At 39.3% G+C, this 72,089-nt stretch overlaps 6 pseudogenes; 4 read left to right on the top strand and 2 right to left on the bottom strand.

The window, feature by feature from the left end:
- The first annotated feature begins 50,238 nt into the window (after positions 1–50,238).
- On the top strand, positions 50,239–50,932 carry LOC145392663 (cytochrome c oxidase subunit 1 pseudogene; annotated as a pseudogene).
- Positions 50,933–51,000: 68 nt separating this feature from the next.
- LOC145392938 (cytochrome c oxidase subunit 2 pseudogene) lies at positions 51,001–51,665 on the top strand (annotated as a pseudogene).
- A 39-nt stretch (positions 51,666–51,704) lies between these two features.
- Positions 51,705–52,871, top strand: LOC145392661 (NADH-ubiquinone oxidoreductase chain 2-like; annotated as a pseudogene).
- Positions 52,872–52,902: 31 nt separating this feature from the next.
- LOC145392660 (ATP synthase subunit a pseudogene) lies at positions 52,903–53,863 on the top strand (annotated as a pseudogene).
- A 993-nt stretch (positions 53,864–54,856) lies between these two features.
- On the bottom strand, positions 54,857–56,658 carry LOC145392659 (NADH-ubiquinone oxidoreductase chain 5 pseudogene; annotated as a pseudogene).
- Positions 56,659–63,279: 6,621 nt separating this feature from the next.
- On the bottom strand, positions 63,280–63,680 carry LOC145393208 (small subunit ribosomal RNA; annotated as a pseudogene).
- Positions 63,681–72,089: the final 8,409 nt, after the last annotated feature.

Raw genomic sequence — 72,089 nt, 5'->3', positions numbered from 1 at the left:
AAATTATCGCTGCGGTTCAGTTACATGGAACAAGGCGGTCTCAATATTTCTTTCGTTTCCTGTAGCATCGATAAATAAAAATCGCTTCATCCTTGGATCAATAGCAGCATCCCCTAAATTTTCATCATGCTCATCTCATTATATTTCTTCATTCGGTGGACAGGCACACAGGCACAAACAAATAAGATGGGGAGAGAAACATGATCTTTATCTCCATTCCCCAATGGATGTAATGATTTTAACATCAGCACTGATCAGAGCTTTAAACAAGTATATGTACTTCTCAGCTTCCAACAGAATCCATCAATTAACACATTATCAAAATATATAAACCACTAGATTTCTTTCAAAATACATGGTAAAGAATCACATCATCTTATGTATTCCAGATCACATTTTCTGCTGACTGTCAGCGTCTTGCATTTTGAGGTCATTCTTTAACGTTTTCCTCCAGGAATTCGTTATTTTTACTGATTTTGTCAACCCAGAAATTGGTCACCATATCTAATTTAATTACTACCTTCTCTTCTCCACACAAAGAGACGGTCGTGGTATCAGTAACAAGCTGTCCAATCAACTGCACACATTTTTTTTCCTACAAAGAAAGATTCGTGGCAGCGCACAAAGTACAGTGACTTTACAGTTCAGTTTATATTTCCTACAGTAGTTATATTCACTCGTTTTCGGAAGACCCTTTCTTTCATGGCTGATGGTCCTACATTTGAAACTGGTATTCCGCTAAGCTAACACTGTCTTGTTTACCCTGCTGAAGGCTCATTTTACACAGTGGTCAACAGACAGGGTCCTGTTCACTCTGTTAATGGTTCATTTTACAGAGTGGTGGATACAGAAGGTAGTGATATGCACACTGGGCAGAATAAACACTCCTACCCAGACACCGATCAGTACAAAGGAGTTGGAATGGCATAAGAGAATTGTTCCATACAAATTTTCATAGAACTCACAACACTATTACTGCACAACACACGGGACACCACACATCCCATTACTACCTGAACACTTTGGTAAAGAAACACAGCAAATGTTACAACCTTACGCCACAGCAAGTGCCTGCATGAAACTTAGAAGCTCACAGCAAATGTAAATAACTCCAGGGTTAGTCATACAACAGATTTCGGTAACATTATCAAAGTTAGCCCTTCAACCGATTTCGATAATGCTCCCGGAAACCCCCGACTGCTGGATAACGCTTTACATACAATCATTTGCTCCTTTTTCTGGAAACAGATCGCGCCTTCCCCATAGTGTGGAATGGGAAAGTGACAGAAAATAGATGGACAAAGTTTTGGGCATACCTGCACATCATATACCCAGAAATTCCAGGTAGACAAATGTGCACAGCCAGACAGTCAACAACGGCTTACAGGAGTAAATATAAAGGTCGAGCTCGTGCCACATTCCATCAGATCTCCCCTTATCCCATCTTGCATCAGCTTTCTTCCTCCAATACAATACATTATCCTTACCTGCTGGCTGCTCCTCAACCACTTTTCCCCGTCACCTGCTCTCATACTCCCCACCCTACCTTGTTTTCTCTCTCTACACTTCCCCGCCATCGCCTCATCGAGTAGTCTTGGGACGCACAGAATGAACCACCTAATCGAAGAATTCTCAGTATATGGACGTTTATCTCAAACAATTACGACGGGATATTCAATGAGGTAACTGAAGTCTCAGTAATAAATATAAGTGAAATTCCCTTTCAAATTGGTACCGGTCATCATTAGATATTAAATCTCGTAGTGATACTTTTACTGAGATAATGTTTTACGACTATGCTCTTGACGGAGATAAAAGTGAAGGACACATGAACAGCAGAATTTCCCAAAGAGTCTTAGTCAACGAAGAGTTTGGCAAAAAAGGTTTGTGTCGAAGGTGGGAATAACAATAAGTAAAAACTAATACTAATATCATAACACATCACAGACATTAATCTCTGATTGGTCATTTTTGTTTTAAGGGTATTACACTTTAGTGAAAGGCAGTTATTTTCTCAATCCTGGTTGAGCAACAATAGACTCGTCGATTGCGTGTAAGCAACGGTTGCTATGGGGTCATCCCATAGGTTTCCTGCATCGTTCATGTTGTGTCTGCATCTTAGTGTGGCATGTGCTGAGCAGTGTTCCATTATGTGGGTTATGTTGTTTGGGCCTACTGTACAAGCAGGACACATGTCGTATGTGATTCATCCCAACCCAGATCTAAGCTGGTGATAGGAGTATGTCCTGATACAAGCCTAGTTAGGTGAACTCGAGCGTTCTGTGAAAGGATTCCTCTAAAGCAGTGCTTCGCAACCGTTTTTACTTCAGGGCACATTATACTTTTTCTTTGTTGAAGTTTTCCGGGGCACTTAATAAACATTTTTCATGTTAAGTATCAGAATTACATAAAGTTTTTATTACTTTTCCTAACAAATGATGAAAGTAAACAACAACTGCTAGGTGTACAATATCGTATGTTTAAAGTAATGTATTCAGTTTTTTTCTTGAAAAGATAGACTCAGGCAGTATTACCGAGATGGGTTAACTGAATATATATAACAACATTTGCATTTCGAGAGCCTAAAAAAGAACATTGAAATGTTTCGGTAGTAAATAAAGATCAAAACGTTTTTCCCAGAAAATAAATATGTGATACCTTCACTGAAAATTAATGAAAAATTTGGGCCTGTTTTGAGGAACATAGGTTCTTACTGTTTGGTTCTTTTACGGAAAGGCCCACACGGAGTTCATTGTATAGCGACTTCTGATATGATTTCTTTTTGTTCTTTATTCTGTACGTGTTACTGTTGAAGGTTTAATACACAAATATGCTATTCCAAATGACACCAGCAGGTCAAGAGCATACTCTCAGAATGTCGGGTGCTCTCATTACAGCACCATTCGAAATACTGTACGTCTAAGGGTCCTTTACTGAAGTATGTTTGAGGTTCCAATCACCCTTGATATTCACAAGTTCGTCTAGTGCCTCAGGGAGAGATAACAAACTGATACTTCGGCAGGTGAAGTAAAAGGACGGCTAACCCAGTTGCACTCTTGTGCATAACACAGGAATTTGCAACGGCATTCCTTCTAACTGAACAACTCAAAGTCAAGGAAAACTCTTATAATAATACCACTACAAAATCATTACCCAATACTCCTATATGTGCTACAGTCTTTGAGTCCACAGTGCATCGTACTGAATGACTCAAGCATGCACTCCAAAGCGTTTTATCCAAGTCCGAATGAGACACTTGGCGAAGATTTCGTAAGTAGCCTACTCGTATTACGGGAATCTGTGAAAGTGAACGGTTAATTCTGATACATCCATTTATTTATATCCAATATTAACATATCGAATATATTTAACTTTATAATATTTGTTTCCTGTAACTGCTACAATATTGTTTTAAAACAGGGGAGGGTTATGTACCACGGAACACCAGGATGCTTTTGGAGGCACCCTATTATAGTTGCGCAGCACTGCTCCAAGAGATGGATATCGGCATGGTAGTCTTATTATTATAGTGCATAGACAGAGGTGTTGTATTACCCTTCTCATGAAATGTGTAGGTATGTGTTTCTTTTCTGCTAGTGTCGGAATGTTTTGAGATCGAATATACACTGTAGTTGAAGATGATCTGGTATTATTTGTGTGGTGATTGTTTTCTTTGCTTCGTTGTATTGTGTGGCTCTGTCATGAATGACAAGAATGTTATGTACTAGCATAGACGGCCGCGTAGAACTGTACACCTCATATCATGATATTTTCTTGTAGTTAAATGACTACAAGCAAATAATATGAAATTTCAAACGCTTCTTACAGTTATTATAAATGGAACTGATGATGAAAGATATGTGTATGATTATCTTATATCCAGAATTTTTAGCAATTATAGTAATTTTTTTAAGAGAGTATATTTTCACTTTACCCATGCATTCAATGTAGTGAGGTATTTGTCTTGTTATTCTTTCTACCTTCAGTTTCTTACACAATTTCATGCAGCTTAGGACAGCACTATATAAGTCAAGTGGTTAGTGACGGCAATATCTACCTGCTGCAGTTCAAAAAATCTACTGATCTCAGTGAAACCGCCTGGTAATAGCCTGATCAAAATAAAAAATACGCGATTGGAGAAAAAGGTTGAATTATTTTGAAAGTATATTTTGAATGAATCTTTGTTTATGTACTTTGTCAATATAAGGATACTTCATTTAGCCCTTTAAGGGGCGTGGTTTTCTGCGGAAAAATAGTAATGTCTGGTGGTTTTTAATAATATAATCTGCTAACAATCTTACAAAAATACATGAAACACAGCCATGAAAGGGTTTAACGTCATGGTAAAGCAAAACTCAGAGGGCGTCCACCAACAGGGCTAAGGATTGAAAATTAAATTTTACCCTTGACCTTCAACAGATTACTTTAAAACGGAATTACCACATAATTGCATAACCCTTAACAATTCCACCAATTTCACTTCAAATCAAATCAAACTATCTGAGCTGACACCGAATGATCTTAATCTTTAACCTTTTCCTGTGATCCTTATCTTTATTTTTCTTTTAACCTGAACCCTACCTCAGACTTCAGTCTACGTTAGATAAAAACTCCTTAAACTGACATGGTCATGTGACCCTGACGATTGACCTGATGTTCTAAAAAAAAAATACATATCAGGATAGTTGGTGATCCTCAGCTCCTACACCAAGATTCATCTAGCTCAGATCAAAACACTTTTGGATTAGTTTGTTGACACATAGACAGACAGGTCAAAATTTGGCCATTCCCTATGGCCTTGACCTTTGACTCATTGTTCTAAAAATTTATCCCTTTCTTCTTGTCTGACTCTTAACACCTCTATCGTTACTTTAAATCATATTTTTCTCAAAACTGAATCTCTTCATTCTTGCCTAACCCTAAGCCAATATACCATGTTTGGTCAGAAATGGATAAAAACGGTTTAAGATGATTTTTCCATATCAACGTTTGACCTAGCCCTGTTAGTGACCCTCAGTACTTCCAGCAAGGTTGTTTCAAGCCGATTTCAAACTGTCAGTTATTTTGTACAAACACACACAGTTAGTAGTTAGTAGTTTATTGACAAAATAAATTTACATACAATATCATATAAAAGCAAAAGATTACATTCCTTCATTTTGTCCAAAAGAAATTATCATTTCCTGATAAACTGTAGAGGTAACTTATTTAAATATCTCAAAAACATAAAAAATAAAGCTACACAATTCTCTAACATAAACATCTTCATTTAACAAATAATTAATATTTGCAAACTGTAACATGGAATACCTGCCACGAAGGTGTTCACTTAGCGGGCACTCCACCAACACGTGTCGTTCAGTCTGTACCTGAGTACCATCACATACACACTCTATCTTGGCGAGGCGTACGACTCCATCTCCCTGTCTCTATTCTCAGACTGTGTGACATCAACCTTAATCTTGAAAATGATTCGCGTTGGTAGTCAGGTATATACACATTGCTCTTATATACGTTATGTACACTCAACAATGGATTAAGGTCTGTCTTATAAGTCATAATCTTTGTTGCTGTGTTTGGTGTATCTATAATAGTCTGTTTGATCCTCTCCAAGGGTTCACTATCAGCTTCTAAGTATATCTCATTATACAGAAATCTATATCCTGGTGTGTTCTCTCGTCTACAGAGATCATATATTGTGTTGAATGGATGGTCAATATCTGTATTTTCTAACTTAGATCTTATGAAACTTTTTCTTCTTTTTCTCACTAGTTCTACAACAGGTAGGATACCACTTTCAAGCATACATAAATTAATACTAGTGTTTCTTCTTACTCCCAACAAACACTTCACTAAAGTATTGTATTGTCTCTCTAAACTTTTCATTTTGTTGCTTAGCCATGATTCACAACTATACAGCAGTGCCGAAGTCACTGCCGCGTCAAACACTTTTTCTTGTATATAAACGGCATCTGCGTATTGGTTGCACAAAATATTGAAAATGTATTTACAACAGCCTCGTTAGCTATCTCATGCATGTTAATCACATCATTCATCTTGGCAGTGTCAGTGAACCACGCGCCCAGATACAAGTATCTAGGCAATTGGTTGACAGTCACACCTCCTACTCTCAAGTTTTGTCTGTCCGTTTCCTCACCATTGATAACAAAGAATGTTGTTTTCTTTTCACTGATAACCATTCCATAATCATTACAATATTTCAATACAATGTTTAGCTTTTTTTCACACATCTCTCTGTTTGTTGCTAATATTACCGCATCATCCATTAGAAGTAATATATGTAATGCTCCTAAAAAACCGTCCACTGCTATTTCATTTTTTATCATTTTTACCATATGATCAATATACAAAACAAAGAGCAAACAGCTGGTCGGGGCCCCCTGGCGAACACCAATAGACGACTCTATTACTGCTGACTTTAAGATGTTTTTTGTACAAGTATACATTGCCTTTATTGCCTTCACCATTATTCTACCACATCCTAAACGTTTTAAACTTTCTATTAATTTATCTCTAGGGACTCGATCATATGCTTTACTGAAGTCTATAAATAGTACATAGAGTTTTCTTTTCTTGTATGCCGCATAATCACATAATAGCCTTAAGATAACAATTTGCTCAATACACCCTCGCTTTTTCTGGGCACCTGCCTGACATTTGTCTATGTCCCACCATAATCTAAGTCTGTTGAGTATCATACTATCATACAGTTTTGCCAATGTATCCATTACACTTATACCCCGATAGTTATTACACATCATACGGTTACCTGCTTTAAACAAAATTACCAGTTTAACACCAAACAGTTGGACAATACATATTAGTGAACACTACGTTAAAAATCAATAATAAGAACAGTCTCCACGTTACATCGAATACACTCAGCAAAGCTGGACATATTCCTGTATAACTTTTGTTCTTGTTTAAGTCTTTTGTGGCCTGGTCAAGTTCACTCAAAGAAAATGGGTCGTCTAAAACTGGTATATATGGTTGACTTTCAAAATTGTCATTGCCAGTCTCATTTCTTTCAGCATTTTCCACGTTTGGAGGATTTAATAGTTCCTCAAAATGCACCTTAAACTGTTCATCTGTAGGTATTTCCGTATTTTCTATCTGTACATTGCCTTTCCAGTTAATGGACTTCCAAATCAATCTACTATCATTTCCATCAAGTATTCTTTTCCATCTGGGTTGGTTTGTTCCCACGTGTGGTTTTGAGGTGCGAATCTTACGATGTTTCTTCGCGCACACTCCATCATAGTATTACACCCTGCCGTCAGTGCTACATCTACATTTATGACACCACTCACATCTGGCGGAGCATAGGTCCGTAATTCATTCACCATCTTCTCCATATCTACCTGACTGTGGCATACACTTCTCGGTAATTTGTGTCGCACTGGTTGTTGGTAATACGAGGCACCTAACTGTTCCGACCTTGCCAGGAGTTCCTTGGACGAAGCACACGCTGTCCTGTCTATGTTCAGTGTAACACATAGTGGTGCGTGGTCAGACCCACACACATTCTGTTGTATCACCAACTCTTTAATCAAGGCTAAAGCATTCTGTTTTACAACACACAAATCAATTTCAGAAATCCACTCATCTTTCCTTCTAAATGTTAAATTTCCATCTATGTATTTATTATTATTACTACATCTTATGTGATTCACTATCACCATCTTGTTATTATTACACATATTCACAAGTGTTCTTCCGTGATTGTTAATCGTGTGGTCTCTTACTCCTCTATACTCATACTGGTTTCCACTTTCATCTCTGATTCTAGGTTCCCCTACTCTTGCATTTAAGTCTCCCAATACCACCGTTTTCTCTGGGCCTACAGTGCGAGCAGCCAACTCACCAAACTGAGAGGCGTGGTAGTAAGGAGAGTCACTTGGAGGAATATATACACCACCTAGTTTCAAATTCGACCACCATGACAACTGTATCCAGATCTGTCCTTCAGCATCCGTATCTATCTTGGAAACGTGCTCCGTTAACCATTGTGTAATGAGCACTACAACACCGCCTCGGTGCTGACCACTCCTAGATACATTTGAATACACATTAAAACCTGGCACATTCAAATGAAAATACTTTTTAGCTCTATCAACCAAACAATATCATATCCCATTACAAACTTTAAAGTATTCGGTTCATCTAGTTTATCCTTTAAACCACCAATGTTCCATGAAACCAAACGCAACTCACGAACACTTTCCTTCCACCTAAAAAAACTGAGGTGAATACTTATCAATGATTACTCCATCACGAAGCAGAACCCGGTTTTTCCGATCGTAGCTGATATTGGCTCCAATATTTGCAGGTTTCTCTTTTTCTTCTTTTTCTCTCTTCCTGAGGCGAGCGTACTTCTTCCTTACAGCAGGGTGCAGGTCCTTTTTCATGTACACAGTAGCCAGTTGCCCCTGTGCATCTTTCAGATTTCTCGCTGCTTGTAAAACAGCATCTCTTCTCGTTTGGTTCTCCATCTTGATGAGCAGTGGTCTTCTGCGACGCTCGTTGTCCTGTCCCAGTCTCTTCATCTCCCACCTAGCTGGTTCCACTGTGTCGGTGTAAGCAGCAGCTTGCAACACCTTGACTACTTTTTCGTTGTCAGTCTCGCCCATCTCATCTGGGTCTTCAGATAATCCAGTGATCACTAGGTTACATCTCCTCTCCTTGTTATCTAGTGTCTCTAAATACAGCTGTTGGTTATGGATTATCTTGTAAGCGTTATCAAGACCCACACACACACACACACACACACACACACACACACACACACACACACACACACACACACACACACACACACACACACACACGCACGCATGCACGCACGCACGCACACACACACACACACACACACACACACACACACACACACACACACACACAAACACACACACACACACACACGCATGCACGCACGCACGCACACACACACACACACACACACACACACACACACACACACACACACACACACACACAAGCCTTTGTTGAAATTGTTTAAGAAGTTAGAACTAGAGAATTACTTGTGGAGAGGATGGAGGGCAAGAGACTGACGAAGAAAGCATATCCGAGTGAGGTTCGAGGGGGGGAGAGGGAGGGGGGACGTCGAGGATGAGTATGGAATGGAGAGGTATATGAGAGGGGAGTGTGAGCTGGGAGCAGGGCATTGAAGTGGAGTTGGACAGGGCGACATGGAGGCGATTTCTTTGTGGCCACCAAGGTTCTGGCAATAGCTAGATAGATGGTATCTAAGCTCTGACTTCCTTTAAGAAAAGAATGTTGTGCCATTATTTCTCATTATCCCCGCTAAGGATATATATATATATATATATATATATATATATATATATATATATATATATATATATTTCTGGAGCCTCTGTGGTACAGTAGTAAAATGTGCTTTTTCGTACACTGAAGAACGAGGGTTCGCACCCCGCCAGGGTAATAAACTTTGGGAGCGTTCTTCTGGCCATGTACTGCTTGGCGGACATAGGGGTGCTGTGGTTGAACCAGTGTCGCATACTATAAAGTAGGCTTGCATCCAGTCGGCTTGCACAGGCGGATTACGGTTGGTTCACAGACTACACACACATCCAAAGCCATTAGAACACTACAATTACACTTACAAGCACTTTTCACCCTACATACAATCTCTACCAGACAGCCTAAGTCACTTGGTAGAGATACATTGGCTGTATCGTCCCCACTTCGGTCGGAATAGGCCGGTCCTGCGGTGGACACTCAAACGACTGATGAGATGAGATATTATATTTCCATAACGCTTCTACCTTCATTAGACATATTATAATACTTTACTACGGCTACCACAGGAAGATTTTGTGCAATTGAGAAAAGCTGTAACCTTTCTAAGATAGAAAACTGTATGAGTTAACATTTGGAATGGTAGGGTAATACACAAATACCTAAAGAATCTGGATTTCCCCTGAATAGATTACTCAAGTGTGTCCACGGCAGCAAATGAGTTGCGTGCTTCATTAAGTATTTCATAGAATTAATTTGCCCAGCTTTGAAAGTCATGGGCAAAGGTGAACCAATGTGAACATCCAGAACTTGGAGGACCTTGTGAAGGACGTAGTGTGACATATTTTGTATTTTATACCTGTTACCAGCAGGCTACGTAAATTCAAATTAGTAATCTACCCTAACCAAATCGAAATGTATATCCAAAACTGAAACAATTAAATATGAAACTTGACTAAAATATTAATGACGTTCTTTTGGCTGCAGGAGTACTAAAAGGAGAAAGGAGGTTGCCTTTCAAGAGAGGCAAGGTGGAAAGGACGTGGAGTGGGTCGGGGCGTTGGGAGTGGGTACTTGTAAAAGAGGGAGAGGAAGTTGTCTGAGAAGAGAAGTTGGTGAAAGGATCATGAGAAGAGAAGGGAGAGAAATGGTACGAGGGGTTTAATAAAGGAGAGTTGGAAGGAAGTTGTTTGGGATGGGAAGTTACTTGGAGGGGGGGGGGGATTTGGGGAGGGAGAGGCCGGGGGGAAGAGTTAATTCCTTCCAAAGTTGGTCCGGCATTAATTACTTCCTGGTGATTGTGGGAAGGCGAGAAGCCTATTGATGTGGGTGCCTGGGGGAACTAAGAATGTCTTTTTGGTGCTGATATAACAGGATTTTACAAGTAATGTAACAAAAAGGCTCAGTGATATACTAATGCCATTGGACACTTAAGGGAGAATATAAACTGCAAGTGAAATTATATTATTATTATTTATTATTATTGTTATTATTATTATTATTGTTATTATTATTATTATTATTATTATTATTATTATTTTGTGGTAGGTGGGGGCGCCCACCATCCACTCACTTGATGTAATACTACTCTCAGGTGTCTGCCCTTTCCTCTCTTCCATCTTTCTTTCCTTCCATCCTCTTCTGTCTTTCTTTCCTTCATTCTTTCATTGTCTTTCTGCCTACGGGTGACTTTACACTCCCTCTTCTGTCTTTCTTTCTTTCATTCTTTCTTTTTCCTTCTGCCTGTGAGTGACTCTACACTGAGTGACAAGCTAAATGGTTTCCTGTACACCAGGAAACCATTTACTACGCTGGGTGGTAACCATATAACCAAATTTTGGCACCTGGTGATTTAGTGGGTAATTATTGCGCTCCAGTCGGATTGAGCCGGTGAAGGTTTATATCCAAGGGATGGTTGGGGTTGATTGCTCATGTATTGTCACTCAGGGATGAATGAGGCTTGTCACTCTCATCTTAAATGTCGGGACCAACTGCCTAGCCCCGGGTTCCTACGCTTCTCATGGGGCAATGTAGGACTGGATGCTGGATGGATGGATGGATTATTATTATTATTATTATTATTATTATTTGTTGGCAAGTAGGAGAAAGCATATGACAGGGTGGATAGACAAGGATTGTGGAAAGTGTTAAGAATATATGGAGTAGATGGGAAGTTGTTGAATGCTGTGAAGAGTATGTACGATGGTGCGAAGGCTGCAGTGCGTGTGGATGGTGAACTAAGTGAATTTTTCTCTTTGAAAGTTGGTTTGAAGCAGGGATGTGTCATGTCTCCATGGTTGTTCAATCTGTACATGGATGGGGTAATAAAAGAGGTACAAGGTAGGGTAGTGGATGTTGGAGTGACCCTGGTGAGAGAGGATAGTGTTTGGAAACTCCCTGTACTGTTGTTTGCAGATGATACTGTGTTGTTGAGTGAAGACGAAGGGGAGCTGCAGGGCTTGGTGGATGAGTTTGAGAGAGTGTGTAAGAAACGGAATCTAAAGGTGAATGTAGGGAAGAGTAAAGTGATGGTCTTTGAGTGAGGTGAAGTTAGTGAATGTACAACGAGGTTGGATGGTGAGGAATTGGAAAATGTGAGTACGTTTAAGTACTTGGGTAGTGTGATGAGTAAGGATGGAGGTTTGGAGGGTGAAGTGCTTGAAAGGGTACAGCAGGGAAGAAAGGTTGCTGGTTCTTTGAAAGCAGTGATAAGAAACAGGGAAGTGAGCATGGAAGTGAAAAAGTTACTACATGACAGTATTGTGATACCAACTCTAACGTACGGAAGTGAAGCTTGGACTTTGTTGGAAGGACACAAGTCAAGAGTGAGAGTAGTGGAAATGAGTTATTTAAGAGGAGCCTGTGGAGTCACATGGAGAGACAGGCTGACGAATGAGGATATAAAGGAGCGTTGTGGTGTGGATGTGGATGTGATAGGAAGTGTTATGAGGAACACACTGAGGTGGTTTGGCCATGTGGAGAGGATGGAGGGTGAAAGACTGACGAAGAGAGTGTATGTGAGTGAGGTGGAGGGGGAAAGAGGGAGGGGAAGGCCAAGGATGAGATGGAGGGATGGGGTGGAGAGGTATATGAGAGAGGGGGGTGTGAGTTGGGAGCAGGGCAGTGAAATGGCTGGGGACAGAGCGACTTGGAGGCGATTTGTTTGTGGCCACCCCAAACGGGATTGAGGCGTCTGGTAATAGATAGATAGATAGAAGTAGGATATTTAAAGAAATGTCGTAACACGGTACAGCAGGTTCTCAATACACGAAATAACTTCATCAATAGGTACGTGATGGGTTACTTAAAAGCCAGTTACGAAGAATTTGTGCATGAAATTCTTGGTTTAACAGGAGATATATATCGTTACAAATCATGCAGTGAAACAATATACTTGAAAATCACCAAAAGGTGTTATAAAAATGTGCCAGAGATGTCTAAAAACTAGTATCTGGCTTACAACTTTTTCAAAAAGCAAAAGTTCCATTCAAGTTACGAGTGTTTTTCTTCTTGGTAACAAAATTACAAGGCATGAAAGACAAAAGTGAAACAGGAGTTGGCAGCAGTGTAAAATGGTACACCGTACTGCAGGAAAAATTTACTTACCTCTTAGTCACATCACCTCAGTGTTTGAATTGGTTCTTGTGATGTCAAATGAGCAACACTGGTTTCGGAAGACGAGTTGCCAGGTAGTACATCCATTTTTATTCATTGTAGATTGCCATGGAAAAACATATCGATAATCACTCGGTATAAACGCAGAATAACATTATTGGATCCTATACAGAACTCAGACTTTATTTTCATCTCTGTAACTGATCTCTATGCATCAGTAAAAGGCGGCAGTTACTAGAGATCATACTACGACGTAAATGCAAGTATCATCCAGCTAACCCCCCTCGGCAATGACGTACTTTCATATTTTCTTGGTACTACTAGACGATTTATTTCAGCTTTTCGAACGGGACAAGTTAACTATAGCCTTCTCGTATCTTATTTGTGTGATAGGTCGTTCCGAACTTGAATAAATTCCTCTTCAAAAAGCGAGAAAAATAAGTCACCACGCTGAAGAGTTATGCCCCATCCATTTGCTACCGACCATTTTCTTCAGTATACATCTTCAGCCCAAACTTCCGGTCCTTCAGTCTTGACTTACTTACTTCTGCTTCTGGTTCTTCACTAATCCATCTCTCTTTCTCTTCCCATTTCTCGACATTATTCTTCTGGTACCTTCAGTATACATTCAAAAGGCTCCTCCATTTAGACACTTCAGGTCGTCTCCTCTAACGTTGCTAGTTTACGTAGTTTTGCAGTTTAGTGTCAAAATAATACTAAAAATGGATGAAGTAAAACTATTTTTTATTGGCACAACCTCCCTCTTTTCAAACATCTTGATCATTCCCTATGTCTCTCCGTTTTCCTATCCAGTCTCATACTCTTTCTTACCCTTTTTCTCTGTTCTGTCTCTCCCCATGCTCCATATTCCTCTCTCTCTCTCTCTCTCTCTCTCTCTCTCTCTCTCTCTCTCTCTCTCTCTCTCTCTCTCTCTCTCTCTCTCTCTCTCTCTCTCTCTCTCTCTCTCTCTCTCTCTCTCTCTCTCTCTCTCTGTGCGTGTGTCTCCAGTTTCATATTCTCAACTCCCTTTCTTCTTTTTCTGCATCTCTCCATTCCTCATATTTTTCTTCACTTTATTCCTTCATGTCTCCATCTCATCTCATCCTAATCCCATCTCCTTCCTCTTTTCCATTTCCCCGCAAGCCATATATCCCTCCTCTCCTTACCCTCCCATTATCTCCATCCTTTCTTTTTCCTCTCCCCTATTTTCTCCCTTTTAAACTTTTTCTTTCTTCATTCCCAGCAGTCCATCACTTTTTATCTCACCTTCTCTCCCCTTTCCTTCTGTTCCCAAGGTCAAGCTTTCCTCATCTCTCCTCTTCCCTAACTCCCATGTTCCATCTCCCTCCACGACTCGCATCATCTTAATTAAACCTTGCTACCTCGATCCCCTCACCTTTCTCTTTATCTTTCCTCTTACCTTCCCCTAAACTCTAGCCTCCTTTACTAACAATCCTCTTCCCCTTTCCTCTCATCTCCTATTTCTTTTTTGTCCCCTTCCCCCCCTCCCCTCATCTCTCCCATCATCTTAAATACACATTTGTACCCCTTCCTCTATCTTTTATTCTCTTTATTTACAGTCTCTCATTCCTTTGTCCTCCTGCCTTCTTTCCCCAAAGTCCTCCTCCTCCCTCCAAACTCCCCATCCCATCTTTTTTCTCGGCTTTCCTGTCTCCCTTCAAATCTTTCCTCTCTTCCTATCGTCCTCCTTTTTGCCCTTACTTCGCGTATCTTCCTGTCTCCTTTCCCTCTAGTGTTCTCCACTGTAACTCGCCTCTCCACTGTTTCCCTTGTCCCAGCTTTAGCCCAACTTAACCTTCAAGTCCCCTCCCCTCCATCTTCATTCACTATCTCTCTCTTTCCATGACCATTTAATCGGGTGATAAAATATCCTGCAGCCAGAAAGGAGAATTTGGGTCTGAAGTAAATGAACATTCAGACTGTCTCTTGTCTAAATGAGTCGCCCACAGAATCATCAAATTCCTTAGAAACACTTCGGTTTTTATATGCATTTCTTTTCTTCCCAGGTGCACGAGTTCCTGAAAGGGCTTCATTGGACCGGTTTTATACCTCATTCATGTATTTTCGCTTTGCCACTACTATTATTAGGTATCGTCCACCGGGAAAAATTGAAGTACGATTTCTGTTGCTCAGACTCCTATGCATCGCAGTCTGCTTAACAAAATCTGGGGCTAAACCATTAGAGTTCATGGTGACATCACTGACACTCGCAGATTCGTGGTAGTCCCCATCTAAAGGCAATAATTTGGTGTTAGCTGGAACAGAACGCTAAGGATGGCCCGACTGTGAGATGGTGTGAAGTTTTTTATTGTTTGTCTGGGCGTTTTTGCAACACTAATTAGTAAAACCCCGTGATATAAGTAAGAATTAAAATGGATTATTAGTGATAATATACTCCGTCACTACGGTGATGTCTTTGTATAATTAAATTATGGCACAGCGAGATGATAATATTTGCTGTAATTTACGAGAACCCATTGTACACATTAGGTTCGAAAACTCTGTCGTAAGCTGAAGAAAACAAATTGGGTTCAATTAAGAACATACAAACAAACACATCACTTGAATCATGTGACCAAGGACTGTGCCTTTGGCTTCTCAATGATCACAGCAATGGAAGGATTTAGTTAAGTGATTGCCGTCAGTAGCTCCTCACAACAATGGTTTATCGATGCCACAACAATGAAAGAAAATCAGAGTGAAAACAAAAATGCGATATTAACACACACACACACACACACACACACACACACACACACACACACACACACACACACACAATGATACTGTTATTTGTATGCACATCAAAGACTGTACTTATTAAAATACGCTTCATCATATAATTATTGCCACTGTTACGGTCATCTAATTACAAAATTAACGGTGGAGGTAGTACATAAAACTCAGGCTATTATTCCACTTTTGCGCCAATCCGACATCAAAGGGTGTCACACGCAGTTCCCGGAAAGCTTCATCAAACTCTGAGAGACTTAATAGTGAAGGGACAAAAAGCGAAACGAAAACGACATCAGTGGAGCTGGAAGCGGGGAATGGAGGGGTGGGGGAAACGGGTATGGGGCTTAAACAGTCTTCATCATTTAATTAAAGGGTACCTAGAAATACACATAAGTTTGTGAGAATACACGCGAAGCTTAAGTTTCATAAATCCCCTTACGTAATATTTATAACAATTTTGCTCTCTGTAAAAGAGTTTAATCAGTTTAGGAAAAACTCTTCAAATGAGAAAGTTAGTTACATATTTCACTAACTCCTTTCATTACAGAGTCTTCACTCGGATTAATTAAATTACTTGGAGGTAGCAAGAACAAAATACCAAACTCCTTATTAAACTGAATACTTTAATCACCTCCTAGACGCCAAAAGACCTGAATAAGATTGTAATGGTGGACCGTCCTTCTGTAGGGAAGGGACTATGGGAAGGAGAGGGATGTGTAGGAGGGTCAGCAATGCATCATAGTCTAATCCATCATACAGGAATAGCTAAATGGAGTGATGTGGAGGTGGGGGACAATAAAGGACAGGAAAAGAGAAATGTGCGGTGATGGGGTGATATGTGACAGAATGGGCTTAGAGGAGAATCTAGGGAAAGAAGGAAGGTTGAACTACACATATTAACAAAGCAAAGTAATTAAAGGAACTATTGGTCATTTTGAAGTCTTTACGACAGAGTAGGTTATAAGGGTAACAGGGTAAGAAAAGTTCATCAGTTCATTAGCCCCTCTTGTCAAGACCACCAGGAAAACGTGAGAAAGAATACCAGGCAGCAATGGTCATCTGTCACTGGAATATCCTGGGTCCGGATGATACGAACCTAAATTCTAAACTATCAAAACCTGTAAGTGAATAAACTATCAGGTCCAAAACAGTTACCAAAATGGGTTCTGTGCTTATATCGTCCATGCATTATAGTGTAGGAATCATTAAATATTTCATATTAATTATTCATTGGTGCACATAATGAATCTAGGGATTACAAGTCAAATATCTGTCAGAGTAATTTTCAAACTGTTAGTATTGTACTCCTATTACAGTCTACCACATTGCTCGGCAATGTGTTTCATATGATTACAAGTCGACTAAAGAATGCTTTTTTCTTTACTTGAGTGAAAATGTTTGCCAACAGTCTGACAATCATTAGTTTAATTCGACTAGTCTAATATGAAATAATAATGTATACTCTTTGGATTAAATACTCTTGTAGTCAGCACCATGCTAAAGTATACAGGTTCATTGCACCTCCACGTTCCTCATGCGACACGAGGATATATAATTTTTTAAATAGATTTATAGTTTTCTGTCCTCCTTTGCTGTGCTGTTTCGGGCATCTGCACATTTTAATTTCTAATAAAGTGGCCAGGGCCCGTATTTATCACAGTTCCTATGACTGTTCATATGTATCCACCAGCATTTCCCCAAATCACTCACAGCTGTGAAAAATTCCTAGGAAGTATTCATCAAAGTTCCCAACGAATCTCACTACTGTGATTAGCAGCATTCTTAGGACTTGCTTGCGAGTGAGTACACATGATACAGTCAGCAAAATGTTTTGTCTATAATAGTATATGACCAGTTCCCATTGTCTGACAGATATTTTGCAGAAATACAGATTTATAAATACAAATCAGCATATAGATATGAATATCTATATCAATATCTATACCAATAAATCAATATTTCGACAATTACCAGTACTTATTTTCGAATACAAAAATTTCAGTTGCCGGTTTCATCTTTATGGTCTGGTGTGTACGAGCAACTATGCAACAGTTAGAGGACAACATATTTCGTTCTCTTGTTTCGGTTTTCTCAGCAATTTACTTTGTATATTACATCTTAATGTTACCATGTATGTTACTTATACAGTTTTAATATCAACATAATTTTCATCAGTAAAGTATAAGAGGATACTGAGGTGTAGTGTGCTGAATAAATCGACAGATAGAAATATTACGTCTCTCATTAATAAAATACAAGAGGATGTTGAGATATAGTGAGTAGAGTACATCGCTGAGGAAGTAATACTGCATTTTCTCCAAATCCACTTCGAATACGATGGTGAGTGCCAGGAAAATAATTTAATCCTTCCCTCCTCCGCTAGCACCAAAACTCTCAGCCACTGCATTTTTTCCTTGCATATATATTTTCACCTCATTTCTTCCACTCTTTCCTCTTCTCTTTTCACCCCACATGCTACCAAAATTATCGTTGATAACCTGTTTCCCCCCGACGACCATCTGAATATACAGAACTCGACGGCTGGGTAAGGCACAGAAATTCTTGATGTGGTTGGGAAGGTTTTGTGTGTGTGTGTGTGTGTGTGAGAGAGAGAGAGAGAGAGAGAGAGAGAGAGAGAGAGAGAGAGAGAGAGAGAGAGAGAGAGAGAGAGAGAGAGAGTATAACACAAAAGAAACGAGAGTAATATACGGTACTACGAGACGATGAACATAAGGTAGTGAAAGGTGATAAAATATGGAGAGATTAGTGGACCCTGGAGTCAGGCTGTGAAGCCTATGCCCTAAGTCACACACACACACACACACACACACACACACACACACAAGAAGCAAAGGAGAAGGTAAATGCTATATACTTTTGGAAATAAAAGAATCACGATAGGTGGTAGTTTATTACTGTGAGTTTTCATAAGAATTTTAACTACAGACAGATAAATATATTTATAAATAAAAAGCAGTTTTTAAGCATTTGCTTGCAAATAATGTCTCTCTTGTGTCACGAATTTGCGACATTATTACAGGAACTCGTGATAATGTTTATTATGAGAGTCTACGAACGTTAATGGAAATTCCAGAAAACTTCGCTCAGCTAACCGTCCTGCGACAGCAATCTGATGGAACAGCTTTTCAAAACATTTGTCACTGTTTCAGGACTCACTGTCTTTATGCACAGTAGAGATGGGCGATACCACTGATTTTTTTTCTTTTTTCGATACGATACCGGTACCGAGTATTTTCCAGTCTAATATCAAAGTATCGAGTACCGATACCAAGAACTTCATTGTCCAGTATCGGTTATTTCGAGTACTATACAGGAAAATAATTGCCTATATACATTATACAGTCAGCTATCCTATACATAGGTCAGGGGGAAGTGATGGGTTTATTGGAGATTATAATAGCCTACAGTAGCTTTGTTTCTACTTGGTTCTCTCTCTCTCTCTCTCTCTGCCCCGCAGCTGAACGCTAGAATGTCTGACTGACAATAAGATGGTTCCAGGTTCAATACCTGGGCGGAGCAGACATTTTCTGGGCACAAGTGGTCTATCATAAGTTCGTCCCTGTTCACCTATAGCAGTAATATAAATACTTTGTTGTCAGTCAGATTTGTGAATCACTTACAAGAAGAGACTGAGTAAAAGAGTGACTTAAACGAATACCGTACTCAAAATTACGAGAGAAGGCTTCTACGAGGTAATCCTCCATCCTCAGGATTCCTGCAGGGATAATTTCCTTCCCTCAGGGTGAAAACCATTCAGCAGATCTTCAACATATATTCTCTCCCAGATTCCCTCCAGCCCTTGTTTCATCTCGCCCCCCCTCCCCCCCGCCCCACCGATTCACTTTGTTACGTTTGAATTCAATGTGGCATTTGTTAAGGAAGGAAGTTAATGAAAAAAAAAATGAACTTAATGAAAAATAAAATAACTGAAAAAAATTAAGTGTATTTCCTTGTAAATACACTATTTATGCAAGGAAAGAGGAAAATTATATGGTCAAAAAATTAATTCATGAACATGCATGGTGGACGCTAAGAGGAGAGTAAACAGCAGATTAAAGATGAAACTTTACCACTTGAGTTTCACATCCCATTTGGCTCGTAATTAGGCCTGCCCTACTATTTTTTTAACATTAAGTATAAGGGAAGTAAAACCCTCCTAAAGTGATACCGATAAAATTTATACTAACTTGGATACTTTCCAGATTGTCTGAAACTTTCCAAGACTGAAAGTTGACTGATCTTGGAGGTACTGGGGGCTTCCTTTTTACGCTTGTCTTCAACACTAGTGAATTCTTCCGGATGCTTATTCTTCAGATGTTTCATAACGTTACTAGTGTTACCACTATGTACAATTCTGTCTCCATATATCTGACACAACACTTTGTCAGAGGTTTCAACACACACCACAAAGCCAGTCAGGAGACAGGACGTGTGTGCTGGGCATTCCCCAGGTCCTGTCCTCCCCACTTACTCTTTTTTAATCAGCCCATACACCACTGACCGGGCTAATGTATGGCCCGGCCTGCACTGTATGTGCAGGGAATCTTTCAACAACAACTGTCAGAGGTTCATCATCATCATCAAAATATGTCCACACTGCATTTCGCTTTCTTACATTTTTTGAAGCCATCGTCACTGTTACATAATAACTGAATTATTTCTTGTTTTTCTTAGGGCAGACTACATCAGCTGGTTAACAGTACAAAGTAACACGAAGTGCATGCGCCCTGTACTAGACACTCAGTGGACTGGACATGATGAAAAACACATGGGAATTCGAGTCTGCTGATAAATAATTTTGCTTGCCAAAGTACATTACCGGTAGACTTTATTATATCATTAATAATGGGACATAATATACCTCATAAAATAACTGTCATCATTCTCATAATGTACTTAAAAATCTGCTACGAATGCTACTGCCCTCCTCCGATCCACCCGACTATCCGAGACCTCGCAATAATGTGATGCCAGACGTATGACGACTAACAAAATCGGAAGAAAGCGGAAGGGAGTAAAGTAATTACTCAAATTTAATATTTTTTTTTTTAAATAACAGAACGGAGGAAGGAAAAGCAAATGAATAAAAAAAAAATCTGTTTATAGTGTACTCATAGTACTCGATACTTCAAGATTTGTATCGATATTTTCGATAAAAAGATAATATCGAAAGTATCGATACTTTGGTATCGGTACGCCCATCACTAATGCACAGACAATGGTGCATTACTGAGAGAATTAGTATGTACAGTATATACCATTCATCCCACCCTGTAACGACCGAGAGTAGAGCTCCACCATTTTTTCTCACGGGCAAGCCTGCAGCTGCGATAAAACACATCAGTTGGAGCCCAGCACCCACGAAAGACAAACATAATCAACTGAACAGTGCAGAATAGAAGTAATCACCGAAGACTACCGCTCGTGTATTGGCATGTTTTAGCAGCTAGACTACGCAGTCTTGTTGCAACTCCGCAACTCCAAATCTCTCCAGCCAGCAACCCCAAGAGGTGGACGTAGCAGAGAGCATTGCAACCTCAGCAGTGGTCAGCTGACCAGCCCAGTCTCGTTGCAGTCCTGTGACTCCATATCTTTCCATTTACCAGCATTTTCTTTCTGTTTTCTAGGTTTTGGAGTGTTAGGTAGTTTGATTGCGTATGTGAGTGAACTTACCTGCTTAAGTTTCTTTGTAACCTAAGCATTCATTTTGTAGTAATTAATAAATTCACAGCTTTTCTTTTGGGCTTGAGTAAATGAAAAATCGTGTTTCATTATTCCATATTGGTCTCACTTAACATTCTTTGCTCCCAGCTTGCATAGATATTTCATAATTGCAACTGATTGTTAAGCAAGTTCTTTATATCAATGCCTAATACAACCATTTGCACAAGCTAGGAGAGGCAACAGCATGAGTCTGGTTTAGTAAAATTAAGTTCCACGTTAAATTATTAATTGTCAAGGGACAAAGCTCATTCTGTCACTTAGAGGCCAATGGTACTTATTCAGTATCCATGAGTGATTATTTCTTGCTGTGTACTGATTGAAGAGAAAGTTTATAATTTTTTTTGCTTTCAGGGTATCGGCAACATAAGCCAGAATAAAGTAAAACTTGTGAATTAATATCACTAAGTCAAAACCCTAGTTACCCCCCCCCTCAAACAAGTGGCGACCTCGCCAGGATATTAACTCCTAGCTTTAAAGATAAGTTACAGTACTAACAAAATAGTTTCTCGATTTTCTTCTCAGTATTTTCTTTAGTCCATTCAGTCTCAGTTCGAATTAGCACCATGGCTTCTAACCTGTTTATACAGGATGCCAAGGATAGGTGACTTACTGAGCCCATGGATATTAAACAGTATGTATATGTTCTACAAAGCGAGAGTGATGCCCGTGACGAGCATAAAATTCAGCACAAACACGATCGTGAACAGCGTGAGGAACATGAGAAAAAGTGTGAGGAATGTGAGAAAGAACGTCAACACAAGCGTGAACACTGTGAGGAATGTGAGAGATAGCATGAGCATGAATATGTTGAACGTGGGGCATGTGAAAAGCACAAGCTTGAGGTACTGAAACTCAAGCTAGCTTCTCAGACTCTGGCAGCACTGGGCACTTGTGACCCTAGGTCCACACACTTTTCTCCAGCACCTGTCCTGGCAATGCTACACATGAAGCTCCCTTCGTACAAAGAAGGTGAGCAAATCGAGCTGTTCATGGCCCATTTCGAGGACATCACACAGCTGTACCAACTGGATGAAGCAGCTAAGCAGCTCCAATTCCTTAGCCTGTTTGAGAGGCCCGCTATTGAAATTCTCCACAGAATTCAGAGTGAATATTTAACATTCGAAATGATGATAGCCTCCCTAATCAAGGCATATGGTCTCACAGTTGATGATAGCAGGAAGCAGTTGCTGAGGGCTCGTTTCCAAGAAAAGGAGTCTGCTGTCCATTTCCTTCACAGTCTCATTGCTTACTTAGACAAGTGGATGGAGAAGGACGAAATCTCTTGCACTCAAGAGGGGATAATTGACCTTACTTAAAGGCTTATGCTGTGTACATATTTAGAAAAGTCATGGCTTGCTGAGCTCATTCTTCAGTTAAAAATTTGTCAAATAAAGGAGGCCAACCAAGTTTCTTCTTTACAGCGTATGGGTATCAGATTCATAAACAACAACAGCCCTGGAACAAGAAAAAATACCAAGACTGAGAAGTCATCACAGAGCTAATCCCAGCATTAAGACCGTTCCCAGAGTAATGGCTAAGGTCCAAATAAACCCCAGAAAAAGGACCAAGGGCAGAATACTGAGTAACCTGGCTGGAAGAAGTACAGTAAGTACTATAACCAGCAGCAGTACACTAATGAGCAGCAGTACAAAGATGACCACAAAAATAATACACCACGTTATCTACAATCAGGACAATCATCTTCAACACCAGCCCCAGTGTTTTGGAGGCAGGAGGCAAATGTTGCCTTCATTCCACAACAAGTGTACTGTGGTGCTGTCCCTGGAAGCACGGGGCCTCCTCCACAGTTAACTAATCCCTCTCAGATGGTGAGCCTTTCTCTTAGATGGTCAACACTTCAGCTCCCCAGAAGGTGACTACGACTCCTCAGGCATCTAGTCCTCAGAGTGCCATGTTTGATGCTTCGTTTGTTCCCCAGTCTTATTAGTGGGTAGCCAGGACCTCCTCAGACCCTTCCACAGGTAACAATGTCTTTCTTGTTCAGCCGGGGTTTGTGGGAGGTGTTTCCATAAATGGACTGAGAGACAATGGTCCCTCAGGATGCTCCATCAGGCAAAGTCAAGTGTGGCCCAAGGAGTCACTGGTAGACATAGCCAAGTTCGACTTATTGATGGCTCAATGAGATTGTTTTCTGAGGCATGTATCCAGGTAGCAACTCCTTTTTACGCAGGTTCAACAGTAGCAGTTGTCATGCCAGAAACTCTGTTTGACCTTAATATAGAGAACATTTGTCGTATACAAAATAATTGCACCGAAGACACCGCTACTTAGACTTTGGCTGCTGCAGTAACACGAACCATGGCCAAGGCTCCAAATAACGTCACCCCATTGACCACTGCATCACTGCAAGATCTGAACCATAGCCAAGATGTTGTCCTAGAGCAACAATTTGCCCCGACACTTGCCGCAGTGCATAAGAAACTGGAGGGTAATGTGACCAGGCATTCACAGGGAAGTCAAGTCAGGTTCCTTCATAAACAATGATGGCTGTACCATGAGTCAGACACCCCAGGGTGGGGTTGATTTCAGTTTGTCGTTCCTGCAAAGTTTTCCAAGCAGTATTCGAAATGGGTCATTGTTCAGTGCTGGGAGGTCACATCAGCCAAAACAAAACCTTTAACTGTATCCATGCTGTTTTTTTCTGGCCAGGAATGGGACAGGAAGTAAATAAGCTTGTACATTCCTATGATGTGTCAATGTACCACAGACTGCATTGAAATCCACACCCCTAATCTCTAAGCCATTTGAGAGAGAGAGAGCAGTGACATTGTGGGTGCAGACCTGATGTCACACCTGTTGCTGCTGCAGGACTTTCATCCAGGGCCTGTATATAGATAAATACCACAGTTTAAGGAGGAAGTTCGAGAACCTCGCAGTGGCATTCTGAGGCTGTGTTTGAATTACCCTGTGGTGCTGTTGCTAAGGTTAGTTTACCTAAGTGAGGATTCACAACCACACTGGGTGTAAGAATGTGGCTGCCCAAGTTTGCATAGGGATTCTCCAGCCGACCTTTATTAGCTGTAAGTGCAGAGTATTAAGGTAGTCCGAATGTGAAGGAATCAATACCGCTGGACAGTATACAGACTAGAAGCATATGCACAGATAGCCTCAAGTTAATGATTGCTACTCTTACTTTCGACCTCTGACAGGCTGTGGGTTACTGAGGGCACCCGTCAGGATCATCTTAACATACCAGGGACTGATGCTGCAGGGGTTGGATCAGCTGAAGTGAAGCATGGTTTTGCAGTGAAGAGGAGCTGGGGCATGATTGACTTCTGTCTCCCTTGAAAGTGCCAAGCAAGTCTGTGGACCTTTGCCCCTCATATCCACACTATGCCTTTGCATTAACCAGGGAACAGCTGGTTCTCCAGTTAATAGAGATATAGGGTTAAACCAGGGAACACTCGTTCTAAGTGGATTGTCATCTCAAGAACCAGCTTGCACGTCCTGGTTAGTAGTCTACCCAATGAGAACTTGATGGCAACCTCGCATGTATGAAGCTTTGGCTGGCAGCTGAATTTCTCAGCCAGAACTTGCTGTTAGCAAATGTGCTGACCACTAGGGAGAGGGCAATTGTAATTTAATAAAAATTGTAATTGTCCACTGACACTGTTGATGCTCCGCCCTGATTGATTTCACAGGTACAATGATGACATAGTAGTACTAGCGCAATGATCTTCAAGTTCACCATTCCGCTTGTGCACTGCCATCTTCTCTTCTCCACCCTTGTCATCAGCATATCGCTTGTATTATACTATTTAATATTAATGACTATCAGTGGCGGCTTGAAGCCATTTCCGAAGTAGGTGATAATATTTATATTATGTAATCTGTATTGATATCCATCTGCCTATCTATCTGTGCTGATGTATATATGGTAAATGTGGTTAAGGATTATATTAGTTATATATAAGTTAGTCTTGTAATAATTAATGATACAGGGCATTCATTCACGCATACGAAACACTTCCGCATCCGTGCAGTAGGGACTGATTCTTCTTCCATGACAGCAAAGAAATGTCGCTAAGCAAATTGGATGTGGGAGTCATATTATCAGTCATTATAATAAAGGGCAAGCACTGTATTAAGAACTGTCATTGTAAATATCTACAGATATAGGCCCCTTGGTTTACCATACGGAAACAACGCAACTCAGGGGCGAAGGTTCGTTAGTAAACGTTGTGCTCTTAAACACTAGAGATAGGTTGAAGAAAGAGTTACTTTTTGATAATGTTACAATGCATCACATCTAACCGTTTCTCGTTAGCACTTTCTATAGAATACTCTCGTTTACGATATTTATGGGTATAAGTGTAAGTTTATAAGTGATTTAGAACGTAATACCAGTACGGATCATATTTTCATAATTTTATTACAGTTATAACTAGCTAAAATTGAGAAATGTTCATTACGCAACTGTGAGTATTTTCTTGCCCATTTAGTTATCACAGGTTCAATCCAAGAAGCCTGGATGAGTGCAGTTGTAGAGTGGGGTGCATATTGCTCCTTACCTTAGTATAACAGTTATGAAGCTATAACCTATTTCTGCAAAGCATATTGGACTCCAGTGATTGCATCTCTGGATTTCGAAAGTCACTGCTTACTGTTTTGGCATTTATCGTTATGGAGTGAGTCAGTATTACCTTCAAGACGAGACGTATATCCTGAGTTTACTCTAATCGTACGCAGACAGAAAGGTGAACAAGCAAGGTTTGCTCGAGATATATTTTAACGCCTGTAACAACTTTTTTTTTTTTTTTTTTTTCATTTGAACAGACGTATCCTGGGGTAAGTCTCAATGACTTGAACAGCTGTATCTTGGTGTAAGTCTCAATAACTTGAACAAGGGGGATTAATCTCCGAGCTAGACCTCATCAGATCATATAATCCTGCTAAGGTCACCGGAGAGCGCTACCCCTCCCAGCACAGCATCCATCGGGCGGGGCGCGAACCCGCAACCTCACGATTACGAGTCCGACACCTTACCATTGAGCTACCGCGCTCCCCATAACTTGAACAAATGTATCCTGGTGTAAGTCTCAATAAAATATTCAAATGTACACTCCGGGACAAAAGTTCACTTAATATTTCGCCTCTTTTACATCTCAGTTTTCATCGTTACTTATAACTCCTGAGAGAGGATGGCATTGCCTTTCTCTACCTATAGATAATCATCCTTTATATGATGCATCAGCAAGGGAAGTGACGGGCATACCGTAAGCTTGAAGTACTGTTCACGCAGTGAAATAGAAGAGGGACTTCATTCTTGACTGGAACAATCACAGTGGCAGGGATAAGTCAGACAGACCTAAATCATACACCGGCGTCAGAACCTCCACAGAGCAACAACAGCCAGAGAATCCTCTCATGGTCAGGATAGCTCTGGCGTTATATTCCAGGTGACGTTAGCCATTTAATTTCGTTTAAGAATGGGTTATAGGAAACTGAGAAAATATTACCTTCATCATCAAGCATCTCACAAGTCGAAAGAAGATAACTTCTGTAGACTAATTGTTGCTCTATGGTCAGCAACTCAAGCGGTTGGAATAATTCAGATATCTTATTCTACCTGATGTTAGACCATTTTATTAAGCTAAAAGTAAGCCTTGGGAGACAGAGTGTTTGCCTCTTGAATCTGAATGATACCCTGTTTTAGTTTATTCTTGTTGCAGCCAGACGACTTCATTCGTTTCAGGAAAAACGCCTCGTATTGAAAGGGCTCCAGGTAGATGGAAAATCAATCATATGCAGAATAAAATTATCAGGGGATGGCAAGAATAAAATGAAAAAAAAAAAAAAAAAGACGTCCCCGCGTTCTATGGGTTAATAGAGTCGAGCCTAATCTATACATACATCGCCGTCAGCGTCATCAAACAGCAGCATGAGCCAGGTAATGTCTTAAGTCTCCGCCTCTCCTATTTCAGTCGGGCTGGGGATGGCCACAAAGGCACTATGCCATTTACCAGGTAAATGGTTCGTTAAGGTGAGGGGCTGGCAAGAGGAGGCGGTGGCGGTGGGGCTAATAGGTACAGGTGGAAGAGATGGGAAAGATTTTTAGTTGAGCACGAGATTGTTAGGTAGGGAAAAACTGCTAGGTAAAGGTGGGAGATATTGATGGGTGGTGGGTGACTGGAGATTCTATGTATCTAAATTCAACTCATGCGTTGTATCACCACTGATTTTTAACCTCTTGAGCCCAAGGACTTCTTTTTGCTCGAGCTAAGACTAGACTGTTCTATTCAGCTCAGAAAAACCCGTTCTTAGTAAAGGAGTTGGTGAAGCTTATCTGTCTGGATCCTTGCAGCTCGAAAACTCTAACCATGAGCTGAATAAAGTTACCTGGAGATAGCGAGAAATTAAATTAACAAGACGTCACCTTACTGAGGAGGTAAATGATCTTGTCAATAATGTGCTGTGAACTGAAATAGATCTGCATGTTGTGTTGGGCTGGGCATTAGGTTAGCGCATTGACTGCTCAGGCCAACCGTGTTTCCTCGACACAGAAGCAGTTATCATGTCCTGGTCGCTGAGGGAGAAACCGGCGGAAATTGGTGGACTGGAGAGTGTATTCAGGGATGAGGCGGTGGGATGTACTGGGGCTGTGAGAGAGATGCACTGAGGCAGGGGTGGCTGGGCTTGAGGTTGTGGGAAATATCTATATTCTGGGTATTTCTGACAGTTGCGCCGCTACCAAGGGCAACATAAAAGTTTCGTTCGTCCACCTTAACGGAAATTTCCGTAGGTTGAATCTTGTATCTTACTTTCCGTAACACACTAGCACAATAAGGCACTGCTACTGCTCTACATACTTTCTATTGCACATCTTAACTATTATCTTATTCTTGCTGCAGCTCAGCACTTTAATGGCAGCATCATGACAAGTAGTGTCTCTAGAGTATCTGTGACAGGGCACTGCACTAATACATTATTGAACAAAATGTAAGAGTTGCTGGGACAGGGTGAAGAGAAAGGGAGAAAGGAGGAGAGAAAATGATAGTGAAATTGGTGGTAGGTTGAGGGAGAGTGAGAAAGGAGACAGAACGCTGGTGATAACAAAGAGAAGAGCAATCAGAGTGCAAGGAAGATGGTGGCAAGGGTGTACATAATGTTTCTATGCGTTAGAAATTGTTAACAGAGCACTTGGAATGTATTACTTTCCAGATTTCCTTGTTGCTTGCGTTTATTGATGTGATGACTAAACTGTTTATTATAGAATTAACGATCTATGAACTCCTGTCTATTCTTGCTCTTACCAGACTGTTTTTTGTCCTGAAAAGTCCCGTATTTGGAGGAGATATGTGTATGGCCTCCACTAGATATCCCGTAAGCTTATCAAAGTCATCTGAAGATGGCCCGATTACAGTTAATTCGTCGTCATATTTAAGGGATGGAATTTGAAAATAATGATACGATACTGGCTACTCATGGTATAATATACTATACTAACCGTTCTTTAAAGTCTTTGATTAATCTGTTAATCTAAGTTTGATAAAAGAATCGGATGAACTGATAAATGTTATGGATTATTCATGTTATCACCCTGATATACCATTAAATCATTGTGCTCCATCTGTAAATGAGTCGCCTGCTAGTGGTCAAAAGAATATATTGGCTAGCTAAAAGCTATAAACTCGTAAAATTTCACACCCTGTGCTTGAGATGGATTCCAGTAATAAATATGCGCACGCACTCACACACACACACACACACACACACACACACACACACACACACACACACACACACACACACACACACACACACACACACACACACACACACAATACCAACATAGAATGCAACTCAAACTATTCACTTTGCCCACATTGTAATGCAGCCCCCACATCACAACATTTACTGATTACATGCGCACATTATCTCAACACAGACAGTCCTTCAACACAACCTCAACAAAGAACATCTGGGAGTGACCAGTCGAATCCAAAGACATCATGCTTTTCACCGTGCTTCACAAGATGAAGAGCCTGAGACTGCAACGACAGCAACAATAATCTTGATACATGATGTAGCCCAAGCCGGTCATTAAAGTGAGATCTTCACTGGTGTAATCCCAAATCAAGCAATATTAAAAATGCAATAATTATCTGAAAGAGATCTGAAACAAAGAAGTCTTTTACTTTGTGCCGTGTACTACATCGATATGTGTGCAAAATAATATTTCGACTGAAGTACAATTTTGGGTTAGTTCTCGTATTAATATACTAAGTCAGCGAAATGCAATGACAAGTCCACTGCTTTTACCGAACCCAAATAGCCTCTTGCCATTTTTCCTTATGAAGAATGTCAGGTAGCCTGAATGAGATTTACAACCAAGAATATAATTAAAGATTAAGGTAAGAAGATATGATTGAGAAAGTAAAATTCATTCCAATAACATCCATAAATTTCAACGTGACGCAGCGTCGACTTCAGTTCCCTTCCACTGTATTCTACAACTCGGACAATAATTGGAATGCAAGAAATTATGTGGATCAAAATATTTATTTGCTCTCGCAATTGACGACTAAATCTTCCCGAGTTTAAATTTGGTCTGAAACTGAGCATTAGGTCATCCAGAACTGCAGGGAAGGGGCAGGATGGAGCACATGTAAGGGTAGGATGGAGCACATGGTAAGGGCAGAATGGAGCACAGGGTAAGGGTAGACTGGAGCACATGGTAAGGACAGGCTGGAGCACAGGGTAAGGACAAGCTGGAGCACAGAGTGCAGCACAGGGTAAGGGCTGACTGTAACACAGAGTAAGGGCAGGCTGGAGCATAGGGTAAGAGCATGCTATGAACAGGAAAGGACAGGCTGGATCAAAAGGCAAGAGCAAGCTGAAACACAGGGTAAAGGCAGGCTGGAGCACAGGGTAAGGGTAGGCTGGAGCGATTCAATGAATAATGACATAAATTACCGTATATGCTTGGAGACAGCTATGAAAGCTATGCTGTGTTATATAGCAATAAGCTTATTTATGCTGGTAGATTAATTATTCACTTTTATAACGACAAACGTCTCCACAAAATTCTGTAAACATCGACTAATATATCTGCCACTACGGTGAATTAGATGAGTCTTCAAAACTAGCAGAAATATCCGACATTTATTGTTTTTGTAAAATTCGCCCGAAGCATGTGCTGGAGAGGGACTGCTTCATGTAGTAACACCAATATAACTGAGCTGCTCCAATGCCCGGCGATGGAAACTTCCCTCTTCTCCATTCCTATCCTCTGAAAGGAGGATGGTGAGCTGGAGCAAGAAGGCAATTTTCAGCCAGTAGTCCACCAGGTTTACGTTCAAAAGAGTCTGAGGTTGCAGTAGCAGCAGCTACTGCAATTGCTACTGCTGCTGCTGCTGCTACGACTACTACTACTACTACTACTGCTGCTGCTGCTGCTGCTGCTGCTGCTGCTGCTGCTGCTACGACCACTACTACTACTACTACTACTACTACTACTACTACTGCTGCTGCTGCTGCTGCTGCTGCTGCAACTACTGCTACTAGCACTACTGCACACAAAGCACATTATATACCTGTGTTGGCATAACAAGATTTCATTGCAAAATTCATGTGGACTATGGATGTTAACTGCATAGTAATAAACAACCACACAACCAAATTGTAATAGTCATAAGTGTGGCCTCTGTCGGCACGTTATTTGGACGAACCGTCGCCACTAACATTATCTGCGACTTCCAGCACCCAGTACAGCCGTAAATCCACAATTCAACCCGTGCGAGACGACGCCCACGTCAGATGCTATGGATGTGTGTGTGTGTGTGTGTGTGTGTGTGTGTGTGTGTGTGTGTGTGTGTGTGTGTGTGTGTGTGTGTGTGTGTGTGTGTGTGTGTGTTGTAATGAATTATTATATTTTTATCCATTTATGCATGGATGAACTGAGCAAAACAAAAAGTACTAAAATGGACAGCGAGGGCATGAAGATAGAATGCCAGCAGGATCAGAAAAACATGGACCAATTTCGTCTTTCTGATCTGCTGTTCATTATTACGGACGAGAATTTAATGATAAAAATACAAGCAACATCTATAATTTATCTGAATGTAATGATACAGCACACGGACAGAAGTATACAAAGAGAAAACAGGCAAATATATGAATATACGAGTATACAAAGAGAGAAAAATAAAATGCATTACTAGGTTAGTCTTATATGACATCCTAAGCAGTTATTTTTGCTGATTTATCATACCATTCTTCACTGCGAGAAGACGAGTCAACGTCCTAAAATAACACAAAACATAACAATTTAGATATTTTACTTTCATGACAGAAATGAAACCGAACCGCATTCTGGATAATTTTCAGCAAAAAAATTACTAGAGGCTTACAAAGATATGTTGTGACCAGCATCTCCTCTTAAAAAGCGATATCTCCCTTTGTAAACTGTAATAATCGGCCCTATTTCATCTGTATGTTATAAATACATTTAAATCAATACATTTAAATCAATTTAATATTCATTGCCAAGGGAAGCACCTAGCTAAAATTTCGCAGTTCTCGGATGTTAGCGTTAGCTTTCCCTAATATTACTGTACTTGAGTATGAATAGGTTAATCCGCATATTAGTGGTTCTCAACTCTCCCTACTAAATGCCTTCCTTGGAGAACAAAGAAATAAAGGACGGCATTGTAAAAGACGTCATGTCAGTTGTCTGTCTACAACAAGCAGACCGTTGTCACGTCATCACTTTGGCTTTCTATTGTTGGATAAGATGAGGATCACCCAAGAGGTTAACTTTTTTTTTTTTTTAATAACAGGTCAAAAGTCACATGGCAATGTCGCCTTAAACAGTGTGTATGCGATGCTGACTAATTTTGTGGAGGGGTTTAGGTTAAAACAAGCATGAAGATGTTCGATTTTGAAAACCATAAATTACAGACAAAAATAACAAGCAAAAGCAAAAACTCAAGGTACTGGACAAAATCAACTTACAAACTTCTGATCTGATCTGAACCAAATCTGATGAGTAAAATCTAGGTAACAATGAAGTAAATCGAATTTGAAAGTAATCTGTCAAATGGCAAGGTCACAGAGCAAAAGTTAAATACTGTATTCGCTTCTTGGACTACATAATGGGCGCACCTGTTACACGCACTGAGTGATCCTTCTTAAGTTATTACTAGCAGAGGTCCTCGTCGTTTTCCGGGTAAAACACTATGATCGTGCATACTGGCATTATCTGGGACCCTGGATGGGTACTGCCCCTGTGGGAAAAGCCCCCCCTCCCCTGCGTCCCATTTTACCTACTGAACCTATCTTCTTCCTTGGGTCCATTTCCCCGAGGATATATTGCCCATGGATCTATTCATACTACTGTTCTATTTTCCCACTAGCCACCCACCAACCAACCCTTCCCACCCACCCTGCTCACCCAAACAGCTACCTACCCTACCCATCCAGCCACCAAACTTTTCACCCACCCTGCCTAAAAACTCACCCACACTCACCACCCATCCTGCTCACCCGCTAACCCACCCACGCTGCCCCAACATACCGACCCAACTCTGTTCACCCACTCCACCCACCCTACCTCACCACACCTACCCATACACCCTATCCCTCCACACCCACCAATCCACACAACCCTGCCCACCCACTCCACCAACTCGTCAATCGACCAATCCGTCCAACTCTCCATCCCATTGTAGCTAATAATGATCTAATTTGTTCTACTCCTGGCCACCAGAAGCGCCACTTTAGCAACTATAATGTGCACATTTAAATTCGTCCGAAAAAATTTCAGTCATTAGGGCTGTTTAGAGAGGTCTGTATTCATCCCCCTCGATTTTCACAAAGGGAAGACACAGAAAGACTGAGAGACATTCATTAATTTATATACGGATTGTTAGTGATAGTATTGTCATCACTGCTGCTATTATCAATGGCATAATCTGTTGACCCAGAAATTTACCTTTTGAGTAATTACAGTGACGAAAATTTTTCCTGTGTATTGGAAATAAGATCAAATGATCTGAAGTTATTTCCATTCAGTAATCTTATTAGGCACGATCTTGAGGGTTAAAGTGTCATCAGAACAGCAGACACAGAAATGAAGTACTATCCAGTCCTACATTCATCACAAGGCTTTAACTGGATATTTAAAGGACAGTGTCATATAACATGTTCCTGCTGCTATTAAACTTACCCATAAACTATGAAAGCTATAACTCAGTTGATGAAATTATTACGGACTGGAATAGCCCATTTCATCGTACTTCTGGTTACCATAAGTCTCTACGCCGTGAAGTTTTTGGCAAGAAAAATATAATAAAATATCCAATAAAATGGCAAAAAAATGTACAAAGTATCAAAAATAATCGATGTGTACAACAGACACGATGTGCCTATTGTCTTGGCACAGAGGATAAGGTTGCATGAAGAAGAATGAAAATGTGAGAGGTACAGAATGTTAATGGGACAATGAGGTATCGAAGGGAAATAGGGAGGAACAATACATGCAGATGTAATGGAAAGGGCAGAGTTAAGGGTGTCAGGAATTGGCACGAGCATGTTTATAAATTCGTCACATTCTTCATCAGTGGGAAAACCACGAATTCCAGTGGAATTCCCACTGTTTATCACTCAGTTTAACCGTCCTCATATTCACCCGATCGGGAGTGTTTTCAGAACAATTTTCACTGTTTCATAATTGATCTTCCTTGTGCGCGACATTAGCACCTTCGCTGAGTGATTTATTGTGAGTGTGTATCGCTCACTTTATTTTCGTTGACCATTGAACCAAGCAAGGCCATCTCTCGCCCCCTTCCATAATTCGAACTTAGTCAGGATTAGGGCGTCGTGAGAGAAGGTTCGTGTACAGCAAGTTCCTGAAATCTCCACCTAGACGGTGAATCGGCGAGAGGTTTAGCGTGTGCAACGTCCGTCCTACGCACCGATGCCCAGTTTCCGCTTAGCCCTCCTCTACTGACCAGTATTTCTTTTCGTTTTTCCTAGGTTTAAGTTTAGCTTTTGAGTGAGTGAGTGAGTGTATTCTCCTTGTTATTTTGAAGTAATTTTGAGACTCATGTAAAGTAAATTTATTTCATTGTAATTAATAAATTTTGTAGATCTTTTCCTTTGAGCTTAATGTATAGTTAAACCCGTGTTTTATTTCTCCACATTAAGCTTATTCTAGTTGCAGCTCCTAGTTTGCATAAATGCTTTGCATTATTCATAACTGGTACTTAGGCCAGTCCTTTTGTATTAAGCTCAAATCCGTTGTGCCAACCAGGAGTTAATGTACCGGCAAGAACCTGTTTATTAGTATTAGTATTAGTTATTGATTGTCAGGGGTGGAGTCACTTTCTCGAGAGGCTTACAGTACTACAAACAGCACTCGTGAGTAATTAGTCTCTGCTGTGTACTGTTGAGAAAGTTTATAAATTCTCGTCCTCAGAGAATCGGCAAAGTAAGCTGGCATAAAATATCACTTACTGCTTGATTTCAAAAGTCAATTCGTTGTCTCTATTTTCAAGCAAAACACATAACCTTTTTTTAATTTTTAAAATTCACAAAAACCCTGTGACATCTGGCGACCTCGGCAGGATATTAACTCCTAGCTCTAAAGTTATTAATGAGATAATACTCACTCACTCATACTTGGGTATTTATCATTAAAGTCTATAGGCACTATCTTACTGGTGATTATTGATTCATTTCTATTAATTTTATGTAATAGTTTTCACAGTCAGTTATTTTTTTATTTTCTTTACCAGTTTAACTAGATAAAACTGGTCACCACTAACCTGTGCCTATATTCTTTACTCTTGATTATTGGCATTTCTTTGCAAAATAGCTGTCAGTACTTAGTCTTTAGTTCACTCAGACTGAGTTAGCATCATGTCTACCAACGTCTATGTACAGGAAACTAAAGATATGGGGCTTACCAACCCTGAAAAAGTCAGAGAGTATGTACTCTCTCGGTTTAGTTACGAGGAGCAACGTGAGAATGATGCTCGGGAAGAGCATAGAATTCAACGTGAACTTGAGCGAGAACAACGCGAATACGAGCAAAAACAACACGAGTATGAGCGAGAACAGCACAAGTACGAGCGAGAACAATGCGAGAGAGAATGTCAACTTGAGTTAGAACAGTGTGAGAGAGAACGTCAATACGAGTTAGAACAACGAGAGAGAGAACGTCAACACGATTTAGAACAACATGAGAGAGAAAGTGAATATGGGTGAGAACAACGAGAACACGAATGTGCCGAGCGTGAGGCACGTGAAAATCATGAACTTGAGATGCTGAGGCTCAAGCGAGACTCCTTGGCTTCAGACGCATCTGGTGCAGCTAACCCAAGCTCCACGAGTGCTCTCCCTGCACACGTTTTGACGACCCCACACATCAAGCTTCCTCCTTGCAAGGAAGGCGAGCGAATCGAGCCATTCATAGCTCGTTCTGAAGACATGGCTCAGCTGTACCAGCTGTGGCTTCAGTTTCTTAGCCTGTTTGAGGGCCCTGCCCTCGATATTCTCCACAGAATTCGTGGAGACAATCTCATGTATGAGATGATGAAGGCCGCACTCATCAAAGCATACGGTCTCACAGTTGACGACGCCAAGAGTCAGTTTATGAGGGCGCATTTGCAAGAAAAAGAGAGTGCTGCCCAGTTTCTTGATCGGCTTACTGCTTACTTAGATGAGTGGATGGAGAAAGATGAAACTCCTTCCACACATGAGGGGATAATCAACCCTATGCTGTGCACGCAGCTAGAAAAGTCATGGCCTGCTGAACTTATGGCTCAGCTTAAAATCTGCCAGGTAAGGGATGCCAGCCAAATGGTGACCAAGGCTGATGCATTCTTCACTGCATACGGGTATCAAACTCGTAAGCAGCATACCTGGAACAGGAAAGCTGACAAATCTGGGAAACCGTCTCAGACTGAACCCCAGCAACAAGGCTGTTCTCAGAATAATGGCCAAGGTCCAAAACCGCAGAAGAAGGACCAGGGGCAAAATACTCAGAAACCTGAGTGGAAGCGGTACAACAAGTACCCTAACCAGCGGCAGTATCAGCCATGCAATTGACCTTCGGGATTATCCTTTTCAGCACCAGCCCCTTGGAGGCAGGAGGCGAAAGCGGCCTTCATTCCTCAGCAGCAGCATGGTGGTGTTGTCCCTAGCAGTACGGGTACTTCCCCACAGTTCTCTAGTACCCCAGCGACAGTGAACACTCTGCCACAGGAGGTCAATGCTCCAACTCCTCAGACAGTGAATACAACTCCTCAAGTATCTAGATCACAGGGCATCATGTTTGCTGTATCATTTATTCAGCATCCTCATCAGTGGCTGGCTGCTTCCTCCACAGGCCCTCCCACAGGTGACAGTGCCTTCCTTGTTCAGCCAGGGTTTGTGGGAGGCATTCCTGTGAAGGTCCTGAGAGACAATGGTTCCTCAGGTTGCTCTGTCAGGCAGAGTCCAGTTCGGCCTGAGGAGTACACAGGGCGACAGATCCAAGCTAACCTTATTGATGGATCAGTGAGATTGTTCCCTGAGGCACATATCCAGGTGGCATCTCCATTTTACACTGGTACAACAGTCTCAGTTGTCATGCCAGAACCTTTGTTTGACCTTATCATAGGCAATATTCCAGGTGCCAAGCATAGTTGCACCATAGATGACGCTACTCAGACTTCGGCTGCAGTAACAGAGCCATCGTTGAGGCTCCAAATTGTGTCACTCCTGTGACCATCGCATCGCCGCAAGATCTGATGTGTAGCCAAGCTGTTGTTCAAGAACAACATTCTGACCCGACACTTGCTGCCGTGTGGAAGAAACAAAAGTGTAGAGCGATAAAGTATTCACGGGGAGGTCAAGCCAAGTTCCTTCGTAAACAAGGACGGCTGTACCGTGAATCACGAACACCCCAGGGCAAGGTTTGACTGCAGTTCGTCGCTCCCGCTAAGTATCGCCAAGCAGTGTTAGAATGGGGTCATTGTTCACCCTCAGGAGGTCACATGGACAAAGGAAAACCCAGGGCCATATCCGTGCTGACTTTTTCTGGCCAGGGATGGGACGAGAAATAGATAGCTTTGTGTGTTCCTGCAGTGTGTGTCGATGTACCACCAATCAGGAACATGTCCTTCCTGTGCCGTGTGAATCCACATCCATAATCTCAGAGTCAGTTGAGAGACAAGGCAGTGGTAATGTGGGTGCAGACCTGACATCTCGCCCGTTGGCCCCACAGGACACATCGTGTCCAGGGCCTGTACATACTTATGTACCGTAGGTTAAGGGGGAAGTTCGAGAACCCCGTAGGGACAATCCGAGGCTGTGTATGAATTACCTTGTGGAACGTCTTGAGCTGTGGGCCTCTCAGAGGATTCCCGGAGAATGCACATTATCCACATGAGTGTTCACACCCACGGTGGGTGTTAAAACGTGACCTGCCCAAGAGTGCGTAGGGATTCTCAGCTTCCTGTCATTAATGGTAAGTGTAGAGTTAGGTTAACCAGTAAACTGCCCGTTCTCAGAGAATTGAGCAATCCAAGAACTGGCACGTTTCCTGGTTAATAATGTTAGGTTAATCAGAAAACTGCCCATTCTGAGAAATTTGAGCAATTCAAGAACTGGCACGTTTCCTGGTTAATAATGCTAGGTTAACCAGTAAACTACAAGGGTCCTGAGAGATTTGTGAACCCAAAGACTACGTTTCCTGGTTAATAATAAACATAAGTACTGATGCTAGGGAGAAAGAGAGAGAAATGACACTTTTGATGCTCCACCTTGATTCCTTTCGCAGGTGCAGCTGGCAGGTGCAGCATTGTCGTGCAGATCAGCTGGTCATCCCTGTCGCATGCTGCCGCCTCTTCTCTTCTGCCTTGTCATCATTATTTACTATTGTTTCACATAAATCTACACGTAAGCACAGTTACACCACAACTGTCACACCTACGCTGTGTATTACATACATCACGCTACATAACAATTAGTTGTTAGTTTAAATGTAGCGAACTTTCGCTCAGTTTGACCTGAGCGCAGGATTTTCCACAGTCGTCTCGGAGTTTTTTCCTCAAGCTTGCTTCTATTAACGTAAATACGAGGTTTTTATGCTCATGGGCAACTGTGATTTTCTCCTGTAGCAGGGTAGTACACACACCACAGTGTGAATCTTGTGTGACTGAGTTAGGATTTATATGTATGTATATCGAATTTTTTTTTTTCTGAAGAAAAAAAATTTGATTTTGATGGGGCGTAATGTCATGAATTGGTGCGAGCATGTTTATAAATTCGTCACATTCTTCATCAGTGGGAATACCACGAATTCTAGTGGTTTCCCACTGTTTATCACTCAGTTTAACCGTCGTTGTATTCACCCGATCGGGAGTGTTTTCAGAACAATTTTCACTGTTTCATAAGTGATCTTCCTTGTGCACAACATTAGCACCTTCGCTGAGCGATTTATTGTGAGTGTGTATTGCTCACTTTATTTTCATTGACCGTTGAACCAAACACGGCCATCTCTCGCCCCCTTCCATAATTTGAACTTGGTCAGGATTAGAGCGTCGTGAGAGAAGGTTCGTGTACAGCGAGTTCCTGAAATCTCCACCTAGACAGTGAATCCGCGAGAGGTTTAGTGTGTGCAGTGTCCGTCCTACACACCGACACCCAGTTTCCGCTTAGCCCCCCTCTACTGACCAGTATTTCTTTTCGTTTTTCCTTTGTTTAAGTTTAGCTTTTGAGTGAGCGAGTGAGTGTATTCTTCTTGTTATTTTGAAGTCATTTTGAGACTCATGTAACATAAATTTATTTCATTGTAATTAATAAATTTTACAGTTCTTTTCCTTTGAGCTTAATGTATAGTTAAACCCATGTTTTATTTCTCCACATTAAGCTTATTCTATTTGCAGCTCCTAGTTTGCATAAATGCTTTGCGTTATTCATAACTGGTACTTAGGCCAGTCCTTTTGTATTAAGCTTAAATCCGTTGTGCCAACCAGGAGTTAATGCACCAGCAAGAACCTGCTTATTACTATTAGTATTAGTTATTGATTGTCAGGGGTGGAGTCACTTTCTCGAGAGGCTAACAGTACTACAAACAGCACTCATGAGTAATTAGTCTCTGCTGTGTACTGTTGAGAAAGTTTATAAATTCTCGTCCTTAGAGAATCGGCGAAGTAAGTCGGCATAAAGTATCACTTACTGCTTGATTTCACAAGTCAATTCGTTGTTTCTATTTTCAAGCAAAACACATAACCTTTATTAAATTTTTAAAATTCGCAAAAACCCCGTGACAAAGGGTAGGAAGAAAAAATGATTATTTAATGAAGGATTATTAATTTATGCCTTGGCTGTTAAAACTTCATATTGTGTTGATACACTAGTGCTGGCCCACTATGGACTATCCAGATGTGACGGGCCGAAATGTTACATTCTCACAATAAACATAGTTTTAATATGTTAGTATGTGGGTATAATTCATCTACCTGAGCAGCTTACTGCGCTGGATCAGAAACAGTTTACTTCATCCATCAGTGCAGGGTAACAGAATAATATATTCGAGAGGAGAGTTTCAAGAACGTATAAAATTTGGGTGGAAGTACAAAGAGAGTAGTCAGAGAATCAAAAATTTAAACAAGAAACAGAAACAATGAGGGTTAGTGATAACTTGTAGGAGTCAAAGAGAAATGAGGGAAAACATTGGCAAGAAGATGAGGAAGGCAGACGGACTCAGAAAACTCAAATGAAACTTTTTTATTCACAGAAAATGACAAGAAGGCTAACGGCGAAACAAAACAGTAATTCTTAAGAGCAAGATAATAGGAAAGATGAGTAAAAATCGCATATCCAAAACAGACTTCATCAATTCAAATGGGTTTCCCAGTGTTCCCCTAATGGTCTGGAGGCACCAAGAATCACACACAAAATACGTCAGTGATTAAACAAGTTGGCAGTAATATACTACTGCCCGTATCTGGATGGCCTGTATTTGGATGGCTTATAAAGCCACCCAAATACGGGCCTGGCATTGTGATTTGCACTAGTACATTTGCTACAGTCAGTACCGTTTCACAAAGTCCCGTAACAGGAGAAGGAGGCATGTAACCCAACCTGACCCTGGAAGGAGGGGGGAAAGAAGGAGGGATAGAATAAGGAGGAGGAGCAGGAACTATATCTTCTCTTCCACCCTCACACCTACGACCTCCTTGCTGCTTTTCTTACATATTATGGATTCCTTAGCAAACAACATTTTTAAAGTCGAAGAACACCGCTGCTTCTGAAGAAGAGTGCGCAAGCATGAAAAAGACACAGAAAAATGTTTGGTGGAATGATAGCAGTATAGCAACTAAGAAGAAAATTTTATTTTGGAGTTACAGGTACTTGGGATTTGATAACCTTCAACACTGCATGAGAGAGAGAGAGAGAGAGAGAGAGAGAGAGAGAGAGAGAGAGAGAGAGAGAGAGAGAGAGAGAGAGAGAGAGATTAGGGGAAATGGATGGAGGGTTCCAAAATGTTAGTGGATGGGAGGGAGATAGAGGGAGGGTTCCAGCGTCTTCAGGAGGCCACAAGACAATCTCGGTGATGGCGGTGCTAGAGAGGGTCCAGGTTTTAGCTCCCACACTCAATAGGTGGAGCAATTACACATCCAATTATGGCACAAGGGTACATCTGGTAGTTCTCGCAGGATATCTGTCCCCATTAGTGCTTTTTCTCGGTCGTACATACATTTGTGGAACATCAATAAAGCCTGTATTTGTAAATATTGGCAACCTTGCCTGACAGAATGGGTAAACTGAATAAAGACAATAAAGATCCTTGACTCCAGCTGGTGCTTTTAATCTATCCAGGATATTTATTAATAAATTCAGGTAATCAGACAGTTCCCTCCTCTATCCTGGGATGGAACTCGCCTATTTTGGACAGCATATCACTTGTCTAATCACATAACTATCACCTTCCCTTTGACCACCACCTACCGCTCAAGGAAGAGAGAGTGGTCACTCTCTCATTAAATTTGTGCACTGAACAGCCTAGCCATTCTGGCTACCAGTGGACGATTTTATTCGCTTAGGAGACCCCTCTCGTGGTTAATGGTCTGGTGAATGTTGTGACTGACTCCCACTTTGAGAAGAATCAAAAATGAATATGATCGTCTGAAGACAGCTAAAGTATGTTATCATTGTCTTGAACTGATTATAAAAAACAACCAAACTTATTGAAACTGTACTGAATCCTTAGAGAAATCCTTTTAGCTGATTAAAATCTCCTTGCAGTGGCAAAGATAAAGCAGTACAGATCTGTTCATTCCTTGAAATGGTTGGCCCTTTCAGTACGATAATATCAGTTTTTGCTATCTTCAGATTATATTCGTCTTGCTTAGAATCTGTGGTTGTAATGGCTATAACTAACCAATCCAGTCTGGAAAATCTCTCCTGCACCGATATCGTGTGAGGTGGTTAAGTATGGAATATGAAAAGACGTCACTGTAGTGAAGATACTGAGCGAATTTTCAAATAATCGAGTAGGAGACATTTTCATGAAGGTGAGAATGATGCTGCTATAAATAATTTGTACACTTTAAACTGGCCAGAGATTTTCATGTCACCATTTTGAATGTTAAGCTGTAAGAAGGAATTTACACAAGTATATGATGCTAAGCATGAATTACTGTCACATTCTACCCTGAACTAATAAGTTGTAACGGTAGAAAAATCTCTATCAAGCATTTCACTCCAGTGACCTCTGTTTCATTCTTCCGACGTTGCGACAACTTTATTAGGCTTAAGAGTTATTTCTGAAACTTATGGTTATATAATGTGTGTATATATATATATATATATATATATATATATATATATATATATATATATATATATATATATATATATATATATATAATCACACACGATGTTCCGTGACTTGACGTAGAATCTTCAGGCTATGATTGTACAGTTGCTGAATGTGAATGAGATATCACCATGGCCACAATTCTCAACCATTATGGAGTTAAATACAGATTACCTTATACGCGAATTATGCAGGAGAACATTTTTTTCGATAAGGTTATTCATTGATGTAACTTCGTAGCGGTTGAAAACAGGATCTACATTGATACAGCATTATTTACTCAAAGTCAACCCCCAAAATGCCTCCTACTGTAAGGATAATGAGGTTCCGGGACTTAACCACCAAACGATTTCACACATCCTGGGAGGGAACTGTGGTGCCAGTGGCTTTAATGAAAACTTAATCTAACTTGTCGAGATCGAAAAATTTCTTAACCTGAATAAAATCGCCAGAGGGTGGCAAGATTATACTGCAGAAACACCTTACTTTACCGAAGGCGTTAAGGCGGACGATCTAAAGGAGGACGAAGAGGAGGCTTTTAGGAGATGCAATGCATGCTTTTAAGGGGAGTACTGGGAGGAAGGAGACATGTTATGGAGGGGAGGAGGGATGGGTGAAAGAGAAGTAGGTGACACCTTAGGGTGAGTCGTGTTACCCATTTACGGGGTGAAAAGAGGCGTCAGAAGTGTGTGTGTGTGTGTGTGTGTGTGTGTGTGTGTGTGTGTGTGTGTGTGTGTGTGTGTGTGTGAGAGAGAGAGAGAGAGAGAGAGAGAGAGAGAGAGAGGGAGAGAGAGAGAGAGAGATTCAGTCATACAGACAGACAGATATATAGACAGATATTGAGAGATAAAGAGTTAAATAGAGAATATAAAAAAGATGAGGTAGAAAAATTAATCAAACAAGGAGCACCAGAGTACAACCTTCAATTTCTAAAATCTGGCAGAGTCCGAAACTTTGATCTTTCTCTGCGACCTTGATCTTCGACAGACTGTTTTCAAGTCTGAATTGTTCAGCCTTGCCTAACCCTCAACCTCTCCACAAGTTTGGTTTAAACTGGACAAAAGTATGTACGGTAGGTTGAACTAACCCTTTAGCCTTGAACTTTTGTCTGTTCTTCTCAAGACCAAGTAATTAATCCTCTGATGAACTTAAATCCTCCAACCAAGTTTGGCTTAGATCGAATAAAAACTCATTGAGGTACGGGTACGAATCGTTAACCTTGCCTTATGACCCTTACCCTTAATAAATTGTCCTCAAAATCGAATCAATTCGTCCTTAATCCTTCCATCAAATTTTGCCTAATTCGGATCAACAATGCACGAATTAACCTTGCCCTTGACCTATAGCCTATAACCTTTTTGGTAAAATTTTTTTAGTTTTTCTTCTGATGGTTCTCAGTCACCATTTCACATTGGGCTCCACTCCATTCAGTAGCTTTTCCATATTTTACTAAAATACAGAGGGGAAAAAATGGCAGCGGAAGAGATGACAGTGGTTGTGATGTTGACGGTAACTGTGACGATGTGGTGAATTTGGTGGTAGTGGCAATGTTAATAGCGAGGGTTCCGATTTTTTTTTTTTACGCAAGAAAGAAGGAACCAAAGGCCAGGAGCCCCCAAACCGTTTCTTCCAAGAAAAAACAACAACCATACAAAAAAGAGCCAAATTCAAGATCCGTTCATTTCGAGATACCTGGACACACTGCGTTTGAAAGACTGGAGATTATAGAAAGTAGGAAATACAGACAGAGGCAGACATTTCCAGAGTTGACCTGTTGCATAAATGAAGGACTGGAAGTAACGGTTAACTCTTGCATTAGAGAGTTGCACAGAAAAGGGATGAGATTTTGTTGCTAGACGGGTGGAAGGATGCAAGCAGACAATTCAGAGGAGCAGTGACCACTGAAGTGCCAAAGTATTGTGATGTTGGATAAACCAGCCCAGCAATCAAGTATTCAAAGCGGGTTGGCAGCACTGTGTGGGCTAGACGGAAGCAAGAATAACTAGGATTCAAGGGCGGGGCTTTGCTCCTCGCGCCGGGGAGTTATAAAGAGTGGTGCAAACAAGGTCTTCTCTGTCACACTCCTGCAAAGCTTCACCCTAAAAATTCTCTCTCTCTCTCTCTCTCTCTCTCTCTCTCTCTCTCTCTCTCTCTCTCTCTCTCACACACACACACACACACACACACACACACACACACACACATACATACATACATACATATATATATATATATATATATATATATATATATATATATATATATATATATATATATATATATATATATATGCCAAATGAGTCATGGCGCACAAACTCTCTCATGGTTGTAACACCTCCCCTGTCTACTGTAGTCCATGTCACGTCAGACGATTTTATTAATCAGAGAATGAGTCATAGGACCGTGTGTGTTGATACTTGTACCACTAACCCCTTCATGGTCAAGACAGCTCTGATATACACTAGGGAGGCGGTGGTTAAGTTGGTAGAGAAGTAACCTTCACTCTCAATGGACCCAAGTTTCGAATCCCGGCTGGGGCAGGGAGGAGTTTAAAGATTTGAGTTCCGCCATACCAGACAATACTGATCCACCAGAAAGCCCGACGACATGTAGAAACACCCCTCCCTAGTACTAATACACCAGTTCTGAATGAGACAGCCCTAGCACGTATTCAGAGTGGACGATGGGTGTTAGCGCCGAATTGGTGACATGTGGAGGTGTGTAGAACTACTAGGCCTTGGGACAGCCCTGAAGCCTTTGCCCAGAGTAGGACATATTAAAAGGAAATGCGGAGGTGTAGGGAATTTACGAGGAATGCTGGACCTCAGGGAACAGACTGGGAAGCCCCTGCCTAGAGTCTGATACATAAAAAATATAATAAATAATAATAAATAAATAAACATTCCATTCCGCTGCAGTGAGTCATAAAGCCTAATGCTGTTTACCGGGAAATCACAGTGGCAGAATGTACTTCGGGCAATGTTTTATACAACGTACGTAATTAATTACTGTTTCACCGGAAAACTCAAACACGCTATTAAATATTCCCCGTAACATTACAAATTGTCAGCACAGAACCAGCAGTGCAGCTCATTACCCATAATTAAATACACCATCACAACGCTTTATATTTGACACGGGTTAGTAATAAAACCATTGCTGCCATTACGAGCAAGCCAGTTTGGAATTGAGCAGCCCGGCCCGACACAACCGTCACACTAAGCAGAAGCAAATAACCTTACTCTTATGTGAAGCAGAGTTGAATGTCTTCCTGGATGTAATACATTCATTCAATAAATTTTGCTGTCAACTAAAAACTCAACCATAAAGTCGCGGGAACCCCCTGGAATCTAGAGTTTTCCAAGGGAGTGTTCGGCTTTAATCAGTGAATAACTCAATTACGACATCAGATTAAAAAATATTTTCCGTCATAACTCTCAATTACATATCATAGATTCCACCTATAATTTTATATCAGAAGGAAACTGATAACATGGCGCTCGCTCGCTAGTCATTCGCTCACAAAGAGGACTTTACTAGTAAAGTATAGGTGGAGGAGGGGGGAAGGAGAGAAGGGGGCGAATGGCGGAGGGGGAAGGGGGGGGGGGAGAAAGAGGAGGTTTGATGCAAAAATCATCCTGATCTTATTTCTTTAGTTCGGGTGAACAGCGCCAACGTTCTGTGGCAACTAAGCAATACCTTGCTCATTTTTTTATTACGTCCATTGCGATGTCGTACTTTTCGTTTTATTTTCCCTGCGAAACGACTGTTTCATTCAACTTAAATGAGCATCCTGGTAGCCACAAATGAAAGCTATATAATATTTCTTCATTTCAGGGAGTCCCTCCATAAACTGAACAGTGTTCCCTGGGGTTATTCCATCATTCCTTTACTACTATGATATAACGATTCCTGCTTCTGCAGAACGATATTCGTTCATGTCAGGAGGGCCCTCTGCTAGTGACGGAGTTAATGAAGACTGTTTCAAATTCCTCCAGTTAGAAAACTGCACCCTAAGCTGAACAGAATCTTTTGGAGGCAGCGAGAACAGAATTAATACCAAAGCATAGAAAGAGGTTACTAATGTTAACCGTGACATTAGTAATAATAACACTTTCATGTTACCACGCCTCGCTGACGCTAAACAAAATTTTCTGACGTTAGATGGAACAGCATATTGAGCGCTGTCCCGACCATGAGAGGATTGATGGTGACAGCATTAGCACTCTCAGGCCCCTATGCATACTCCAAACGCTGGCTGGAACAGAACACTTGAACTCCCGACCAGGACAAAGTTAAGTACCTCTCATCACTCAGCGTCCACTTCAATATTTTTTTTTATTCATTTGTTTTTCCTTCCTCTGTTCTGCTATCAATATATATATATATATATATATATATATATATATATATATATATATATATATATATATATATATATATATATATAAATATATATATATATATATATATATATATATATATATATATATATATATATTGTTGCGGCCTCATGCTCACCTGATGGAATGCGGGCTGAAGTTGCCCTTCTTCTGCAGCCAACCACCCACCTCCTTGGAGACTGGGGAGAGAGTTAAGAGACATTTGTGTAACTGGGCGGCGATGAGTTGCTAGTTTTTTTCGGTGACACCACGTGAAGGCGTCGCTTTCCAGCACCGCTCATTATTTTTTAGTAAATTAAAGCAACCTAAATAAATAAAACTTCCTTGTAATTATATCATCAGGCTTACTTTGGGTCCTTAAATACTTCCTGGACAATATACACACGTAAAATTTTACTCAGGATATTAACAGAAAAAATCATTTGGCAGGGCAAACTGCTGCCATATAATTATTATGGTACGATTTTGATTAGCACAATAAAATCGTCCTCGCTAACCTAAAAAGTCAGTCCCGTTCATATGAAGGAGACAATTAAGAAATTATGAATAAAAGATAAACTGACCATGATGTGCAACATTGCTTTGTTGAAATTAATTTTAAGCTGAATGTAACAACTGTAAATTGACAATAAGAGGCATCGGTTCTATGGTCTTGCTGGAGAATCTCGGCACACACACACACACACACACACACACACACACACACACGCCAATAAGTATTACCTATCAGCATTACTTGTCATCATCATCACTTTACTACTGTGAGTTTTCAGCTGAACAAGATGGTCTAGCATCAGCCTTATCAAACACAAACGACGAAAAATAGAAGAAAGAAAAAAAGAAGGAAGAAGGAGAAAAGGAAGAAGAAGAAGAACAAGAACAAGAACAAGAAAAAGAACAAGAAGACGAAGAAGGAGATGATGGGGAAGAAGAAGAAGAAGAAGAAGAAAAAGAAAGAAGATGAAAAAGAAAGAAGAAGAGGAAGACGACGACATACGACCAGTTTACGGAGAAGAGTTAATAATACTGCTGTCAATATTCATAATTCTGGTAAGAAAATGGTAAAGACAGATGAGCCTGAAATGAGGTGTGTTAAATTTTTCCTACGTCCATTTTTACCTGACGTATGATAACCTTCTCTTCATCTTGAATGGTGAGGTGAAGCAAGAAACTGACGCTATATGATGGTAAAATCGAAAAAAAGTGCTCTGCAACTGACGAAACTGCGTAGTAATATCTTATTCTGCTCGTTTAATTAAGGGAATCCAGCTGCACGAAGGTAAACGATCTGTATAAGATGATCAAGAATGTTTTAAAAAGTCGGGAAGTCAAACAGGCATAAGTGGAAAGGTGAGGATGAATTGTGAGTAGGGCAGGTGAATTAAGAAGGGTACGTGGGACAAAAGAAAACCACAGTTAAAATGAGTGAGTGAACTAGGTGAAACAGATATGACCGCATAGAACCCTTCTATATAAGGACCTGATCTCATTCGATGTGTATGGGGATTTGACCCAGGATTGTGTATATGTTATATGTGAGATAGCAGGACCGATAACGGAGTGTTCTTAGCCCAGCTCGATTACAGTTGTATATGGCTATCGCTCTATATTGTCTTTAAGTTTTTGTATAAGTTAGTACATAAGGCGATTTGATATATAATAGTATAACCAGGGTAAAATTTGAAGGTGTGTTTACTATATTAAGAATTTTACTTTTTATGAAAAATTAAAGTGGGGGGGGGTGTTTTATATTGGAGGCTTGTAAATACTCATTCACGTGAAGCTAATAATTTTGTACAAGAGAAGTAAACGGAGTTTAACCGCTTTAAGTAGAGATTACAAGTCTCTCTTCTGGCCTAAATCTCTAGTTAAGCTAGTCTTGGGAGACATCTTTTGAGTGCAAATCAAAATGTTTTATTAAACTGTAGCCTATTGTTTGAGGTTGGTAGGTTATCTTCATTCAAGGGCTCCCTGGGCTCATTTGTAGTAAAGACCCAGGAGGAGGATTAGAATGAAGAATAGGCCTACTATTCTTCAGGAATAGACATTAGAAATTTCTAGGATATAAGCGACTGGGAGGATTAGGGTGATTTCTACGTCGAAAATTAGGAAGATAACAGCAATTAAGAAAAATCGTAAGGAAAACGGTAAGTGGGCAGATCCTTTGGGGTCAAATCTACATTCATATGGTGAGTTTTTTTCTCGATCTATGATTGTTTTTTTTTTTTTTTAGCTAGGATGGAAGCTAGGACTATAACGGCACATCTGATTAAAAAAGTTAGAATTGTAATAAATGATAGAATGATCATTGTTTTTTCTAGAAGTTTCTAGTCCTCGTGATTGGAAGTCACGTATACTGAATATACTAAAAAAAAAACTTAGATTCTAAACGGAAATCGAATTTCCATGATAAGAGCTTAAATCTTAGGCATTTATCTGCCATTTTAGAATGAAGTGGCCGAAATTTGAAGGTATTAGACTGTAAATCTAAAGGTGAGTTAGTTGCTCCTTCATTAATTTGCAAGGTTTAAAAGGTTCTTACTTTTATTGAAAGCTTTGAAGGCTTTTAGTTTAACTTAAAATCTTGGGTTGATAGAATATATGGTAGGGAATTTCACCTTATCTTGGACGATCAAAACTTCTCGTGCTTGTACACTAACATATACGTTAAATCTCAGTGAATACTCACATTTTTAGATTTGCAATCTAACGTCTTAACAATTCCACTATGAGATTTTGATGCAACGGTGGTTTTTCTCAACAGATCATAAGGATATTGGAACTTTATATTTTGTCTTAGGAGCTTGGGCTGGAATAGTTGGAACTTCTTTGAGGTTAGTAATTTGGGCTGAGTTGGGTCAGCCGGGAAGGTTGATTGGGGATGATCAGATTTATAATGTAATAGTAACTGCTCATGCTTTCATTATAATTTTCTTTATAGTTATGCCTATAATAATTGGTGGTTTTGGAAATTGATTGGTTCCTTTAATGCTAGGTGTGCCGGATGTGGCATTTCCTCGTATAAATAATATGAGGTTTTGATTGTTGCCTCCTTCGTTAACTTTGCTTTTAATGAGAGCGATAGTAGAGAGTGGGGTCGGAACGGGTTGAACTGTGTATCCTCCATTGTCTACAGCTATTGCTCATGCTGGGGCGTCTGTTGATTTGGGAATTTTTTCTTTACATTTGGCTGGGGTTTCTTCTATTTAGGGTGCTATTAATTTTATGACTACTGTTATTAATATGCGTCCGCGAGGGATGACGATGGATCGTATGCCTTTGTTTGCTTGGTCAGTGTTTATCACGGCTATTTTGCTTTTAATTTCTCTGTTTGTTTTAGCTGTGCTATTACTATGTTATTAACAGATTGTAATTTGATCACTTCTTTCTTTGATCCAGCTGGAGGAGGGGATCCGGGTCTTTATCAGCATTTATTTTGTTTTTTTGGACATCCTGAGGTTTATATTTTGATTTTACCTGCGTTTGGGATAATTTCACATATTGTTAGTCAGGAGTCGGGAAAAAAAAGAGGCTTTTGGAAGGTTAGGTATGATTTATGCTGTTAGCTATTGGGATTCTTGGTTTTGTAGTGTGAGTTCATCGTATGTTTACTGTGGGGATGGATGTAGACACTCGAACATATTTTACATCGGCAACAATAATTATTGCGGTTCCTACTGGAATTAAGATTTTTAGATGGTTAGGAACTCTTCATAGGACACAGATTAATTATAGACCTTCTATGTGTTGAGGATTAGGATTTATTTTTTTATTTACAGTAGGAGGATTAACGGGCGTTGTGTTGGCTAATTCTTCAGTTGATATTATTTTACATGACACTTATTATGTTGTAGCGCATTTTCGTTATGTGCTCTCGATGGGTGCTGTTTTTGGAATTTTTGCTGGGTTGGCGCATTGATATCCTTTGGTTACCGGATTGGCGTTAAATCCTAAGTGGTTGAAGATTCATTTTTGTACTATGTTTTTGGGAGTTAATATTATTTTCCCTCAGCATTTCTTAGTGTTGAATGGGATGCCCCGACGGTATTCTGATTATCCTGATGCTTATACAGCTTGAAATGTTTTGTCATCTCTTGGATCTATGATTTCTTTAGTAGCTGTATTGGGGTTTATTATCATTATTTGAGAAAGGTTGGTGTCTTACCGTGTTGTTGTGTTTTCATTATATTTTCCTACTTCTATTGAGTGAAAGCATGCATATCCTCCTGCGGATCACAGATATATGGAAATTCCTTTAGTTTCTAATTTCTAAAATGGCAGATAAATGCACTAGGCTTAGGACCTATGAATGAGAATATTATTCTCTTTTAGAATTAATTAATGGCAACTTGAGGGTATATGAGATTGCAAGACAGGGCTTCACCTCTTATGGAGAATTAATTATTTTTCATGATTATGCGATAGTAGTTTTGATTCTTATTACAACTCTTGTAGGGTATATATTATCTAGGTTGTTTTTTAATAGGTCTATTAATCGTTTTTTGTTAGAAAATCAAACGATTGAGGTGATTTTGACTGTTCTCCCTGCTTTGATTTTGATTTTTATTGCTTTACCTTCTCTGGGACTTCTTTATTTGTTAGATGAAGTTAACAATCCAAGTGTAACTTTAAAGTCTATTGGGCATCAGTGATATTGAAGTTATGAGTATTCAGATTTTTCTCAGTTAGAGTTTGATTCGTTTATGGTTCCTACTGAGGAGTTAGGGGAAGCTGGATTTCGACTTTTAGATGTTGATAATCGGGCTGTGTTACCCTTCAATACTCAGATTCGAGTGTTGGTAAGGGCAGCGGACGTTATTCATCCTTGAACGGTTCCTGTTTTGGGGGTGAAAGTTGACGCTATTCCTGGTCGTTTAAATCAAATTAGGTTTTTAATTTCTCGTCCTGGTTTGGTTTATGGTCAGTGTCCGGAAAATTGTGGTGCTAACCATAGTTTTATGCCTTTTGTAGTAGAGAGAGTTTCTGTTAAGTCTTTGTTGTCATGAGTTACATCTTCTGATGAGGCATAGGTTAAATTTCACCAGATGACTGAAGTTTAAGTGTGGGTCTTTTAAACCTATTATAGTATAATTACTTCTGGTGAGTGGTTAAAAAGATAAGCTAAGGTGAAGCTGATGGGTTCATACCCCATTTATGGGCATGATTCCCTCTTTTTAAGGGTTTAGGAGTGGTATAGTTCTTAGGGAGGTTGACGCTGATAATGTCAATTTTGTATTTTAGATATTACCTATACCTCACAAAAGAAATAAGTAATTAATTTGTATTTAATTAAAGAATTTTCTCTTTTGAATTTATTTTTCTTTTCCTAATTTAGTGTTTTTTTCTACCTTGGTTTCGGAAACTTTGCTTTCTCCCTTTCATCTTGTTCATGATTTAGGGCTTGAGTTGGATTGGAGTTGAACTTGTTGTCGTTTATTCCTCTTATAATTACTAAAAGTAATCAGTATTCTTCAGAGGCGGCTTTAAAGTATTTTTTAATTCAAAGTTTGGGGTCTTCTTTAATTATTTTTTCGGCTTCTTTTATGTTGATCTATTTTAGGGTTGTTTCTGTTATTTTATTTTGTGCTTTGATTTTAAACTTAGGAGGTGCCCCCTTTCATTTTTTATTTCCTTAGGTTATGGGGGGTTTGCTTTGGCCTCAGGCTATAATTTTAATGAGGATTCAAAAAATTGCTCCTTTGTTTTTTATTATGTTACTTGGCTAAAGTGAGGATAATGGAGACGTATTTTTCTGTGGCTAGAATGTTATCGGCTGTTGTAAGTGCGGTGGGTGGTATCAATCAGACTTCTTTGCGTAAGGTGCTGGCTTTTTCTTCGATTAATCATATTGGTTGGATGCTTTCTTCTATTTTGGTAAGAGAGGTGACTATAGGTGTTTATTTTTTGTTTTATTCTTTGATTTCTTTATCTGTCGTTGTTCTTTTTCATTATAAGCAAGCTTCCCATTTTAATCATCTTTTGACTTACAATTTTTCTGTTGAGGTAAAGATGTTAATATTTTTTTTCTTTGTTGTCGCTAGGAGGTCTTCCTCCTTTCACTGGTTTTGTTCCGAAGTGGTTAGTTATTCAAGAGTTGGCGAGAGCAGGTAATTTTGTTTTATTAGTTGTGCTTCTTGGATCTGCTCTTGTAACTTTGTATTTTTATCTTCGAGTATCAATTATGTCTTTAACTCTTAGAATTCCTAAGTTAGTAATTTCTTTTGTAGGTCAGCAGGGGTTTAAATGGTTGATGCCATATTGTATGTTTGTTAATTTTTTTGGACTTTTAATTCCGTTTATGATTATAATTGTTTGGTTGATTAGTTAAAGAATAATGTAAGTTTGTCAAACTTAAGTTATCCTGCGAGGATATCATCTGATCCCTCAGATGGCTCCTATTTTATGGCTGAATTTAGTTATTATGTTTTTAATTACATTTGTTGCTTTTATTGTAATGAATTATTATATTAGAGTTCCAAAAAAATTGAATTAAGAGAGGGGGAGATTAATATTGTAGAAAAGATTTGAAAGTGATAGCAAGGTTGTTTTCTATTTTTGAGCCTTCCTCTGGTCTGATGGAGTTGGAATTAAATTGACTTTCTACTTTTGGGAGGTTGATATTTTTGCCTTATATTTATTGGGTTTCTCCTTCTCGGTGATCTGTTGTGTGGAATAAGTTAAATATGGCTTTGCATCAGGAGTTTAAGAATATTCTTGGGTCGAGACAACAGAGGAGAACTATTATTTTTGCGTCTTTATTTTCGTTTATTGTTTTTAATAATTTTTTAGGTCTCTTGCCTTATGTTTTTACTAGATCTAGGCATTTACTTATGACTCTGGGGTTAGCTCTTCCTCTTTGGTTAACTTTTATAAATTATGGTTCGTTTAATCATACTCAGCATATGTTTGCTCATGTAGTCCCTCAGGGGACGCCTGTAGTATTAATACCCTTTATGGAATTAATTGAAAGTATTAGAAATATTATTCGACCTGGGACTTTGGCGGTTCGGGTAATGGCTAATATGATGGCTGGTCATTTGTTGCTGACTCTTTTAGGGGGAACTGGTCGTTCATTGACTTCTTATTTTTTAATTCTTTTATTTGTTGCTCAGGTTTTACTTCTTTTGCTTGAATTTGCTGTCGTAGTTATTCAATCTTATGTTTTTGCCGTTTGAGAACTTTGTTTGCAAGAGAAATTAACTAATGGCATCATCACATGGACATCATGCTTATCATTTGGTAGAAATAAGACCGTGGCCTTTAACTGGATCGATTAGAGCAATAATATTGACTACTGGGTTAGTTAAGTGATTTCATCATTTTAATATGGATATTCTTGTTTTGAGGTTTGTCGCTGTTATATTGACTATAATTCAGTGGTGACGAGATGTAGTACATGAAAGAACTTATCAGGGATTACATACTAGAGTTGTGGTTGCTGGATTACGGTAGGGAATAATTTTGTTTATTGTATCAGAAGTGTTCTTCTTTTTTTCGTTTTTTGGGGCTTTTTTTCATAGGAGGCTGGCGCCTGCTGTGGAGATTGGTATAACTTGGCCGCCTAAGGGAATTGTTCCGTTTAATCCATTTCAAATTCCTCTTTTGAATACTATTATTCTCTTGTCCTCAGGGGCTACAGTAACTTGAGCTCATCATGCGATTATAGGGTCTAATCATAACGAGGCTCTTCAGAGTATTATTACTGTATTTTTAGGTGTTTATTTTACAGCTCTTCAGGCTTTTGAGTAAGCTCCGTTTACTATTGCTGATTCGGTTTTTGGATCTTGTTTTTTTGTAGCGACAGGTTTTCATGGTTTCCATGTAATTATTGGTACCACTTTTTTTTATGGTATGTTTGTAACGTCTTTATATGTGTCATTTTTCTCCAACTCATCATTTTGGTTTTGAGGCCGCTGCATGATATTGGCATTTTGTTGATGTAGTTTGATTGTTTCTTTATATTTTTATTTATTGATGAGGAGGATAAAAGTAAGTAGGTAGATTAGAAAGCGAAGTTTTGCACTTAGTTTCGGCCTAAGCATTGACTATGTAGTCTCTAATTTTGATAAGCCAAAGGAGAGGCTAATCACTGTTAATGATTGAATTGAAGTAACCTTCCTATCAAGAGAAGAGCTTCTATGGTGTAAGTGTAACACGATACGTTTTCGCTGTAAAGTTAAATATTTTTTTTTAGAAGCTAGGCACTTTTAGATGGATTCACCTCTTTCGCAACTTCAACGCGATATTCTATAAATAAATTATAAAAGTAAATATTAAAGAATGAAAGTATGATGGTTAGGACTAGGAAGATTATTACAAAGGATTTAAAGTTCCTGTCACTAAGTATTTGATGAAGTTTAGATGAGTGTATTTATGTTTGGAAGATTCCTTGACCTCCTCCAGTTTCGGATCATCCTTTATCGATTATTTTAGAGTAGTTTTGGCCTAAACTAAGGCTAGATTTGGATAGGTTAAAGGTGGAAAGGAAGGGTAGGAATCATAAAGAGCCTGAAAATACTACTAGTGGGTAAGAATTTAGTGAGTTTAACTTGAAGTTTACGTTTATGATGTTGAGTAGGTAGCCTATTAGTCCTCCGAGGATTCTGATTGTTAATACTAGATTTTTTATGAGGGGGGAAAGGCAAATAACGTAGGATTCAGGAAAGATTAATCAAGATAGTAATGCTCCTCTAAGGATGGCTCCTCTTCTAAGAGCTAGCATAGAAGAAGTTATGATGGAGGATGAGTCGTCAATATTTCTAAATCTAGCTAAGTTAAATTCTCCAGTTATAGAGTAGAAAATTAAGCGGAAAGTGTAACATACTGTTATTATAGTTGCGAAGATATAAAGGAGTAAAATTACAGTATTGATTCATCTTATAAAAGCAACTTCCTGGATGAGATCTTTAGAGTAAAATCCTGCTAGAAAGTGTGTTCCGCATAATGCTAGGTTTGCTTGGTTTATGCATATACAGGTTAAGGGTATGGAAGTTACTAGTCTTCCTATGAGTCGAATGTCTTGGTATTCTTTTACATTATGAATTATGGCTCCGGCACATATGAATAGAAGAGCTTTGAATAGCGCATGAGTAAGAAGATGGAAGAATGCAAGGTCTTTGAATCCTAGGGATAGGATCCTCAGTATTACTCCGAGTTGACTAAGGGTGGATAGAGCAATAATTTTTTTTAAATCATATTCGAAATTAGCTCCTAGCCCTGATATAAATATTGTTAGAGAGCTAAACAGGAGTAGGGTTGGTAAAATTGTTTCGGATAGTGCGGCTCTAAATCGGATGAGAAGGTAAACTCCAGCTGTAACAAGGGTTGAGGAGTGAACCAGTGCTGATACTGGTGTTGGGGCGGCTATAGCAGCTGGGAGTCAGGCGGAGAATGGCAGTTGAGCTCTTTTAGTTATTGCTGCTATAACGATAAGTCTTTTTATTAATAGTGCGAAATTGTCATTTAGGTAAAATACATGGAAAATGAAATTTCAGCCTCCTTCGGTGAATATTAAGACGATTCTTAAAAGGATTGTTACATCTCCAACTCGATTAGATAAAACGGTTAGTATTCCGGCGTTTGCGGATTTTTCGTTTTGATAGTGAATTACTAGAGCATAGGATACTAATCCTAGGCCATCTCATCCTAAAAGAATGCTAATTAAGTTAGGGCTGATAATTAGGAAAATTATAGATAAAACGAAAGCTAGAACTAAGTATATACAGTAAATCGATCTAGGCTGGGGTCTCCTGCTATGTATCTTCCTCTGTAAAAAAGTACTATGGCTGAAATGAATATAACGAATCCTATGAATATTAGGGATATTCAGTCGAAAATGTATGTTGCGACGATAGAGGATGAGTTGATTGTTAGGATTTCTCATTCGATAACGTAGCATGTTGTGTCAAATAAACATAGAAGAGATATGAATAATGAGATTAGAGAGAAAAATATTAGGAAAACTATTCTTGTTAGGTGTATTAAAAATTTTAAAATCATGGTTTAGGATAAAACCTTTATTTTTTTAGCTCCACAGACTAACGTTTTAGTAATAAACTACCCAAACGAATTAAGTTGGAATAGAGTTAGGATATATAAAAGTGAGATTAAAGAAGTTTATTAAGAGTTATTAGAGGTTGTGTATAATTAGGCTTCTTTTTAGAATTAAGATGTTTAGGGGAATTCAGTGAAGCCTTAAAACTAAGTATTCTCGTACTTTTCCTGAGCAACAAGAGTAAAGAGATCTGGAAAATACATCATATTGTCTAAGTGAGTAAAGATAAAGGGTGTAAGCTGCTCTGAAAAAAGATAGTAATCTGATTCTTAAAGCAGTTAGTTTGTTTCAGCTAATGATTCTCATAATTAGATTGATTTCTCCTAATAAATTAATGGAAGGTGGTGCGGCCATGTTACTGATTCTCAGTAAGAATCATCACAGCGCCATTCTTGGCATGAAGTTTAATAAGCCTTTTGTTGATCAGAAGACTTCGTCTTCCAATTCGTTCGTATACTATGTTTGCAAGGCAGAACAGCCCTGAAGAACATAGACCATGACCTACTATTACAACAACAGCACCGTTTATTCCTCAGCATCCAAAACTTAAGAGTCCACATAGCACTAATCTTATGTGAGCGACGGAAGAGTAGGCAATAAGAGATTTTATGTCTACATGTCGTAGACAGATAATACTGACAAAGAATCCTCCTAGAATTGTGAGCCCGACTCATAATCATCTCAGGTTTTTGCTTACTTTGGTAAATAAGGGTAAGATTCGGATTAAGCCGTAGCCTCCTAATTTTAATAAAACTCCGGCTAAAATTACTGATCCTGCTACGGGGGCTTCAACGTGTGCTTTAGGTAGTCATAGGTGAAATAAGTGTATAGGTAGTTTTACAATGAAAGCTGTAATAGAGGAAATGAATCAAATAAAAGATAGGATCCTTAGGTTAACTCTTTGATAGAAAGCTCCTATAGTAAGAGTTCCGTTCGTTTTATAAATGTAAAGAGGCCAGGACAGGGAGGGATGCAAATAAGATGTAGAACAGTATATAAACTCCTGCTTGAATCCGTTCAGGTTGGTATCCTCAGCTTAGGATTAAAATTAGGGTTGGGATTAGGGAAGCTTCGAAGGTGATATAGAATAATAGGTAGTTTATGGACCTAAAGTCAATACTAGAAAAATTAATAAAGCTAAGTTAAGTAATAAAAATAGTCTGGGAAAATTCGAGGTGAATCTAATTTTTACTTTAGATATAATAATAAGTGCCATGATTCAGATGCTTAATAGGATTAAAACATAGCTTAAGTAGGCTGTACCTAACCTGAATCCTAAGTTGTATATAAAAAAAGTCGTGATTGTATAAGATGGCGAATAAAAATGATACAGCCAAGATTCCTGTTTGAATTAAGGATCAGTCCTTTACGAATGTTATTAACATAAGAAGTATAAACAGGCATTTTAGCATTCTAATATATTAAAGGCTCTGAAGTAATCGTTTCCGTGGGAGCGAACAATGGAGACTAGGAGAGCTAGACCTAGGGCTCCTTCACAGGCTGCTAGGACTAAAAAGAAGAGAGAAAAACATAATTCGTTTTCGGTTGAGGAAAGGCAGTTGGATATTAAGAAAAAGATTCCGAGTATAATGAATTCTAATCTTAAGACGGTGTTTAATAAATGTTTTCGGTTTGAAGCGAAAGCTCATAGTCCTCTAAAAATTATAATGAATGCAATAAATAAGAACAAGTTATTTAAAGTTAACATTAGTTTTAATAGTTTAAATAAAAACTCTGGTCTTGTAAACCAGTAATGAAATTTTTTTCTTAAACACCAAGAGATTGGGGTGATAATATATGGTCTTCCTTTTATTATTTTGTTTTCTTTGATTTTTATGCGTTTGATTCATCCTTTGTCAACAGGTCTTGTACTATTAATTCAAACAGTTTTAATTTCAATTACTACGGGGTTATTTGCTAGGAGTTATTGGTTTTCGTATATTTTATTTTTGATTTTTTTGGGTGGAATATTAGTGTTGTTTATTTATGTTGCATCTTTAGCAGCTAATGAGCAGTTTAAGGTTAGAAGGGAATTTTTTAAATCTTTTTTTTAGCATTAATCATCAGATTTTTTTTTATTTTTATGGATCATGTAATGATGGCAAATAAGATTGGAGAGTCAACTACAACTTTTTTATCGAAGTATTCCGACATTAGAAATTCTGCTATAAATGTGAGAACTATTCACAATGATCCTAGGGCCATATTTATGATGTTTATTATTAGTTATTTGCTTTTAACATTGAAAGTTTCATCCATTGTTAAAAATTGCTAACGAGGCACTAGTTGAAATACCAATTCCAAGAAATATTTCCATTTTTTGGAATTTTGGGTCATTGCTTGGGCTGTGTTTGGTTGTTATTTGGCATTTTCTAGGGTAGCTTATATTCAACGAGATGTCAATTATGGGTGATTATTGCGGACTTTACATGCCAACGGGGCGTCTTTTTTCTTTATTTGTTTATATCTTCAAATTGGTCGAGGGATGTATTTTGGTTCTTATATAATTTTTCATGCATGAATGGATGAGTAAATGGGGAGTGTGTCGTCCTATCTCGGCTACCTCCCTTTCCTTGGGGGAAGCAGCCTAGGTATATAGAATAGATTTACCATGAGGTCAAATGTCTTTTTGGGGTGCGATTGTAATTACTAATTTGTTTTCAGCAATTCCTTTTATTGGCACTTCCCTGGTTCAGTGAATTTGAGGAGGATTTGCTGTAGAAAATGCCACTTTAACTCGTTTTTTCACTTTTCATTTTTTGTTTCCGTTTGTTATTGCTGCTGCAACTTTGGTTCACATTTTATTTCTTCATCAGGCTGGGGCGAATAACCCTCTGGGTGTTTTAATTCAGGTAGATAAGGTTCCTTTTCATCCTTATTTCACTTTTAAGGAAATTGTTGGGTTTTTGGTTATGCTAATGGCTCTTGTACTGCTTACTTTGCTTCATCCTTATCTTTTTGGAGATCCGGACAATTTTATTCCTGCGAACCCTTTAGTGACTCCAGCTCATATTCAGCCGGAGTGGTATTTCTTATTTGCTTATGCGATCTTGCGGTCTATTCCTAATAAATTGGGAGGTGTAATTGCCTTAGTGCTTTCGGTGGCAATTCTTATGATCCTTCCTTTTACTCATTTTTCAAAATTTCGAAGTCTCAGGTTTTATCCATTAAATCAAATTTTATTTTGGTTTTTGGTTTCTGTAGTTGTTTTATTGACTTGAATTGGGGCTCGTCCCGTTGAAGATCCTTATATTATTACGGGTCAGGTTTTAACAATTTCTTATTTTAGGTTTTATTTGATTATACCTTTAGCAGCAATGTGATGGGATAAAATGTTAGATTGATTGCTTAGTTTAAAAAAAACAAGTGTTTTGAAAGCATTAGATAAGATCGGTTCTTAGTAATCTTAGGGAGAAGGTGCTTACCTTGTCTTTAATTCCCATAACTAAAATTTTTATTAAACTACTCCCTAGTTAGATTGTTAAAGAAAAGCAAAATAATTTAACTCCTATGAAAAAGATTAGATAGTTAAGGGAAACTGGGAGGAATCTTTTTCAGGCTAAATATATTAGTTTATCGTATCGTAGGCGTGGTAGAGTTCCTCGAACTCAAATAAAAAGAAAGACAATTAAAACTAATTTGAAAAAAAAGAGTAATCTACATGGGTTGGCTCCTAAAAAAAATTAATACGAATAATATTCTTATGAAGAGAATTCTTGCGTATTCAGCTATGAAAATTAAAGCAAATCCTCCTCTTCTGTATTCGGTATTGATTCCTGATACTATAGTAGCCGCAGCGAGAAATGAACGCTGTGGTGGGGCAGCCAGGATGACCGGGGATTCCCCCACTGTAGCCATATCTACATGTCACCGACCATCGGCCACCGCTGCAGCCCCGCTCCATGGTCCTTACCCTGTGTCTCTGGCTTTCTCTTTCTCTCTCGGTTTCTATATAAACTGGTGTATTTCCGAAACTAATTATGAAATTATTATGACTTTTGTTCCACACCACCACTGAGGTAAAAATCAAGGAGAGTTTTCTGTATAAAGGTTTCCCCCCCCTCCTAAGTGTGGCATATGAGCGGGGGAGTGCGGCCTTGCCGATACCTCCGCCTGACCTATAATTATACACTCGCCAGAACTGACCTGCCCTCAGACAAGGGGGGGGGAAACCTTTATACAGAAAACTCTCCTTGATTTTTACCTCAGTGGTGGTGTGAAACAAAAGTCATAATAATTTCATAATTAGTTTCGGAAATACACCAGTTTATATAGAAACCGAGAGAGAAAGAGAAAGCCAGAGACACAGGGTGAGGATCATGGAGCGGGGCTGCAGCGGTGGCCGATGGTCGGTGACATCCTACCTCTATGGTCGGTGACACGTGGATATGGCTACAGTGGGGGAATCCCCGGATGACCGGCTGCCCCACCACAGCGTTCATTTCTCGCTGCGGCTACTATAGTTCTGATTCACCTTCAGCAAAATCAAATGGGGTACGGTTTGTTTCTGCTAGACAAGAAGTGAATCATATTAAAGATAGGGGTAATGTTAATCAAATTATTCAAATATCTTTTTGAAAGCGAGTGAAAAGTTCTATATTGAATCCACCGATTAAAAAGATAAGGGATAAAAGAATAAGAGCAAGTCTAACTTCGTATGAAATTGTTTGAGCGACAGCCCGTAGTCTTCCAAGTATTGAATATTTACAATTTGAAGCTCATCCAGCTCTTATAGTTGAGTAGACTCCTAAGCTTAGACAGCATAAAAAGAATAAAACTCCTGTGTTTAAATGTACTAATCCGGTTTGGTAAGGTAAGATGGCTCAAACTAGTAGGGAGATAAATAATCTGAAAATGGGGGATAGATAGTATGGTAGAAAGTTGGATATAGTCGGTACTGTTTGCTCTTTAGTGAATAATTTTACAGCGTCGGCAAATGGTTGGAGTAGTCCCAGGAATCCTACGATATTGGGTCCTTTCCGAATTTGAATGTATCCTAAAATTTTTCGTTCCAGTAGCGTTACAAAAGCAACTCCAATTAAAACGCAGATAATTAAGACTAGGTAGTTTACAACGATAACTGTGAACACAAAATAGCTAGCTTGAACTATTTAAAGACCTTTGTTTATAAGTTTCATTGAACTGAAATACAAAATTAATTGCTTAGGTGAAAGTGATGTTCATATTTAATAAAATTATTTTAACTACCTAATCCTTTCGTACTAAGGTAGTTTATCATTTTCTTAGAAGATAGAAACCGACCTGGCTCACGCCGGTCTGAACTCAAATCATGTAAAATTTTAAAGGTCGAACAGACTTTCTTTCATAACTGCTGCATTATGTAGAAATTTTAATTCAACATCGAGGTCGCAAACTTTTCTTTCGATGGGAACTCTCAAGAAAAATGACACTGTTATCCCTAAAGTAACTTAATCTTTTAATCTTTAAAAAGGATCAATTTATTATCAGAAATCTTTGTTTAAAAGTAAAAACAGTTAGTTTATTTATATCTTTGTTGCCCCAACAAAAATTTTTTTTAGTATTTTTCCTTACACTAACAAATTGGCTTAATACTAAATATGATGTAAAGATTTATAGGGTCTTATCGTCTTTCTAATATATTAAAGCCTTTTCACTTTAAAGTTAAATTCAATTTTTTTTGTTAAGACAGTATATCTCTCGTTCGACCTTTCATATAAGCCTTCAGTTAAAAGAGTAATGATTATGCTACCTTCGCACGGTCAGAAATACCGCGGCCCTTTAATAATTCAGTGGGCAGGCCAGACTGTGTAAATCTTCACAAAGACATGTTTTTGTTAAACAGGCGGAAATAATATTTGCCGAGTTCCTTAAATAAATTTACAGTATTTAAAAATTTTTATTTATAATAAAAAATATTTTAACATATAAATTTTACTAATGATTTCATAGTAGCTAAACAAATTAAGTTGAAGTTAATTTTCTAATACTTGATATAAAGAACCTGTAAAATTTAAAGTATTTTGTTATATTGGTTGAAGAACCTGGAAAAGATGGCTACTTTTAAGCCTACTTTTACAAGTATCTATCTATGGGTTCTATAATTCTTCATTTTGGAAGAAAAAGCTCTACCATTATCTTTTTAGTTGCACAGGCTAAATAGCTAAGCACGTAAATTAAGTTTATTTCTTAGAAAACCAGATATAAAAGCTCAATTGGCATATCCCCTCTAATATTAAGTTAAAAATTTTATTGCAATAAAAACTTTTTCTTAAAATTAGCTATCTTTTTTTCGGGATGAATATTTATAGATCTAATTTTGAAAACCTATTATACACAAGAAACAATTTCTTATATTTACTTTTAAGAATTTTAAGTGTTATTTCTACTTTCTTTCACAATACTTTTTACTTTCACTATATTGATATTTCGATAAAATCTACTATTCAGGAGAATGAAAAATTAGTTTTCTTATAATGTTTACACTCTTATAACAAAAGGAAGATTGCTGATTTCAAGATAACCTGAATTATAGGTACTCTTCTCGGTGTAAACGAGCTGCTTATTTCAAGCTCTATCTTGCTTTCTAGGTACACTTTCCAGTACACCTATGTTATGACTTAGCTCATCTTAGATTAATGAAAGCGACGGGCGATATGTGCACATTTTAGAGCTAAAATCAGGTTGTCTTATTAAAGCAAACCTTACTTTTAAGTCCACCTTCAAAATTTGTATTCTGAATTTTATTCGTGATAACATTAATTTTATTGTAACCCATCTTAACCTATATATGTGCTGCACCTTGATCTAATATTTTAATGGAATTATTTCAATAACTTGTTCTGTAAAAGTTATCTCAATGACGGTATACAAACTATATAATATAGGTAAGATTTTTCGTGGTTTATCGTTTAAAAGACAAGTTCCCCTAATTAGACTAAAATACCGCCAAATTCTTTGAATTTAGAGCACATAGCTGTTACTAATCAGATATAAATTTTTCTTAAAGGTATAGGAGGGTATCTAATCCTGGTTTATTTCCTTTGTTTGTTAACTTATTAAGATGAATTATTTATTTATCCTTAAAAAAGTGATTTCACCCTTTATAAAATTAAAAAAATCATTACTATATATATATATATATATATATATATATATATATATATATATATATATATATATATATATATATATATACGGCAAATACCACTTGTTAAGTATTCTGATACTGTAGCGCTGAGTTAAATATCGATTTGTATTCACTCTCCCTTGAAGTATAACCGCGACTGCTGGCACAAGATTTAGCCGGAGATAATTCAATTTACCTTTTCCAGTTTTCACTGATGTGAAAATAATACACACTGAGATCTATTAGAGCTTGAAGTTTTAAACTTATTAGCTCGGGAACACTGAAATTTTCATGTTATTAATTGAAAATCGAATATTTAAAGCAAGAATCAAACTTATATTTATGTTTATAAGAATGTTGATGTTTAATTTTATATGAATTTAAAATGTGTGAAGTAAATTTTTAAACATAGTAAATTTTTGTCTTAAGTTTCTCGTGCTATATATATACAGTACATTCAAAACCAGCTCACACACAAACTTATACAAAAACTTAAAGAAAACAGAACAGCAGTCGTATACAGCTAGAACAAATCCAATCAATAATCCCCGCTTCTCCTCAACAGCCCCGAATATCGACTGCTTAAAAGCATACAACATACATTCCTTGTACATAATCATAAGAAGACCAATCCCACTTTACAATCTACTGTCTCATGCGACCATATCTGTTACGGAACGGGGTGCGTAGTGTTGGTTAGAACGTAGTGGTTGCTAGATTATGCATTCAGTTCTTGTCTCTTCGTTCTTTTCCTTCTCCTCCTCTGCCTTGCAAGACAGTGCTTTATCCATTCTCACTGCAGTCTGTGGAGTGAGAAAAACCGAGATTTTTCACTCGATAATTGAAGACCAGGGAGCCTATTTCCATCTTTGTGTGTGTGTGTGTGTGTGTGTGTGTGTGTGTGTGTGTGTGTGTGTGTGTGTGTGTAGTTGGAGCTTGGTTACCCTAGACTTTTGTTATCCCAGATGTATTAGATAAAGCATCTGAACTAAAGCCTTGTGTTTGCGTCTGAAATTGTGGGAACATCAGGGATTCCTCTGCGATTCATTACCATATCAGTCTCGTTCAGGAAATGCCATCTAACCTTGATAAATCATACAAAGTGCTCTCATTATCGCCCGCCCAGCGAGGCAATAATGTAATCGCCTGTGTGTGTGTGTGTGTGTGTGTGTGTGTGTGTGTGTGTGTGTGTCACCAAAATATCTCAACCAAGTGGACAAATTGTATCCAAACATGGAGGGATGTATCCCGGAATATGTGGCTTGAACTGACTAGATTTCGGCGAGGTAAATTGCAACTATTTTGTTTTTGCAAAAGCTACTGATCTTGTTACCACCGCCTAGGAGGTTATGATTTTGCCGGCACTTGTTTGTTTGTCTGTTTCTCTGTTCGCAAGATTACTCAAAAAGTTATGAACGGATTTAGATAACATTTTTTTGAAGGCGTATGATCTAGCCGAGGGAACAATCCATTAGATTTTGGTTGTGATCCGGATCATCATTCAGATCCAGGAATTTTTTAAAAGGCTTCTTTACCATTAAGGGATAGTGGTAATGTCAACATATCTGTTAGTAACCTGATAAGTAATGTCTATAATGCTTGCACAAAAATTACAAGATAACATCTCCACAAGATGTACCACACACCCAAGTTTGATCTGGATCCAAGAAACATTCCTGATCTGGTGATCCAGAATGTTCAATTATATAGGGCTCACGGCAAATTCGCTGCTGCTTTGGCGGAGGAGGTTTGCAATCTCGAATTGCTCTTGTTTTCTTTAGTAATGGCGGGCGATACGAGTAAGTAAAACATAGCTATGTAACACCGCAGTTTTATAACACATCCTTATCAGTACCGGTATCGTTATTACCAACCGCCTCACTAGGCGATAACGTAATCATTCGCGCGGGCGCGCGGGCGTGTGTGTGTGTGTGTGTGTGTGTGTGTGTGTGTGTGTGTGTGTGTGTGTGTGTGTGTGTGTGTGTGTGTGTGTGTGTCTTTCTGTTACCAAAATATTTCAAAAATTAAGTAGGCAAATTACATCCAAACTTGGTGGGCAGTATCCCGGGATATGTTGCTTGAACTGATTAGATTTGGGCGAAGTAAACTGCAACCAGTTTATTTTAGCAAAGATTACTAATTTAGTTTTTTAGTGATGGCGGGCGATACGGATTCGTGGTCGGATGCTTTGGCTGTCCTTCTTTACTCTATGTACTGTGATGGAGAAGGACACCTTCCTGCGGTAGTATCTATATTAGCGAATCACTCCTCTGACCAGTTACACAAACGTCCCTTAATTCCTTTCCCGTATCCTAAAAGGATGATAATGGACTTGAGAAGGAAGACATCCTCAATTTGGGGTCTACTGGTTCCATATTCAGATGAGCCTGGAGCCACAACAACAACTGTGTGAATAACTTTAGTAGAGGCTTCAACATATTTAGCCTCACAAACGTTATATTTCGTCTCGGGGAGCAAGGATTAAAAGCTTTTCTAGTTTGGTGAGTTGTTGGATTCCTCCAGAGCCACTCTCAGAGCGTGAGTACCCTTTATGGATATTTGATTAATCGAAGCTATGCAGTATCTCCTGTGGGAACCCTGTAGGGACACTTTATGGTCTTGTCGCTTTCTAACCAATGACCAGTGGAGAAGTAGAAGATAAAAAAAAGGCTTGAAGGACATAAATGACCTGAGTGTGTATGAAATTCGCTCATTCAAACATTTCCTGAGGACACAAAACTGAACGAAACAACTCTTGAACTGTCCACACATGCATCAGAGTGTAATATATCATTAAGCATCAAAAAAAGTTTTTAGTAATGTGTTTAACAAAAAGTATAAATTCTCTACTTTTACTAAATGTGACCCTAAGGTAAACCAGCATCCCAGTTGCAGTCACCATAACCTGTGATCTGGCAGAGTCTGAACGCACACGTAACATAATATCACAAGCATCGCCGCTTCTCTGCATGTTACATGAATTAACGAAAGTTGACCCAGCTGACCACCTCCCCAAAGAGTACATTAATTACAGTACATACTATCTGCCTTGTAGTGATGCTGCTCATTGTTCCACGCTGGACTCCGGTCACCTGTCTCAAGCAATAGAGAGCTTTTTTCCCCGCATGATTGTCCCCTTCCTTGTCCCCTCAAAAAGAGAAAAACGCCAAATTCAAGATCCGTTCATTTCGAGATGCATAGTCACAACCGTTGAAATGAATGGAGGTCAAAGGCAGCAGGAATTACAGAAAGAGAAAGAATATCAGATAACTTGTTGGATACATGAAGGACTTGATTTACTGGTTAACACTGTGATATGAAAGTTGGACGGAAAAGGGGTGATAGTATGTTGTCAGGCGGGTGCTAAGCGCCTGCCTAAATGGAGGGGGGAGGGGGGGACGCAAGCAGACAGTTCAGAAGAGCAGCGACCATTGAAATAGCAACAGAACAAAGATGCAACAGCGTGGCGAGGAGACAGAGGTTGGAGGGAGTCAAGAGGAGGATAGGTAGTGTGACGAAAAGCCTTAGACTTCATCCTGCTGAATAGAGCTGTATATGGCAAACCTCCTACAGACGAGAGTTGTATTCTACACATTGGCGAATGAAGCTCCCGAATAAAGTCAGCAATCATGCAGAGGTAAGGAAGGCACGGGGTCGGTCAGCATACCTAATCTCTTGACAGCAGATTTTGCAAGAGAGGTAATATGATTTTCTCATGATAAATTCTGAAAGAATGAAACCACAAATATGTTCAGAAATGATGCAGGATAGAGTATGACACTGTTAAATAGAGTAGTAAAGGACACACTGATGGATGATTTTGGCGGGTCGAAAAATGTAGGAACTAAGTTAATGGCATATTAAAAAGAACAAAGTTCCTTTTACTCCAATCAGATATATGATTCCATGTCAAAAATTAGGTGTGCCATAGCCTCATCCCTTGATTGTTGAAGTAACTGCTGCTCGACGCCGCGAGAAGCGAATGGAATGGTGAAGGGTGGGGTCATTAGGGTATGAGTGGATAGGGTTAGATGTACAAGTACAGCTTATAAGATCGTTGATGAAAAGGAGGAGGAGAGTTGCTGATAGGACAGAACCCTCAAGAACACAAATATTGCATGCTCTAGAAAATCAATGGCAGTCTTAAACAGCAGGTATAGGACGATCAGAAAGGGAGCCTAATGGTGAAGGCACATATAGAAGGGTAGAAACCGTAAGAGGAGGGAAGGCTGGAAAGTAAAAATTTTGCCATACTCGATCGAAAGAGTGCAGAGAAGAGTGAAGTTCTGTCGTGTTCTCGAGAAGCTCTTACTGACCCCTTCATACAGACATTTTCACAAATGAGGAAGGAGTAACCTTCATGTTCGAGAAAGGCTTATTCAATGACAATAGGCATGCAAAATTACCCCCTCCCCCTCAACTTCTAACGCAGTCTAGTTACCACATGACCAACACTTGACATTGATTATCTCAGACAATATAGATGTGGAGCACGCTTAAAAAGACTGCATCTCATATGTGAAAGGCCTCTGAACGCAAAAGGTTTGTAATATTATGATTAACTCAAGAGAAATGCAGCGCTGAGACTGGCAACAAGTATGAAAATGGATGCTACTTATAGGGGAAATAGTCCTTTGAGGTAAACCACATTTCATATATATATATATATATATATATATATATATATATATATATATATATATATATATATATATATATATATATATATATATATATATATATATATATATATATATACACACACACACGCACGGCACGTAGCACTTGTTAAGTATTCTGATACTGGTTACTGCAACTCGTTAACATTGTTCTACTGATTTTGTCACATTAACCATGTAACGTTAAGAAATGAAGCAATGTATCTGTCACTCTGAGCCATACAAGTGAAGTACTGTATACTGCCGCGTGAAGTACGTGAGGCACACAGGTGAGACAGGCAGGTGAGGTATACACAGGGAACTGCGGGGACTAGTGGCTAGATGGATACTGCCAGGGGGAGGGGGGGAACTTCGCCAGATATCAGATAACATTTGGCAAACTTTGGAGGTATTATGAGTCTGCCTGTCTATCTGTCTGTTTCATCATGTTCTCTCTCTCTCTCTCTCTCTCTCTCTCTCTCTCTCTCTCTCTCTCTCTCTCTCTCTCTCTCTCTCTCTCTCATTTCTCCATTTCCTTCTGCCTCTTCCCCCTTCTTCTCTTTTGACTCCTTGTCCCCTGACTTGTTCCTTTCATCTCATTCTTCTTATATCATTCCGGTTTTTCTGCCTTTTATCTAGTCTACTCTTATGTCTTTCCCTCATTTTCAAATTTTCCTTTCTCTTCTGTCGTCTTCATCTTCCGTCTTCCTGTTCTTATTTACTCATCTACTCTTAAGTTTTCCCTTCTTCATTCCTCCTCTCCCCTGTTCCTCCTACGTCATCCTCTCCTCCTCCACACACTTCTCTCTTCTCCTCCTCCGCCTCTTTCCTCTTCCTTCCGCCCCTCTTAAGTTTTCCCTTGCTACTCATCACTCGTCTCTCCTCTTTTGAATTCTTCTTTCTTTCCTCCATCTCGTTCCTTCTTTCTCATCCTCCCCCTCCACCTTCCCCCTCTTTCTCCCGCCAGATATTACACCTTCAGGGTTCAGGTAGAAAGGTATATTAACTTCATTATTCTCCTTGTCGCGCTGAGGTCCACCACCACAACCACAATGGTAGGCCTAAATCATTACCACTCAAAGTATCACTACTGTCACCATAATTCCTATAACCACCATGACCATCGCCAACGCTGCCACATTCACCATAATTTTTCCCTCCCATCGTCAGTTTGTCTTCGGGGAAATGTCAAAATATACCCTCAATGTCCTCAAACCATTAACCCATCAGCCTCCATCTTTACAGGGCAGGCTGTACTCCCATGGCCACTTCCCTCTTCCGCACCACAAATCCAGTCCATACCACCCATTCCCTAGTCCCTCACGCCCATTTCATTACCTTTTCAACACTGTTTTTCTCTGATAACATTCACTGTACTCAAACCATTAATCCTACGACACGCTTTTTCGCAGGGTAAGTTTCGCTGCCTTGGCCCCAACGCTCATCAAATTACAAGCCCACCGCACCCATTTCATACGTTCGCCACACCCATTTGGCTACCCTCCTTTAGCAAATTCACTGGCACCCTGCAGATTATGTGCACGAAGAACGCTGTTGCTTTAACCACAGCCGCCGCCATAGGAACCGTGATTTTCCGACCTCTACGACCATCACCACCGCCAAAATTACCATCTCCGCCACCATGCTTTCAGACCATCACTACCACCACCACCATAATTTTTTCACATTACCACCACCGCCACCACCATTTCTCACAATACCACCACCAACACTATTATTTTGTTCCTACAACCATCATCACCATAATTTTCCCCCACTTCCACGACCACTTTCAACTTTCTACCAATACCACCACCAAATCACCACCGCCACCATAATGCTCCACGACCACTACTCCCACGAAATTTACTATCGCCATCTCAACCACAACTACCACCACCAAACCACCATGGTCATCGCCACCATAACATCCTCTACAACGCCCGCCATCGCCACCATAGTCCACTAACCATTATTGCCATCATAACTATCTCGTTATTAATATTCTCCCACCACTACCTTTACTACCATCGTCATCACTATTTTTCCCACCATCATCATACAGCTACGATTGAAAAAAAAAATTGCTGTTTTGACTAACGTACCCATTTCCTACACACACACACACACACACACACACACACACACACACACACACACACAAAATCTAGCAAATTGAGTCATCGTGCTGAAGGGTGAAACATCATCCTGCATCCTTCGACTGTCAGATCCTGCGACTACCTACGGGTGAACTAAATTACAGTATACATATATAAATCCTACAGTTATGTATTATGATAATTAATAACTCCTGCAACTATGTACTAATCCTGCAACAAAGTTATAAGCGAATCCTTAAGTTATACATGAATCTTGCAACTACATAATGAACCTGACCGCTCCTTATGTCTCCTACAACTACATCTGCAAGTAAATGTGAATCCTGTAACTATGTCTTATTGTTAGAGATATGCATGAATTCCGGAACTAAGTGCAAATTCCACACTGATTTGTCAATTCTGCACCTGAGCGATGTACAAATCCTGTGACTACATATGAATCGCATGACACTTTGAAACATGCAACTGCGTAAGGATCATGTAACCACATATACATCCCGTGATTATTTACGATTTTTTCAGTTTAAAATGAGAGTATGTTTGAACCCTTCAGCTATGGCAATTTTTAAAGATGCATTACTTCGATTAAGGTGATGAAAATATAATGCACCCCCTGAACTGACCCAGCTGAAATACACTTGTAATTTGCATAAATTAACTGATTAATCTTCTTTCTCTGGTGATAACACTGAATATTAACTAAATCAACTCGAGCTGAGGTAACTGACCTATTGTTTGGGGAATATATATATATATATATATATATATATATATATATATATATATATATATATATATATATATATATACTACTTACACCATAATATTCTCGTTTCCATGAATTTTGTAAGCAGAATAAAGACGTCCCTCGTAAGCCGAAGCGAGATGCTTTTTATTGATTTTAAAAATATTTTTTAAATTCTTGGCCAAGATTTTAACTCTGACAATTTCATATATGTAGAAATGGTGCTTAATGAAATTATATATAGTTTACTATTGACCTTACTGCACCTTTACCTGTGACGAAGCCGACTGGTCTGTAAGTGGTATACCTGGGGGATTGTCCCCCTTCAAGTAGAGTTCGAATATCTGGTTTTGGAGGGCTCTGAGAGATTTTCTTATGAAATACAAAGTTCTTCAGTTCGAAAATTTGAGTTGATTTAACATGTCTGCTGTTGCGTCAGCTGACACATCAACTGACTATTGGGCGACTTCCAATATCGGCTGTAAGGAGGCATTGTAGCGACGTTTTTGTGAAGTTCAAAGCTGTTCGGCTTGAAATTTGGAGATGATATGACATGTCAGCTGTTGCATCAGGTGACGCAATAGTTTCGCCGGAGGTCAATGAAGACAGTCTCTTCTTGTTATAACACTGTACAGCAACACTACTGCGAGAGAAAAAAAAAAACTCTGACACCTTAGTCTATTACCATTGTAGGCAATACATGCGGCCGTATTTTTGTTGGCGGATGAAACTGTAGCAACACATC

Source organism: Coenobita brevimanus, chromosome 23 (genome assembly GCF_032717465.1).
Source record: "Coenobita brevimanus isolate Jiangsu-jjx chromosome 23, ASM3271746v2, whole genome shotgun sequence".
NCBI classification, from domain to species: Eukaryota; Metazoa; Arthropoda; class Malacostraca; order Decapoda; family Coenobitidae; genus Coenobita; species Coenobita brevimanus.
This window is presented reverse-complemented; position numbering and strand designations above follow the sequence as displayed.